The following is a 72,089-nucleotide window of genomic DNA, read 5'->3' as shown; positions in this document are numbered from 1 at the left end:
TGTCGTGTACAAGCCACAATTTCTTACTCTTAAAATGCATTGAGCTATAATATGGGTCATTCTAATTACCAACTGTTAATTGATACTTTTATATCATTTTGATCTATTTAAATTAATTGTTTATTATGTATTTATTAGTGATGAGACGATTAATTGGGAATTTGATTTATTTTTATTTATTACTTTTCAAAGTTATGAAAAAAATTAACCCCTCCCTAAATTTAAGATTTTTTTTTTTTCTATAAAATTGATTATTTGAAATCTAATTTAATTTTTCAGTTGTCTTTTCCAAAAAAGTAAATTTTTTTTGTGAATAACCAAAGTTAATAGAAATACAAGGTTATGAAAGTAGGTTAAAAAAAATACGATCATATAATTGGAGTATCTAGAATTTTCAACCTGATGTATTGTACCGACTGCTGGGCAAGACAGACAGATTTCGACAAAACACACCATTACTCATAGTTTATGACGTCATTATTGCTAGAATTTTCAATATTATGAATTGTACCGACTCCTGGGAAATAAAACAGATTTCCACAAAACAGGGCACCCCTCATTTACTATGACGTCAATATTAAAAGCGTGATAAAAGTCAAACATCAGTCGTACACCCGTTATGGTATAACTTGTGAATAATTATATATTTTTGAAATGTTTCTCAAAAAAATAATATTCAACTTTTTGTGAAGAGCTGTGGACTTTGAAATTTTTTTACAAAAAATTTAATTTTTTCTGAACAGGTGTGGATTTTTGAAATTTATTTCCAAAAAAAAAAATATTTTTTGAGAATAGCCAAGGGTTTTTCTATAAATTTTTGTTTGAATAGTTGTGAATTTATGAAAATGTTTTAAATACCAAATTTTATAATTTAAAATTTTTTTTCAAAAAATTAGAAAAATAACGTGACCCCGCCCCCCAAAAAAATATATATATAATTATGTGGACCCCCCTGATAGTGAATTAGTATTTTTAGCTATTATTGAAAATATGAGGGAATTGGAATTAACATTGCGATTTATTTGGACTCGTCCCATCACTAGTATTTATGTGTTCTGGGCATTTACAATTAAAAATATGCCACAGAGTACTTATATTTTTGTATATATATATATTAAAATAGTGAGTAATGACACCATAAATATATCCATAGTTCATGGAATATTCAATTATGACATAATTGTAATGCCAAGTGTTGTTAATCCTTTCTTTAATATTATTCATCTGATTCTTTGGATGTAACTCGTACCATTTGCTAGCAAAATTGTACAAACTTGCACCTTGTAGTCTCTCATTTCCCAGGTAATTGAATTTGAGAGTGATATTAGGAAGCAAATTTTTAAACAATAAAATCCAGGGAAATATCTCTGGGGGATTTGGGTTCATCTGAACTGGGAGAAGCAAAGGGAATATTGGGTGAGGAGACCGCATCACTTTTTAATTTCTTCCTGGCCTTTAAGTCCAGAAGCTCAGCCTGGAAATTCCGCTCAAAATCATTAGATGTAAAATGCCTATCACAAATCTTAGCATTCTTAATATTAATTGGATCTTTTCACTTGCAGACTGAGATCCCAAGACGCTGAAGCATCAAATTTTTCGGAGGAAATGCAAAATGCAGGGCATCCCGTGGATTGGGACAGCAGAGCATGGCACAAACAAGCTTTCAACCTCGAAATGATGTAATTTTTGCTGAACAGGTCCAAATTAGTGCACTTCAATTCAATGAAATTATTTGAACTGCTGCAATAGTGATGTCACAACGTTAGTTGAGTCAGCTAACGCCAATCAAACTGCCTTAGAAGATCCTTGTTATCTTACCTTTATAAATAGTCACCTTGTTGTTCCTCAAGTTGCTCAAGCAAACGTCTAAGACATTATTGAGCACGTTTGGCTTATGTTTTAATTTTGTTGTGCCATCGTTGTAGCTCCTTCCACCAATGTTAACTGATTTTCGGCTAGATTTAATATCCAAGGCCTCTTTTGTTGTTGCTCCGAAATTTTTACAAGTAGAAAATTGTCATAAAAATGAAATTGGTTTATTTTTGTTTCAGCTGTTGTTTGGTTGGGCAATGGAACCTTTTAATTAAAAATAGTGGGGATAAAATTGTAATTATATGTTAAGGTTTTGGTCCCCGCTCTCTAAATAGTTCATGTGAACTTCTCTTAGGTGTAAAGCAAGATAAATCCCGGGATCCCAAGAGTTTAAACTTACACACCTCTATTAAGATCAAAGTGTGGCATCTTAATATTTCAATCCGTCAAGGTTTTTTTTTTTTTTTTTTGTATAAAGTAGAAGGGTCATAAAGCTTAGAAGTGTTTATCACTACCAAAAAAAAGCAAACACGATATTTTAATCACAAATAAATATAATCTATATCTCTTTTAAAAACATTTGACCACCAATGATGAAACTATTTTATAATAATGATCTCTTTTTTCTTTTCTTTTTCAAAAAAATAAATAAATAAATAACAAGATAAATTTTGCAATTCCATATCCCGATTAGCCCCTCATAAATTTCGAAATAACCTCATTAAATACAGAAGATGTTTAATACATACGTATTAAGTCGATACTAATGTTCATTTTATATACAATTGTATTGTTTCCATATAATGTTAATATTAAGAGTTGTTACTGAAACAAAAATACAATATAATAGATTCAATATCCAATATAAGAAAATAGAAATAAACTTTTAATTAGTTGTATAAATTATGTGAATCATATTTAAAAAACATCGAATTCTCCACCTTTCTTTGTTCTCAGGGATTACTTTTGTACAACCTAGGGTGGTTTGTATTTAAACTTGTTTCCAAATTTTCTTAACAATTGGGCGGAAAAGTTGTCATGTGGTAAGAAAATAATTGATGCAAAATTCCATTATTCTAAGATGCCATCTTTAGGTCGCACGAATTGGTGCTTCAGTTTGAAAAAAACAAGTATTATTTATTTCGTCAATAAAGATACTAAAAAAACATTGCTCGTTATTTTTGCATACAAATATTTAGATATTTATCAGTCTAAGCTATAAAAAGTACTTATAAAGCTTTTCTCTAATGTTATTATAGGGAGCAACAAGAGAGAGATTATCTGTAACTCAATATGCGTAGGTTCGAGTTTCTGTCGTTCCTAGAAAAGAAAAAATGCTTGATGTTTATGGACTTCAAAGATAATTCAGATGAAGTACAGGGTTGATCTTATCTAGTGATACACTTTTATTTTTTTCAATGTATCCATAGTAAAGTTTAAAAAAAAGGTTTTGTAATGACATTTATTTAACAAAATCATCTAAAAATAGTATTGGGCACAACTTTTATTGAATATTAGAGCCCTCAACTCTTATAATTGTCTCAATATGAGGCCTAAATCCCTCGCAGACCTTGACTATGTAGGTAGTCTTGAGCTTGGTCCACTCCTTTTTGATGGAAGCCTCTAGAGGTTGGACTATCGTGTGAGGAGTCGAACACACCATCTCCTCCAAATGCACCTAGATTTAAAAGTACAAGGGGTTCATGTCTGGAGAGAGGATGGCCAAATGTTGCGGTTCCAAAATTCAGGAAATTTGTATTTCAGGAAGGTCTTAGTGGCGTGATGACACGAAGCTCCGTTTTGAGTTAAAAAAAAGTTGTTCCTATACTTCAAGGTAGTACTTTCTTATCCAAAAGTTTGATGTAAGCATCTACATTGTGCCACTGCTTCCTCTCTATATAAATGAGAGGACAGACTCCACAACGTCCAAGATCATGGTTCCGTCTGGATTTTTTTGCTCTGAAGACATGTCTCTGTGAGACTGAATGGCTATCTTGATATTCGTTTGTGACGTAGCGGTTGTTCTGCTTATTTAAAGTGGCATCAACGCTAAATATTTTTCATCAGAAAAGAGTAAAACTTTGTCCGAATTTTTGTTTGCCTCGAGAAAATTTAGAGTCTTCTTTGCTTTTTCTAACCGTCTGAGATTGTGCTGCTCAAAGATAAGATGTCTTCTTGTCCTCCTCTGTGATTTACAGCAATATCATTCCGGATTAAAAATGATAGAGTTTGTACTACTAGATAAGATCAACCCTGTCAATGTTAAACTATAATTTTTTTTTAATACTTAATAAGTGCTACTCCATCTGACCAATTAAAGAAACATTTAAAAAAGTACGACTATTTGAGCCTCTTACTCTATAATTATAAAGATGGGTTTGATATTGAACAATACACTTACACTACACAAGAAGCAGTGTTAGCGATGTAACGCCATGATTTATTGGACGATTCTCAAGAGTCTTGTTACAACGGTTCTAATAGCGGTTCGAGCCAACTCTTGAAGCATCCTTATAATGAAATTACTCAATACATTATTAATCAATCAAATCTTCATTATTGCAATTTGACGCAAATAATTAAATATTTTATCTTTTCAAATTGGATTAAAATGAAGGGGTATCATAATTCATAATATCATAAATATATTTATTATTTTTTTCGACAATGTGGCCATTCTGAAAACTGTTCATTTGGAAATATAGTCATTCGACAATGCTTCCGTTTGGCAAAATGGCCGCACACGTTTTTTTTTCTTCAAACTTACACCGATATGTAGTGATGAAAATCCCGAGTACAATGGACATGATAAAAAATGGAAACTGAAAATCAACATGGTAAACCAGACAATTTGAAGAGAGAGAGAGAATAATACTCATGACGTTTCATTAAATCAGCTACAATTAGCTGTGACAAGGGAGGAAGGAGAAAATGATATATACAAGGACATATTCTAGAATTACTCCGATATCGATCCCCAATTCTACTCTGAGTCCAACAAGGACTTACGACTATAACTCTGCAACAAATCCTCAGGGATACACTCCGTTTTTTATAATCAAACTGTTAGGTATCACCATCTTTTGTTTACTTTTATTAACATGACGTAGGGATTACTTTTTAACCATAGTCAATAAATGTACCTTTTTAGCAAGAAGTGTCAACTTGTATATATATTTTTTATCATCATAGTTTATGTACATCCTTTTATATAGTAAACCTTGTAAAATATAAGACAGTGTATGATCGTACACCCAATCCAATCGTCTACTTTATTAACTCTTCCTCTGCTCCGTTACTTTCGTTACTAAGTAGCGTTATTTACTAAACACAACACAAATGTTCGACCAGATTTTGAATATAATTGAATCTATTTAGGAAAGGAATTCAATAATAATAACAACTGTTAAGGAAAAGAAAATTCATTCTTCAGATTACCAATTCCAAAAAAAAAGGACGAGTAAAAAAATCACCCGATTTACATCACTACCGATATATGTGACCTACAGATGATATTGTGGCACAAATTTTTTTTGCAAAGGTAATTGCCGTACCACATGACAACTTTACTACCCAAACAATAATCAAAATTCGAAAACAGTCATAAAACAAACCGACCTACACATTACACATATAATAATGGGTTTTTTGTTTTGTTTTTTTAATATCATTCTTGTAGGTATAAAAGTTAAATAAATAGCCACCTATGTAAGCCTTCCAGATATATCTATAATAATAAGGTTTCATAAATTAATTTTGTTTTCTATTTGAAACGATGTGTAGGCGAATTCCCTCAAAATTGTATGGTGTATTTTTCTCTATTTTAGTTAAGATTGATTCTTTTGTTGTGACAGTCTCTTTTTATTTTTTAATTAGGCTTAATGATGGATTAATAGTAGTGAAGTAAGGTCAATTTAATGCCTCTCGAGTTCAATTAAAAAACTATTTAATGGTGATTATACACATATGTTTGTAAATGGTATATAAATTAAAAATATTAATGTAGTTTTATGGATGTTTTATTCCCTACTGAGAATGAACTTAAGTAATTTCGATACAAGATATCACTAAAGGTTGTCATTAGAGAGGAAATACTTGCACACAATCCTTTGATAAAGATGCCTGATAGGCGATAAAAAAATTGACTTTAAATATATTTTTAAACATCTTCAAGTTTAATTTGTTCATATCATAGGTTGTAGTAAAAATAAATATATTATTTTCAAACGAAATTTTTATTTATCTCCTTGGAAATCAAAACAGAGCTTACATGACGTTTGTACTTGATGATTTCCATTATGTTGCCCACATTTCCGACATTTGGCCTTCCAGAGCGTGATGCATCTTTGACATTGAAATTACTAGAACAGAATCGACAAAACCAAAATACCAAGTGATGGGATGTTACAGTATCAGGATCATCTACAAATCTCACAATTTCAGCTCCCTGGCTTGCGGTTACCCCTTTATCGAAGAAGAGCTGTAAAATATGGCATGTTTTCTTTTTGCTGGTTTCCATCTTTGGCATGCACTTAAACAATACTTAGTCAAACAATCACACACCACTCTAAGTTTTTTAAGTACGAAATTTTATCTTTCTAAACACATCAAGTGTAAACTGATCTCAGTGTCACAGAGCTGGTTGACAATGGCTTTGAGGGACTCGATGTTTGAATGACATACACTGCAGGACATCACCTCAACATCCAAACAAAAGATGTAGTTCAAGAGGTTTGTATCAGGGCACCATATGGGCCAAAAGTATCAAAATAGTGTGTAAAAGAACTTAATAGACTCATTTAAATGATTCTTGCAACGGAGAAAATAGGTGTATTCCATTGCTGGTATCAAAAGTGGCCTTTTCCCCCTCACAAGCCTCTTTCCACCAACTTTTTGATAAATCTCTAGATAGCCTTTTGTGAACCCCAGAGATCTCTTGCATGGCCCCTAATCAACTTGAAGGGATTGATCTGGGCCTTTTTTCTTTAACTCATCCATTTCCAGTCTGGCTCGTTTGAAGGAGGCCCTCTTCCTCTCCAACGTTCCGGACTAACTGATGTGCGTAGTTTTGCGCCAAGGCAAGAAATATACTTTATATATATATATATGGACTTCACACTAGAGTCCAAGATTCGTTGGAGAAATTGTAACAATATAATTTTTACCTATGCATAATCCTCGCAACTCCATCCAAACAATTCAAGGAACATTAAAAAAGACACAGGTGTCTGTTTAAGATTTTTTTTATTCAGTTGATCTTTTGTTTATTGTTAAAGTGAATTGCTGGATAATAATTTATTTTACATGTGTTCATGTCACTCAAAAATATGTATGTAATTCAATTGAGGGTCAAATAGCTATAAAAAAAAACAGAATAAAATCACCGTGCATGGAAAGGTGAAAGCAATTGGGTCCGTCAACCATGCCAATGAGGTGTCTCATATTTATTTTTCAGAGAGTTGGAAACCGTAATACAAACGAAATTGACTCAGGGATCGGGTTGCGTATTTTTACAATTACATTGGGTAATAATCATTTTGTCCAAATGAAATCAAGCCAAAAAAGGAATTTATCTGTGAGCGCAGAATCCAGAACAGATCTCAGTATTTCTCTCAGTCATATGAGTTTTAAATATCTGGAATATATTAATTCGGGGTTATTATCCTTCAAAGTCATTTTTACCCTTATAACAATCCCCAAATTAAAAGTAAGATTAATAAAACTTATGTAAAAGTGTTTTTATTGATTCTGTATCTTCTTCTGAATTTGATATGAAATATTTCTATTATTCGGCTGAAAAAGGATGAAAAACGACACTCTACATACTTTAAAAACTTATAACTAACTTATTCATTATACATAGTGATGAGGAATATCATAGATTATATTTTAGAAAGATATTCAAAGTATAACTTAAAGAAAGATCTATTTAAAAAAATTTGCATCTCCAAGGATTTTTGTTTGCCTCAATGATCTAAGTGTCCAAGCCCGACAGGAACTCTGGATCACTCTTTAAATTGTGCCCTCCATTTCTTGCACTTTTTGGAGAGGTTGTGCCTATCCTCCTTCATCTTGTCCTCCTTGAAAACCAGTCTCCTAGAGCACATATCAATTTCCATAGTGTTAGCTACCTCAACTTCAGCATCAAAGAGATCTGAGATGGGCTACACCTTTGCTTTTTTCTCACTCATGATGATAATATGACGAAATGTTTATTATAGCTTGTTTATGCACAAAGGATATCTGTACCAGAATATAATAAACATAATCACCAAGCCTTTCTATATATATTCATGAGAAAATTAACATTTATTAGTAGTCGACATTTTGCTGCTCCTCTTCTGTACACGTATTATTTTACAGATACTATAGAGTGCTGGATTTTTTTTTAAATCAGTCGTTTAAAATCTGAGATTTTTGAACTGTTTGACTCTGTAAATTTTCATTTTACACCCAGTATAAAGTTTAATTAAAAACTATTAATTATATAGTTGAACCTACCTCTTTTATTTCTTCATATTTATAGAAAAATAAGTAACTCCATTAATCAAGAAAAAAAAGTCTACTGACCAATTTGGGTATATTAATATGAGAATATCAGATCATTTATCTTAAAAGTTGTTCATGTATACTTCCTAAAATCGTCGATATCGAAGGTGAAAAGAGGCGTATGTAACAGATCCATACAGTGAGCCCTTGTTATTTGCAGTTTGTACAGACCAAGTATGTACTAATGAACTAGTTTTAGTGTTGTTTATGTCCTTTATAATATTTTTTATATTGATAAGAATTATTATTATGAGTCAACATATGTGACCCTTCCACGGCAAAGAATGTGGGAAAGATTTTCAAGTAATACAGGGAGTGGATTTTAAATTTGGGGCAAGTTTAGATCTCAATATCTTGACAATACTGAGATTTATATTTGTTCAGGTGTGCTCATCAGATTTAGCTAACAATACTCTATAAGAAAAAACAGAAAATACTTCAAATGTCCTCCAATACGTAACCGTGCGGCCATTATTGTGTGCCTCCGTCTGGGTGCACGCCCAAGAACGTAAATAACTTCAGAGATAATTATGCCAGAAAGCCTAAACTGATGTTAAAACATCTGTTATCATACTAGATTTTTAAGTTGGTGCAGTTTGTGTAAATCAAGTAATTGGATCTGGATATATTTTTAAAAAACCAACATTATTAATACCTTTATGTTTGAGGCAAAATAAACGTGGACGCCTAACTTCCTGGATCTGCACCCCTTGGACTCCTTATAGCCGCCAACATGGGCACAGTGCTTTTCATCAAGGTCTATTCTATGTTCAAGGCCAGGTTTGAGGCTGTAATAGAAGCTGGAGGGGGTTGCTTTGAATAATTGATTTCACTATGGACCCTTAATTGTAAGAGAAAGTGATTTGTGAATTGCTGAATTAAGTTTGCCAAATAAATTGTATTATTCAGGGTGAGGACTCAAAAATTAGAATCTTCTGCGAGGTCGTTTAGCCTCAGTTTTAAAAGTCATAGAATTTTATACTTAGCAACATTCGAAAGAACTGACAAAAAGCTAAAATTTGATGTCTGTTTTGATTTTGTGCGATAAAAAATGTCCGAGCAACAAGCAAAGCAGCAAAGGATGTGTGATTTCCTCCGCGCATAAGTCGACAAGTGAGCACTGTTCGAACAGGAGAAATGATCGTGTTTTTGCTGAATCAAGAGCTCAGATCGAGGGAACCTTAAGAAACAAACATCCAGCTCAGGTCATGGTCCTCGGCATCCTGGCATTCGATGGCAGAAAGATACCTCCCTACTTCAAAGCCAACAAGAAAGTCAAGCCGGACATCTACTACAAGGTCCTCCGATACTGTGTCTTGTCACAGTTGAAGAGTACGTTCCCCAGGCAAAACTATATATTTACCCAAGATGGGGCCCCTGCACACACGTCTAATAAGGTGCAGCGTTTGTGTAGGGAGAACCTTGCTGCCTTCTGGGTGGAATACTTCTGGCGTTCGTCCTCACCGGACATGAATCCCTTGGACTTTGCTATCTGGTGCATCTTGAAGAACAATACGAACCTAACTTATCACCCGAATGTTGATGCCCTGAAGGCCGTGATAACGGAGGAGTGAAACAACTTGTCCTGGGACTTCATCAAGGTCAGATTTTTTCTTTTCGTCCCCGTGTTGAAACCATCATTGAGAATGGAGAGGGACATATTGTATAAAACGTGTAGAAAAATTGTTGAACTATCAACTCTGGATTTAAAAGTTTGCCATTAAAATTGCACAAAATAAAAATATTGAGAACTGAAAATGGCTTTTAAAATTGACCTTATATTTGAGTCCTCACCGTCAACACAATCCATAAATTTCCCCCATTTAAAATTACCACCTTGTGTATTGAAACTTCTTCCTTTCCTTGATTTTTGTTTAAGAATTTTAAATGTTGACACACAACATATGTATGTAGTTTTTTTCAAAATTATTTTTTCAATAGTTCTATGAACTTTGCCACAACATAAGTCCAAAACAGTTATTTTCCTAGAAATTACTATATTTACGTTAAAATACATTTTTCAGTTGCTAATTTATCATGGCTACCAAACACTTTGTTGGAGTAAAAATCTGACTACGAGTGCACATGTAATGTACCTTTTAGATTGGTTATATATTTTTAAAATATTAACGATATAACCAATCTAAAAAGTACATCAGAAATAACAGGTTTTGGAAATGAAATCCACATATTATGGCCAAAAGTTTGGTGGTGTGTTATCACTCCTAATTTGTAAATTCAAAATGATATGAGGCGGGACAAGAAAAATGAAACTAGAATAAATATATTTTTTATATATTTATCTTGTAACCAAAAATGTTTAAGCTTTATTGCTTTATTGTATAACACAGCCTTTCCTCCGGGGAAAAAAAACAGAAAAAAGGCCTTGAATTATATGATAATTAGCCAAATAAGTCAATCAACCCAATAACTATTTATTTCTTAAGAACTACAAGACTATAATTGTAATATTATTTCTCCAATATAAATATATATATACGATGAAAGATCAGCAAGAAATTGAATTCCTGTCATTTTTGAAACGGAGTATAAGTATAAAATATTTATTACTTAGTTTATTTTTCCAAAATAATAAATTATGAAATACCCATCACCTTTCAAGTGAAATGAGTCAATCGATAGCCAACAACAAATTACATAGTGTATTTTTGTGTTAACAAGGTAACTCCGTATATATTGTCACACTACCTTAGATATAATATATATACTTCAATTTGTACATGCCAATTAAGTGAACTTTATATTAATGACCAATTAAATCCAGAGATTTGCAGGGATATATAATTTGGGTAAAATCCGGATAAATCCTAGAAAACCCGATTCTGAGGGATCACCCCTAATATGTACGTTATGGAAAAGAATGTGAATATATTAAACTTTCACTAATAATCACTATCTATTGGTTTTGAGGCTCAGTCCAGCATCAAACTTACTTTTCTGTTTGGTCTTAAAGGATTCTTTCTGGGCCGTTTTAAACCGATTTTTTGATCCATAATACACAGACTCAGACCGTCGACCGTTTTTTTTTGTTTTTTTTCGGTCCCATTCTATAGATAAATTTTCTTTTCGCTCTCATATATTATGAGTTAGATCACTGACACTAATGTTTTAATTATATTAAACAAAGATCTTACATAGATAATCATGAAAATCTAAAAAGTACAAGATATTTCCTAGAACAAATATTTTATATATATCAGATTCAGAATAAATCAAAATCCATCCAGCATTCATTTATTACAATTTGAAATCACAACCATGAAACAAAAATATTTAACAATTTCAATATGACAATTGCTAAGACCCATTATCATTCTGAATTCATTGAGACCGAATTGTTCCTTTGTGCCGGTCTATACCGATGATTTCCTTTGGACCAGTCTAGATTGATATTTTCTTTTGTATTCATCGATACCGAATTTTACTTGTGGACCGATCAAGGTGGAATTTTTCTATGAGACTGTCCTATACCAAACTTTTTTAAAGAACTAAATTAATTCGGGTCAACAAAAATCATAATGGTTCTTGACCGGTCTAAGATTTCCAAGACAAAACCCAACACTAGTATTTATATTCCAAAAATTAAACAACTGAGAATGATTGAATCCCCCAAATAACGAACAGCGAATGAGTAAGGGTTGACTGTAAATGAAAAATAATGATTTACCTAAGTGAACCTATTTATAATTAATAGTGCTTAATCCTTTTTCATAATTTGAGCTACAAAATCTCCAAACTAAAAAAAAAAAAACTTATAATTATGGGATGCATACTGTAATTACCTAAAATATTTTCTTGTGTTGTTGTTTTTTTTTGCATAGCCTCACGTTCTAAAAAAAAATATTAATGGTTGAACAATTGGAAGCAATATATTTTCTTTATTAAAAGTAAGTTTTGGACAAACTTAAAGTATAATTAGTTTATATTTACAAAATACTATTTTTGAGGAGAGGTTAAATAGATGTATGTAATAACTTGAAAATGAGTGAAAATGAGCTGGTCTATACTTTATAATTATCTACCAAGAATGTCATAATAAAATAATAAAAAATGAAATAAAGAAACGTTTCGTTAGTCAAAATATGACAAAATAATTTTAATTTGAAGGTTCTTCTCTCGATTAGTCCCTATCAAATCTGACAAAATATGTATTCATAACATTTTTATCACTAAATAGCCCAAGAAGTTGATTTTGAAAATATCCAGTTATGGATACTGTATAGGACCATGCACTGCAATGGAAACAAAAATTGATCTCATCCAGATCTCAAATAAATGCATTGTGACGATTTTTTTGGTTTTATTTAATAATATAGATGGTAATAGCAATTTATTTTTATTTTTATGACCTCTATGGTCATTTTACATTCAGATTATGGTTTTAGCAATAGTAGATCTTTTAAAAATACACAGTTTTGATTTTGATTTTTCTCTGTGTTGGATTATTTTAGGAATAGACGCGTTATGAAAAAATTTCAAAACTGTTTTAGGATGTATGGTACTATTTGAAATCATTGTTATTACTCACATTTTATCCTATTTCAACTCTTACTTGTCAATACTAGCATTCATATGAATTTATTAAGTAAAAACAATCGTAGCCGTTTTACTTCATAAAGAAAAAAAAATCTTCTATAATGGTCCTAAAGCTAATTCCAATTACCCAATATGAAAAACCACTCCTATTTACAGGGTATGCGCCTATGAAATTAGACTTTTCTTTCTAAAAATGATCTTTTATTGTGAAAAAATGGTTACAAATTTAATTTTCAATGTATGCGCCTTCACTAGCCACACATTTTCCCCATCTTTCAGGCAATTTATGGATACTTTTTCAAAAAAAAATTGTTCGTCTTTGATTGCAAACCAGCCATCTATCCATTTTTTTTTGCCTTCGCCGTAAGAATCGAAGCGTAAATCATTGAGTGCGTGACCCATCGATGCAAACAAGTGATAATTGGAAGGCGCCATAATGAAACTTCAATACAGCGAAGCTGCTCTACTTCAAAACATTATTCAAATTGCCAGGGTTACCATGTTGATTTTTGTTTTTTATATAACATACCCAAAATATACAGGATTTTCATCACTATTTATGTCAAAAGATTCGATCTTAGCACACTCACACCCTTAATAAATACAAATATAGAAATATAACAATAGGAACAAAAATATTGTGCGAAATATGCTCTATAATATGAAAATTAGGACTAAAATATAATTTGGTATTAACACTCCCTCCCCCAAGTAAAGCTTTAACGCATGGTATCGAAACAAGCCAGTCAGCTTGAGAAAATACATGGTTGTAATGATATTTTTTCCCACGCAAGATGTCGCTTTTTTATATCACATATAACATCATTTTATCATTTTCCCCCCTTTTCCTTGATAATTCAGTTTAAAGGGTAAATTCATAGAAGTGGAGTAATAAGTTATTGAAAGTAATATTCAAATCTCCTAACGGACAATAAAAAAGTATTACAATGACCACTCCCTTGCACAAATATTGGTCACGTGGTTATTTGTTTTGATACTTTGTTTTAAAGTTGTATTCCCTCTCTCCTAAGAAAATTCATTCTAATTTTGGCAATTGTAAAGTTGTATCCAATATTTCTGTAATTGTGCCAATTAGCAAAATTATTCTAATCTTTTCAGATTAGTTCCTAATATGTGAAGCCATTTTTTAACATGTTATCAGTTGTATTTATATCAATAACAAATTAGTAATGTCCATGCTATTTGTCATAAATGGATTACAAGATTAGGCACATCAGATGAAAATTTGATGTAATTAAAAAGTCTTATTAAAGCTATTTGTTATATTATTTAATCTATATATTTTTTCCAAATGTTCCTTCAAGTTTGTGCTGAATAACTAAGACATATCTTCCCATATTCGAAAATTATGTTCTTTTTACATTCAATTCAAGATATCAATTTCTAACTACAAGTCCATTGTTAAGAAATGGGTTCATTAGTTCGGTAGATTTTTGTTATATTTGCTACAGATGTGTAAAAGTTATTCACGTCTTGAAAGTCAAGAATGAAAGAAGGTCCGACGAAGAAATGCTTAGCTATTCCTTGAGTAAGAGGCCAACAATTTTGATTCAATGTTATTAACTCTGTAAACGAAGATGAATGGAGATTATGCTTTTGCCTCGTTTTTTTTTTTTTTTTTTTTGTGTGTGTGTTTGTAATGAGGATTACTGGAAAAGTTACCAATATATACATTAACAATAAGAGCCCATTAAATTTTGAGACGTTACACATAACGTTATTTTTCTATTTTTTAAAGCAGTATTACAGATAAAGTTACATAAGACATTGAGGTGAAACTTTGTATTAAAGTTATACATGTTAACAGATAGAGGATATTAAATTTTGAAAGGTCAAGGTCACAAAAAATCTTACAAAGGCAAAATCGAAGATACCTTTCGTAGAAGTTGAGATACACAACTTAAATTAAATTTTGAGAGGTCAAGTTTAAAGTTTCACAACACAAATTGAGATACATTACTCAAAGTAGTATCATTTGTTGTTAATTTTTAGGCGAAATGATTTTAGGCGGGGGTTTGTGGTCTAGATGATAAATCCACTCAAACAGGCTCATACAGTACATATAACACGTCTTTACCTTCATTGTATCACGTAACTTTTTCTTAAAAAAGAAACAGAAAAAGGCCAGAAATTAGCCTAATAATTCAATCATACCAACTGATATTTATATCTTAAGATTATCATTGTCAAATGTATTCAACAGTACAGATCCATATATACTTCATTATATTAAAATACTATAGGGTATTTTATTACATATTGTATGATAATAATACTTAGTATTATCACATTAAAAGCATAACTACAGGGTGTCCACGATAAATTGGAACTATCTTAAAATTCAACCTGCTTGCTAAAAATGGAATTTGGAGTGTATTTGTTTATATGAAAAAGTTAGACATGATATTAAACAATAAATTTATTCAACATGTCCTCCCTCAGCAGCCACCATCTTTTCACCACCTGTCATTCTGTCGACAGTCCAGTTCTTCTCGTCGGAGAAGAAGATGATTCTTCCTTCATGGCTGTTCAGGTCATTGAGGATACGCTTACCGTTGGTGAGCCTGGTGGCCTTCCTGGATGCCGTGAGGATGTGTTGTTTGGCCATTTGGTATGACCTGTACCCGAGGTCCTCATTCACAGCCTTGGAGACCAGCTGCTTGCTCACTCCACAGTTATTGGCCAACCTGGACAAGAAAGTCCCCGGCGAAGCCTTGATGGACTTCCGGAGGCCTTCAAGGAAGCGGGGAGTACGGATTTGGTCACTTCTCATGTTGTGGGCCTTGCAGCAGACCTTACCCTCAACCTCCCAGGCATTGAAGATCTGGTACACCGTGGTCTTGGGGTAGTTAAGAAGCTTGTAGATAGCAGAGGGCTTGTGTCCCGCGGGAGCCAATTCGAGGATGGCGTCTCTCCTTGCTTGTTCCATGATGACTATTTTCTGTTGTCAAAACAATTGTGGTGGAAGTTATAGTGTATTGTTCACGCAACCGTTTATATTAGTATGATTTAACCCCGAATATCCACATTATGGATCTGGATGAAGTTTAAAGTAGTTCCAATTTATCGTGGACACCCTGTATACATTTGTATTTCTATATGACAAGCAATAAAATTTCCTAGTAATAATAAGATGGTCGAAAAATATACATAAATATAGTCATTTATAAGACGGAGGATGGATATAAAAAAAATTGTATTCCTGTCCTTTTGGAAACGGAGCATAAGTATAGTATAACTAATTACTCCGTTTATTTATCAAAAAGAATAAATTATGAAATGGCAATTGACTTATCAATTGAAATGAGTGAATCGACAGCTGACAACAAAATACAGAGCGTATTTTTGTGTTACGGAGGTAACATCGTGACAAATTAAAAATATATATGATAATATAAAAAAATAAAAGTCGAGTTGACATGTATCGATTTAAAACCAGTCATTCTTTTTCAGCCATAAATTGCATGTTATATTCAATTAATCATTCAACATTCATATAACCTTGCGGGAATATGGGATCTTATTCTCTCATCGAAGAATTTCACTTTATTTTTATTTTATTTTCATGATAAAACAATATCCTTAATGTATCATAATTTTTCATTTATTTATTATGACCTCTTGGGGGTTCACTTGTACCATCGTTAAATTACCAACATTTTATTATAAAATACCGGAGGACCGTCACAAATATTTTTCTTTTGAGATGGGTAAATCATTAAAATAAAGCAGTAAAACGCGACTGTTAACTTGAGTAGATTCCTGGTCACACTTGTATATTTTTCCGATATAAAATGTCGCTCTTTATTATACAAAAGGTGACACCACTTTACTTCCTCTCAATACGTGTACGACTTCTTATTCCCTGCGAAGAATTCAACTTGTTAATTTGGCTAAGGGGATGAATTCATACAAGCTGCATAGTTAGTTATAATTAGAAATAGGATTTGTGAAAGAGCGTAAGGAAAAGGTGGGAGCGAGGCATATGGTATTACTGAATTAAGACCCAACTGATATATGATATCTATATATATGATTATGGAGGGATAAAATGAATTACTGCTATGAAGAAGAGAATCCTCCCCATTTAAAATTGCATTAGCGGATAGTAAAATATTATTTAAATTAATAAAAATAAATACATTTTATCCTATTTATTTTTAAACAATTTAAACCAAAAATATAGGGAAGAATGGTTTCTTCAGAAAGGAGAAGTGAACCCTACGACGGCTTATTTAATAATGAACAAAAAAGAAGAAAGAGCACACGTCATAACTTTTTTCTTTTTTTAATCACTTAACTCAGTTCTTTTCTTTACACAGATCCCTTACTTAGTTTTAACCAACGCCTCTTATGAAAACCGAAAGTATTGTTATTTCAACTTCTCCTTGATACAAATATTGATCAAATGGCTTTGGGAAGAGGTAGGGGTGTAAATAATATCCTATTTTTTCCTACTCTTAATTTCGATTAAGTCTTTTTATTTTTAACAAATATGCATGGCCTTTTCTTCCCAACTTATTTTTTTAATTGTAAAGTCCCATATTTTCCAACTCAAATAAGATATGATATTTTTTTTTTTTTTTTGCACTCACTAAATAAATGAATAATCAACATTTACCGAGTGGCATACCATTTTCCCCTGCTGAAATAGTAAGGGTCACTGTTGTAATAGGAGACGCTTTTTCAAAATTATCTATATTTTTTTTATCTATATGAATCAGGTATCTTTGTAAACTCTCACTGTAGATGTACTTTCATGTTGTACATTAAAAATGTTTATCACTTATTTCCAACTGACAAAAATCTTTAAAATTAAAAGCCCTTTTTGAAGACCTCCACTTGGCTCATATTACTCCAGGCTTTTGGTAATATGGGGCACCAAAGTTACATTACTATAAAGAAAATTAAATTGTTTTATTTAGTTACAAATTAGATAATGATTAAGGATGTACCGATACCAAAATTTCAGTCAATTCCAATAACATCTTTATAAAGACTTTTTATACCGATTCTTCATTAATATTATGCATAAAGGCATTACATCAACAAATCAAAAAATGATTTACTTTTTTAATGTTTCCCTTATTGTTAATTACGGCTTGATAAGGAAAAACATCAATATATAAATTATGATTATAATTAGATGTAAATAGTTTCAAATAGAAAGTAATTAAAAAGTGAGTTCCTTTCTATGCAGAAAAGTCAATTCATGCCTGGTTGGCACAAATATATTGCCTGTACTACTGAAAGGACTTTTATTTTCAATGGGTGGACCTGAAATTTGTTATGCAGGTCTATTATTATTGCATATACTATATGATAAAACTAAATAAATAATAGTTGGATTTGTGACCACTACAGATAGGAGGCCCTAGTCTTAAAGTTAGGTTAGTCTATACATATAAAACTACAAACCCTAAGCGAAGGCTCAAGCGCTCCTGCTATAAAAGGTATAGAAGAACTTAAAATTACTATAATTAAATGACATTTTCAAAAGGCCATTTGTCATATTTTTATAGGGGAAAAGTATATATTTTAAGTAGTGTAACACAAGGATGGGCAAATGACGGCCCAAAGGCCAGCCATAGCCCGCGTCCTGACTCATCTAACAAATAAGTGTTTGTTTTATTTTATAAAAATATGGAAATGGTTGACAAATGGTCTTATGAACTTATGTTATGCCATTGTAGTAATTTCTCAGATCTTCTACCCTTTTTGAAGCGGGGCGGGGGGGGCTTGACCCTTCACTTACAGACTTCTAAAATTATATGGTCTATGTATACAATGACCCTCACTTCGTTTTATTGGTTGAATGTTTGAAATTATAAAATTAGAAACATTTTTTTGATTAATAATATTTATAATTATGTAAGGACAGGTATCGGTTGAATTGGTATTATCGACCCAATTCCAATGCTTTGGTACACCTCTAAAAATAATGCATAAACATTATTATATAGTAAAATTACTTAGACTGCACATATAACGTAGCCATAACAGGATAGTTAGGCTTCATATAGGGTACACTTCCTACATTACAAAGTTTGACAAATCTATAGCAAAATTGAAAGTTGTTTTAGCTCTAAATACACCTCCTACAAATTCTGTAAGTGGAAGCCTCATAAATAGTGATGTCCCAATTATTTGAATAAGATTTATTTTCATTTTTGAATTTTATTTACTTTTTTTTGTATTTCCCCCCCCCCCCTCTACATCCAACATAACTTTTACACCCTTATTTACGTATTTTTTTAATCTATCTTCAAAATAAAAAGCAGAAACTCTCGAATGTCGTGATCATTAAAGCCTTTAATGCTTAAAATAATAGTTATAGATCATTTAAGCTTATAAAGTACAGCTTTAAGGTTATATAAAAGGTTAAAAGTCACAAAAAATGTCAACTTATAAAAAAAAATAGGGTGACATGTAAATTCGATCTTCTGATGCATTTTAATCAAAAAATTATGTATGTAAAGTTTCCTTCTTCAGCGGGTGATTTTGACCACTATAGCTATTTGAAAATGAGTTTTTTTTTATGACATTCTCTATTTGTAAAGGAATTCAAAAGTTTGAATTTTAAAGTTGTGTTGCTGAATTTGATAAGTTTGAATTTTAAAGTTATGTTGTTGAATTTCAACAGTTTCATTAAAGTTCATTTTCTCAAGTGATATAGTAACGGCATAATCCTTGTTTTTCATTTTGAAGAAAACAAAATTGTAGGACAACAAAATACTTCGGATACTAAAACGATTGGCCGGATTTTTTTTTTTTTTTTTTTTGCCAGAGTGCTTAAAAGTTGTGTATCCAAAAAGTTAGGCTAAAATTGAATATGATTTTAACACCCCCTCCCCCCTAATATAACTCAACTATAAAACACTTAGCCTTTATTGATGTTTATTTGCATATTTGGCTCAACTTTTACGGATTATTTGAACAATGTTAGGAGCTTCCGTAAAGCCATGGCCAATATTGCTTCAAATAGTGTGTCTTATTTTAAACTACAGATATACAAATATTTAATACATGATACTTAAAAATTGATCATCTTAGAAATTATACATGTTCCCACATAATTTTCCACGTTGTGTTCTATGTTTACCTCCGTATCTTTGTTTACACAACACATGTAATTCACCAATAGAGTGCATTTAAAGCTAATTAAAAAATTAGTAAAAAAAGTCAAAATAATACAAACATACCTTTTTCATATGGATGATACAAATATGTAGCTTGAATGCAATATGTCTGAAAGATGATGTCATTTACTGTCACATGTCAAAACAAAGCAACTTTAGAATGAATAGTAAAGTGTAGATTTTTTTAGAGTGTATCATATTACTCAGGGACCCATATTAACCGAGTTACCCCTATTTTATTTTATTAATCTATATATTTTTTAAGGGTTAACTTAAATTTGATGATCGTTAATAAATAATTGGCACGGATTTGAAGATATGTATTACATCTTGATTTAATCAATGACATAAAACAAAGTTGCTCGACGTTGCCAAACTATTTTTCACGTTCTATATAATTCTAAGTTCATTTGTATAATATATTATATAGTTAGTCCTCGATTTGTAAGGTTTATGAATGATTTCGACAGGGAGCCCTTGTATTCAATTAGAATAATGTCTAGAATTGGTGATAAATTTATTTACTTTCTTGTCACTCTTAACACGTCGTAATTTTTATTGTATCACCTTTCCTCCGAAAAGAAACTGAAGAAAGGGCCAAAATCAACTGGTAGTTAGCGATATAAGTCAGGCATACCAACTGCTAATTATCTCTTAATTACTAGCAACTATAATTGTAGTATTACTTATCCACAATTTTTAAAATGAATTATGCACATACGAGTATATATATATTCATAATATTAAAATTCTACATATTACTGTGTTCAATACTGTATAATAATATTGCGTAGTAATATTTTATTATACGCATAGCTATACATTTCTATTTGCATATGATAGCCAAAAATTCTTCATAGAAATAATAAAATGCCCAATATACATAAACATACAATGGCAACGAGGGATCAATAAGAAATTGTATACCTGTTCTTCTGGAAACGGAGGATAAATATAATATAACTTATTAGTTCGTTCATTTAACAAAAAGAATAAATTATCAAATAGACACGATGTATCAAGTGAGACGAGAGCATCGAGAGCTGACAACAAAATACATAGGGTTTTGTGTTGACCGTGTTATACGACCAGAGACAAGGAAATATGACCTCCAACCTCTACCAATATGTGACGTCATTTTTTTCTGAAACTGCCCCCCTCCCACTTTTGAATTGATTCCCACTCTTTTGCAGAAGACCAACCATTCTTAATTCAAAAACATTGGGAAATACACATAATCTTCGTGTTTCAGAACATTTCGTCGAATGCTAATATCCTTTGGTCCATATTTTGATTTGATTTTTATATAAATTGACTGCTTTTTACATGATCGTATCATAATTAAAAAATGATTTGATTGATGAGTCTGAAAAACAATAGATAACGAATGATAAGTGAGATATTTCATACTATCAAATAACTGAATTAATTAGCTTATCACAAAAATGATAATATTCATATATACATTATATTAAAAAAAACATGCCAAAATATACAGAGTGTATACGTAAAAATGTCAGGTTAAATTATTTCATATTTGGTATCAAAGTAATATATGTGGTGAATCTATTTTATGTTTTTTTTTTTAAATTTACAATCAATAAAGCCTCATTTTCAAAAGTCTGACCGAAATCTAACAAAAAATAAAAGAAGTAGGTCAAAGGAAGTAGTGGATACAAAATGAATCAAACTACTAACTTTATCAGTATCCTGGAGGGCAAGATGAATAATGATCCTACATCACTACAGACTTATTGTGACCGAGAACATAATTATAATAGCTGATCATGATGATCTTGGTTATAAATATTTAAGAAGATCTCCAAAACATGTCCTGACAACAACTTTAAAGGTTATAAATCATTGCCCCCATCCATCCTCCCTTCGATTTGGCAAAGTCGTACTTTTGCCCTGTTTGAGGAACACGACCTGCCGATTTGAAAAAGGTTCAAGAAACTCTCGATGTACCATAAAAATCTATGAAGATATGTACTGTGGATCAGATTTAAAAGCACAAAAGCAATCATTTACTTTCAATACGAATAGTAGATGTTCAAGATGTCTTACATGCAAAATATTTATGCTAGATGATGGTTTTCCCAAGTATTCTAGACTTAAATGGCTAAAAAGGCCGCTTAATTATACTATAACTGGGAGAAAATCGAAACTGATTCCTACTACATAGAAAGTTACTGATATATAATACTATTCTTGCATGAATAAAAGCCAAGCCAACTATCTAAAAGGAAAATATTTATAGCAGAAGAAGGATGATCCCTTGTACCCAGCATCATAAACTCTAAAGTGATGGCTGGGCATCACGAACAACTTCTGACCACCTTCATCCCCAGACCTAGGCCACTTAAGCTATTTTCGGTGATTGGTTACACATCATCTAAATATGGAATCCCTCAAGGCTGGCATTAGCAAGGACTCGATAAAATGTATATTCTGAGGATGCCATTATTGAGGCTTGCGCCAGGTTTAGATATTGATCCCTTGTCGATCGAATAAGTTTCACTGATAAAGATTTTATGCAGAACTAAGGTTTAGAGACTAGCTAGACCACTTAATGTACTTCATCTTGAGCTACACCTTTGTTACTTTGGATTTCTTTTTTGGGTCGTTGTCGTGCTGAAAGTCAATTTACATGACTCAGTTTTAGTACTCTGCTTTGTTGGAAGGAGGTTGTTGCCCAAGAGTTCATGGGTACATAACCCATTTATCTTCCCTTCCATTCGGTACAGTCGTCCTTTCTTATAAGCAGAGAAATACACACAAAACATAATGTTAAAACCATGCCTGACGGTGGGATTATATTTTTAGGGTTAATTTCAGCATTTTCTTCTTCCAAACACTTTTTTGGGGCTAATATCCTGTCTCTCACTGTTAAAATAAAGCTAGCATTAAAATTATAAACCCTTATTTTCTTTTCATTGTAAAACCTTACAAAATTGGCTAGGGATCAACTACCTTTTTGCTCAATTGTATGTAATAAATTTGGTTTAAGATATACTTATTTCATAATCTGTCCAAAAAGTTATGATACACCAATAAAATGCAAAGTTATAAGCCTTTAAAGTTTAGGCTATCAGACGTACATTGTTGCACAATTGACATGTTTATCGGAAAGGTCATAAACAAAGTACAATGACAATAAATGCAGGATTAAATATAAACATATTTTGTTAGCTTTTAAATGTTATATTGTATCATTGTTTTGACAACATTTACATATATCATCATTTCAAATGAGAATTCTTGGTACATGATAACAATCCCTCACGTTAAAAATCGTTTATGGACAAGATCTTATCACATATATATTTTCTAATAAGGTAAGTATACATATGTTGAAAAGTCATAGCACATTTTTTCAAATATATAATTATCTTTTATTTAAATTCCCATTCGTGAGCATTGTTAGTTTGTTCTTAAAGGTATTTGAAGCTTTTATAATTAGTATAAAAAGTCGAAAAAATACACTTTGGATTGCTGTAATAATTATAATAATTTATGTATTTTAGAATCTAATCCCATGGGGATATACTTTGACACTTTTTGCGTTCTACTGCCTCCTCACACCTTGCTTCTTTTAATGTACCTTACAATTTTTCCTCCAAAAAGAAAAAGAAAAATCGTTGGTAATTAGCCAATTCTTCCCAACTGTGCAATCATTTTTCTATAGTTATTGGCAAGGCATTAGAGAGCACCCCTCTAAATTCTTGAGTGAGAACCGGTTTTTTTAAAAATAATTCGCGAGAGTAGAAGAGCCATAAAATCGCTCGAATTTTAGCACATTTATATAAATTAGTTATATTTTTTCAGTTTCTACCTCTTATGGGATAACATCAAAAAAAATTAAAAGATAATGAATAATTTGAAAGATGAATTTTCTCAACTGAAGTACAATGTCGTAAATTGACATAAGACCTCAATATGTTATGCAGCATAAGTTTAAAAACTTGAGAAACCTGTTTACAACCAGTTAAGCTAATTATCATGCTTTAATGTATGATATTGCAAATGATAACTCGCTCAGGAATACTATTGCGGACAGATGCTCTGGTTATTGAGAATTGTTTAACGCTTCACAAGAGCCAATTCTACTTCCCTGATCAGCGTTCAGAACACTAATAGGAGATAAAGATGCAAAAACATCATAAGTAGAAAGATCTCTAATTTACTGAGAATTAAGTAATTAGTAACTGATTTTGGGCATTATCTTTTGGTTCTTGTCGGACAAAAGGTTGCGAGATACAATAAAGATAAGGATATGATGATCCGCTAATATATTGCCTTTTTTTATTTGATTAATTCAAAACAAGGAGCTTTATCCTTGAAATATTATAATGGTCTTATGTCAAGTTGACGACGGCATAGAGTGTTTTTGAAAAGAGTCAATTTTTACTTAAATTTAAGACTTTTATCAATAAAATAGACATAGTATGGTCGTAGGCCCGTATTCAAAGTACCCGTGTACAGCATAAGTTAACTTGTATTATCTGAAAAGACCCAAGACACGAGCCGACTTTTCGATCTTAAAAACCTTATAATAGGTGAAATACAAAGTTCTGTGCGTTTTTTCGTTTTATTTTGACTATAAAGTTAGAATTATCTGATTTGAATGGTTACAAACGGTTCTCTGCCTAATTGGGTGAAGAAAATTCATTCTTCAGACTACCAATTCCGAAAAAACGGGACATCTATCAAATACACCGGCTTTTCATCATTAGAGATCACTATCAATGCTGCTAGCCCATTAATACGTATAAATGGTCAAAATAATTAATAAAAGCACTTAAAATATCTTGCATTTTACCAGCATATATTTTTTTAAATTCCATGCTCACAAGGATTTCGACAATTTTCACATCCCTAGTTATATTAACAAAAAAAATATATTGATAGTGATTTTAAAGATAACTTGTACAACGCATGCGCCAAACCTTAAATAAATTCATCTTATTCTCATAAAAACATGTGGGCATTTAATTTTGTTTTTTCAATGAATAATTTCATTCTTTTGTAAAATTAGCTCCCACAGTTTATTTTTTGTCGACTAATTTATGAGCATGTCATGAATGAGCATATAAAGTACCCATACATTATATGTACATCTATTTTAAATCATTCAATGTGTTAAAAATGAGTATAACGTAATAATTAGGTATATCCAAAATATTGATGTAAATAAGAATAAATAAAAATAAAAACTACATAACAGATAGTTGAAATTTAATTATGGACACTTTTTCATAATAAGGATATAGCTTTGCAAAGCAAAGAATATACTATTGGATGAAGAGGAGAGGGATCTCGACTTTTTCGAGACTGATGTATAGACTTAGGATTTAAGCGCAATTGCTCAATCACTCAAAAAATTACTCATTTTGACCTTCTTGGAAAAACTGCTCATTTGGATCTTTTTATGTGAAAATTACTCATTTTTCTAAACTGGAATCAAATAAATAGATAAAATTTGGATTCTAGTTAGATTATACAATAGCTTTTCATGATATCTTTGATAAACAATCCACCTACAAAAAAAAAAGCTCTCATTTTAAAGGTATAATTATATTTATGATGTAATTAAGATTATGATTACATATGTGAGGGAGCAAGATTCTTGCATTAGCCAATTAGAGGAAGGAGAAATTTTGTGCCAAATTGACAGTTGAATAATCCCCCTTGAATCCTGCAACAAAAAATATTTAATCTTTTGCACCAAATAACGAAATCCTTGTATGTATGTAAAAAGTTGGAATCAGATGAGGTGATGATGGGATGCCTCAATCTAATAAGACTCTTGAAGGTCTCGTCAACTTTATATTTGCTCCAACTTCTAATGTGAACATTGAACAGTCTTTTACTATGCTTAAAACTATCAATATAGTTCGAATGCAAAAACAGAAGACAATCTTTCTAAGATCTTGAATTGTTGATATAATATGGCAAAATTTATAAGTAAATTATGAAATATATAAAAGAACACATGCTATTTTAAATTATCTTTTAAAAACTGTATTTTTCTTTATATAAAAATTGCACAATATTTATGTTTTTAGTGCTCATTTTTAAAAAAAATTCTCACTCATTTCGGCCAAAAAAATCGCTCCAAAATCCTAAGTCTATTGATGTGCAATGCTCTTCTTCCAGGGCTCAAGTCCAACTATTCTGAAAGAAGTTATTAGTGGCAAAAGAATTATGCTCCCTGTTACACAACTGCAAAGACTCAAGAGTGATGTTGGGCCAACATGAACAACTGCTGACCAGCTTCATCCCCAGACCTAGGCCACTTTGGCTGTTTCTGGTGAAGGGTCACACCTTATACAAATATGTAATTCCTCATAAAATGTATCAAACACTCTGACGATGCAATCATTGTGGTTTGTGACAGGTTTAGACCCATATCGAAGCTAGGAATGGAAATAAGTATTTGATCCCTTGCCGATTCTATCAGTTTATATAATAAAGATTTAATATAGAATTGAACCGTGGAGACTATCAAAGGGACTCCATGACCTTAATGTGCTTCTTCTCGGGCCAATCCTTTTTGTTTTTGCAACATATTTTGTGTCCTTTGTTGTGAACCATTTTCAGTGTCCTATCATGAGGGAAGCAGGTTGTTGCCCAAGATAAAGATGATTTTCATAATTATATAGACGCTATATTATTCATCCATGTATCTCGTTTATTCTTTGGTCTTTATAGATTCTCTTTTATGGTTGGTGTCGGCTTCATCTCGTCAGACACAACACAAGCAATCCTTTACCCAAAACAAGGTCAAAAAGACTTATAGTCATTTACGATATCTGTGGGAAATATGACAACCTAATGTCACTCCCACAGTTCTCAAGTTCCCCAGAGTCCTTAGTAGAGCAGGAAACTTTGTTTGAGAGCCATCAACTCCAATTTTAACTACCCAGCGATTATTCTCTACATCTTTTTACAATCCAGTTCATCTTATTGCTGTAGGAAGTTAACGGCTCTAATTGTATTTTTTGGCCCAGGAGCTTATATGATTCCAAGATTTGACCTGATGGATCTTTTTGGGTTGATAAACAAGATGGGATTCTCTTTTTGTCATACTTTGCCTTGAGAACTTTCGTAACATCTTTATTATCCTTTCCAGCAATTGTAGGTATTATAAACTGTGCTCTTAGAGTAATCAAGTAGTTCTAGATTATACTTGGACATGAATATGTGTGACCTAACTCAAGCATTGTATCGTTTTACTTATTTTTCTATCGTTAGACTTAATTTTATTTGATATAAGAAAACAAATATGTTTTCAAATACTTAATATCACACATTCAAAATAGATTCTTGCTACTTGCTCTAGATTAATTTTTCAATAAGGCTTAAAATTGTCCGGATCTACCCAATCGACCCTCTACATAGAGTTAAACATTCTATGGAAGGTTATATTTCGATCTGACAGTTCTAATTCTGGAACTGGTAGAACCAAAACTGACGAACTCACCTCATAGATGTCGAGTCCGGTCCAACAAGTTGTTCCTTAAAGATAGTAAAATTGATCCCTCTGGACATCGTGGAGGGTATTTTTCCTTTTTTTTATAATTCCGATAAATAATAAAATAAATTATATAAATAAGTAAAAATACAATATGTTTTATATTGCAATATAATGAAAAAATGAATTTTTTGGCAGGATATGTGCAATGCTCTTAATACATATCTCAAGTGGACTATTTGGCATAATAAACCAAAGATATTTTTTAGAAAACCTTGAAGAACTATGTGTTCTTAAAACCACCTTAAGGACCGATAGGATCGATCCAAAACTAGATTAGACCAAATAAGTACCATATACAAACATAAAAATGTTGATATCATAACAACACTATTCCATACCCTTCCATAACTTACTACGGTTGAGAACTGCTTTCACTAAAGCAAAAAGTAGCAACTGACAGTCATAAGGACCGGTTCCAAGTACCGATAGGACCAGTTCTAAGACTGGACTAGACCGAATAAATAAGGACTGACAAAATACTACAAAATTCCAAAATTTTAAATTTTAAAATGAGCAGTATAATTATGAAAAATGAGCACCCAAAATATTAAAATTGAGCAATTTATATTTAAAGAAAAATAAAGTTGAATTAGGATTATTTAAGGCAATAACACTTAGTAGTTTTTTATATATACTAAAAGACTGTTCATCGTCCAAATTAGTAGTTGGAGAAAATTTGAAGTTGGTGAGATCTTCAGGAGTCTAGTTAGACGGAGTCATCTCTTCATCACCACCACTCATTATACGTCCAACCTTTTGCATAAATTGAAAATCAGGATTTCACAAATGTATTTATCATTTAATGCAAGATTCAAATGGTATTTTTCAACAGTCATTTTTGCGCCACATTTCCCCTTCCTAAAATTGGCTATTGTCGGACTGTAGTTACGTCACATATTCGATCATGTAATTATAAACCTGCTTGCATCATATGTATAGATTTACCTTCAAAAAGAGAGAGGTTTTTTCAATTGTTTTCCTCCTGAATTAAAGAGGGATTTTGCAGATAGATTTTCCTTCCAAAAATCTAACCATAGCTGTTTTAATCTAACTAGAATCTAAATTTCTCTATTTAATTCAGCCAGTCCATAAAAATAAGCTATTTTCACATAAAAAAGTCAAAATGAACACTTTCCCCGAAAAATGTCAAAAAAATGAGGAATATTTTGAGTGACTGTAAATCCTAAGTCTATTATGTTCATTCCCAACAATTCATTCCCTGTAATATATATCCCCATACCTTTGATTCCCATTTTGAAAAGGGATATTTATTGACGTCATACAGCTTATGTTTCTAAACTAGTTTGTAGTTTTTGTGCAACACTGAAGAACTTGCTGTTTGCCTACGTAGATTAGAATAATGATTTGAGAAAGGGAAGAGAAAAGAAGATTAAAACTGTTGATTGATGTGAAGGAGTAGGATTAGTGATAAGTAGTAGTGAAAACTGTGTGCATTTTTTAGCTCGTCATTTTTTTTGGAGTTGCAAACTGAAGTGTGAATTTTCTTTTCTTAAGCTGTTGTCTTTATTATTTAATTCCTGTGAAGTAAACTTCCTTTCCTAATATATACAAGCTATCTTTGATATATATACGACACCAGATTAACATTTTCGTTTACTCATAGAAGACCCAGAGAATTTCTTGCATATGTTTTGTCCTCCCTCGGTACAGTTGCATGTTTATGACCTACCTAAACGTATTGAAAGCTAAATTCTTCTGATTAGCATCACAGGTGATAGACTAATAGTGGTGCAAGTCGTGTGTATAAGGGGTATTCAAACAAAAAGTAACCAAAAATCAACATGGTAACCCTGACAATTGGAAGAATGTTTTGGAGGGGAGAAGTTTATCTGCCATTCTGTTTCATTAGATCAGCTACAATCAGCTCTGACAAGAGAAGAGGGGAGAAGGTAATAAACAAGAACATTGGCAAGAATTACATTGATTTCGATCCTCAATTTTACTTCGTGTCAAGCAAGGAGTTACAATTATACCTCTGCATCAAATTATCAAGGTCACGCTTTTTCTTTTTAGCAAATACAATTGTATAGTGAAGTTTTGAATATAATTTAATTCTTTTAAAGAAATGAAGCTAACCACTCAGGAATGAAATAATAATTACAGATCCTAAGGCTAAGAAAATTAATTCTTCTAATTACAAACTTAAAAAAAAGAAGGAAAAAAAACGGGCCGGCCAAAAACCTGCCCACGATTTACATCCCTATAGACGATAGTCTATAAATAATAATAAATTTTTTAGCTGGTCCGTTTGTTTTGGAATTGCTAATCTAAAGAATGATTTTTTTTTCTTTAGCAACTGTTATTAGTGTGATGAACATCCTCCCACAAATATACTTAATTATATTCCAAACTTGATTAAATATTCGTGTGAGCTGATAAAAGACGGAGCATAATCCTTGAGGTTTTGTTGCAGAGTTAAAATTGTAAGTCCTTGTTGTACTCAGAGTATAACTGGGATCCGACATCAGAGTAATGCTAGACAATGTCCTTGTTTATATCCTTTTCTCCTTCCCCTTTGTCACAGCTGATTGTAGCTGATAAAATGAAACGTCATGACTATTATTATTTCTCTCCTCCAAAATATTCATCAAATTGTCAGTTCAGGGTTGATTTCGGTTTCATTTTTTTAAACATTCCCATTTTAGACAGGATTTTCATCAATAATTATATAGTATATGGTAGGAGAACAGTTGTTACAAGATGTGTTTCTAGTTCTATCTCCCAAAGTACAAAGAATATCAAAGGATTTTTATTCCTACTCAATATTAAAGATGTATGAAGACGTCATTTATAATTTGTAAGCACAATAAATCATATCTGTCTCCCATCCCTTACTAGTGATCTCCAGTGGCCACTGCGACTGAGCCCTCCTTGTGCATCGTTACATAACTAGTTCAAAAACATAAAAACTCTGACGTCACTAAATATCCTGCATCCAAATTTCTACAAAATTCCCGGGGATTAATTTTGTATATAGCGGTTAGAGTTTTAAAGATATTGAAAGTTCGAGTAAACTATTTTAAATGGTAACCAGAGATACTTTACTATAATTCCTTAGTTAAAATGATCCTTTATAGAGAGTTCATTTTAAGAACCGATGACAGGGACGAAACAGGTCTGGACATGGGACGGAACCAATTTTAAGTCCCATATTATGGTGTGATACAACCCTACTTTTTATCAACTAATGAAAAATTAAATTCTAGAAATAGTTGGTATAATTTATTAATAAAAAAAAACGTACCTGGCAACTTTCTCCAAAAAAATTAAACATTCATGCAATTCCCACAAATGTAATAAAAATGAAAAAAATCATTTGAATTGTTTCTCTCCATTCATATGTGTATTGGCCATTTTGAATACATTTAAATATGAATGAAACAATAATAAAGTATGAAAAGATAAAAGGCTAAAATGAATGTATAATCAATTCAATGATGGTTTTTTAAAGAGAGAAAAAAATCAGGCTTCTAAATCAATTTTTAAAGTTATAATTAGTGATGATGATTGGTAGAATTTTGGGCATGTTAAATGAAAAGTCCAAAAATCAACATGACAATTTGAAGAATGATTAGAAGGAGAGCAGTTTAGCTGTCATGAGGTTTCATTAAATGAGATACAAGGATCCACGACGAGGGGATATGATGAAAAAGTAAGTAACTGCATTGACAAGAATGGCTCCGATGTCCATTCCCAATTCAACTCTGAGTTCAACAAGAACTTACAACTATAATGATTACTCATCGTTTTTATGAGCACAAGTTATGGGAAGCTCTTTAATAGCGTTCGACATACATTTGTTGAATTTCCTTTTGTGGCAATGAGCTGTGAATTTTCTTCCATCAGATATTTGGAAAGTTGATGAAATTATCATATGCATACAATTACTAGGTAATCAGAGACCCATCACATCTGTTAGTGCGACTTGTTCCAATGAGCCTTTTTAATGAGAAAAGTTTGTATTAAAGGTAAGTATGTAATAGATAGAAAATACATATGTATAATTAATTGTGATTAGTTTTGTAATTTAATTGAAAATCTTCGTTTTTTATTCAATATAAAAACGAGAAACTATTATAAACTTTTTTCTTTAGTTGTAACTCATGCTTGAAATATATCGTTAATATCAACAGAAAATAGTTTTCGATTTTATTTTTCGTATATTTAAAGAAACTCATATTATTACAAAGGTTTTTTTTAAATATTAGATGATTTTCCTCCTTTTTTAAGTTCTAACAGAATGTGATTTTTATTGTATCTCCAAGACCCAAAATCAGTTGGTAACTTGAACTATTCTTTCCAATGTATTGACTTCATTTCATGGCTTACTAACGTATTTTTAGATAAAGCGGTCGGGTGCACTACTTCATTTTTCCAAAAATTCAGAAAAGGTGTCGAACTGGATAGTGAGAACCAAATGATGATTATTTTCTAGAAAGATTGTGATCTGGAAGCTGCCAAAATTATACAAAGTCCGGCTTTGTTGAGAAAAATAGACAAAAAAATGAAAAGAATCCCGGTCAATCGATAAATGGAAATGTCCTGTTTATTGATATGAAGCAGCATTGGACAAAGCATAATAATAAATGTAAATAATAATAACATAAACCTTTAAAAACACAGGTTTAAAAAGTACTTTACAAACTAGAATTACCGCCCAAGCGATACAGAAACACAAAAACCCAATAGCAAGACCAGGAGAACTCAAATGAAGTCCCTGATATAGGTTTGTAGCAGAAAAAGAGAATAAAAGGAGGAGAAACTCCTTTTTCCTCAATTGAATGCCACTTCGATATTTCTAATTAATATTTATTGATTTCCAAAGGACTTTACTCCTCAAATAATCTGTATGTAAATGACAAAATATTTGAATAAATAGACACTTTAAATAGTGATATGACGCTAAGGTTAGTTTACTTATTATTATTGAACCTTAAGCCTACATTGGTGATCCCAACAGAGAACAAACTCTGTGGGGTTAAGGATGCATTAAGTTAACAGCTTGTTATTTTTTTCTAGGAAATCCTACATTTGGTAGCTCGAGAAGCTCCGGCCCAGTTATTTCAGCTGGCTTGCTACTAAGTGTACTGTGGTTATAGAGGTAGCCTTCCGGCTGTGAAGGACGAGTATTGGCACGGTGTTTGGGTATGGCTTAAGTGATATCCCCTGTATTAGTTAGTTGTATATATGTCACAGGTGCTGCTCAAATCTGGCGTGATATATTTTCTCTACCAACACCGACAACACCCCACCCCTGCTGAACGACCACCTACTTGTCGTCCACACGCCTTCATATTCTAACCACTACTCCCCACCTCTACATATCGACTACACTCAAAAGCCTGCCTCTTACAAATTTATACTTAAGGACATTATAAAGACAATACATCCAGCCACCACAGTGCCTGATAACCAATCTGATCAAACGAACACTGTTTCTGCGCTTAGAGCACCGCCGTTCTATCCTCAAGACCACCTAAATAGGGTTAATATCCTAGAGATTGGATTCTGAGCAAGCAAAACCATCAAGAGTGTGAATAAATTCGTCCAGGCCACTGTACTCCTATCCACCGACATCCCAAGTCTCTGATGTCATTGCTGATGTAACGAAATCAGACCAACCCTATGAGAAACTGAAGGAAGCTATACTGAAGAGATCCTAACCAAACCTCACGGCTCACTCAAATAGTTGCTTTCTAGAGGGGAATCATGTGACGGAAAACCTTCAGACATGCTGCCTCCATACACCACTGGACGACCTACCTACACCAAAGCTCACCGTCTGACACCCAAGCGCTTCAACATAATTAAAAATGAACTCGACTATTTACTACGGGAAGGCATAATCCGTCACAGCTCAAGTTGCTGTTCCTCTGCTCTACACGTCGTTCAAAAAAAAAAAAAATGGAGGAGTTTGTCCTTGTGGTGATTACAGAACTCGAAATACAAAGTCGGTAATGGATTGGAATCCAATTCCAAACATCCAGGAATTGACATCACAACTCTTTGGTAGCAATATAGGCTTTTCATCAAATTACTATCCACCTTCCGACATTCCACAAACAGTGGTAATTACACCCTTTGTATTGTATGAGTACATCCAAATGCCATTTGCACAAACGTTCGAACGATTCATGGATAAGATTCTCTACGGATTCCCCTTCGTTTATTATTATAAGGACCACCTTCTCATCGCCAGTCCGGACGAGTCAATAAACGAAGCCCATATTTAATCCCTTTTTGAGCGACTCCATAAGTTCGGGGTGGAAATCATTATTCGGCGACTCCAACGTAAATTTTCTTGGACATGCTTTCTTTTGTTCCAGCATCTCGCCATTAAAGAGCAAGTGTGAAGCCATCTCCAATTTTTCAAAGACCTAGAAGCAAATAAAACATTTTCTTGGCATGATTCATTATTGCAATTGTTTCATCCCCACGTGATTTTTGGGGAGGTATGTTCTAAATTATGAAACCAAAGTTTTTCCTAACAACTCCAAGAATGCCGCATACCACCACTAGTTCTTAATAATATAAAAAAAAATGTTTTATTAATTTAAAAAAAAAAAAAAATTTAATTGATATTTTTAGAGCAAAAAAGACGGCAATATTTGTTTCCTTAGTTTAAAACATATATATATATATATTGCTATTTCAAGGGTTTATTGAACAAAATTAGCAATATTAATTTGACGAGATTAACAAAATTGTACCCAAGTATTCACTTGTCAAATTCACGACGGATCAAACGTACTCTGAAGAGCGAAACTGAAAATACATTCAAGGATTTTATATAGAAAGATATATTTATTGTTTCTCTTTCAAATGCTGGCTATTTTTCCAATTTATTCTATCACTATAAAAATATGTTTTATAAATAAAACCCAAAAATTATATTTTATTACACAGATTCTCAAAAAAAAAAATATCATCCTTAATGTATATGAATACTCATCATATAAATAATTATTTTGAGGTGGAAGTCAGATAAGCTTCTTATAGGATGAAATACTGGGATGCCATTTGTGAAGTAGTTACAATATTTTCTGGAGTTGCAGGCGCGTCTAAAAAAGAAGAAAATAAATATTCAAATCATAACACTTGACAAACGAATAGTTACATACTTAACACAATCCAATCATGCTTATCCAATGTCATGGATCTAAAAGATTGAATGGCGTATCGAATGGCAGCAAGAATACTACATCCCAACAGAACAGAGGGCTCACCCGTGGCCTTGGATCCAAAAACACCCAAATCATGTCGTTTGCCATTATAAAATGAAGTTCGCAAATCTTGAGGAATATCTTTACTTAAAGGAGGCTTGTAATTCTACCGTACAAAAAAAGAAAGGGAGAAAAAAAACACGCTAAATGAGTCCAACACGGAATTGCTTATATTTTAAGATACAGGACTCTGGGGAAAGAATGGACATTAAAAATTCGGTATAAACTGAAAATAAAATGTATGAAAGACTGGAGTTCAGTTCTGATTATTTTATATGTACTAAAAACGATTTTTATGGGTCTTTTATTACTATGTACATATCTGTTATTGAATTTTTTTTTCGACAGATGCGATGGTAAATCATCATTTATAGTAAAGCCATCGATTTATAAAAAGATATTGAATTAATTTTGCGTCTATCTGGACATATATTACATGATTTAGCAATCCATTATTCTGTTTTTCAGTCCTATCTAGGACCGTAGGACCGACAAATTGGCCCTACGACTGTTGAATTGAGAAAGAGATTGGATTGATTAGAAAAAAAAAAGACTGAAAGGGGCGAAAGGAAGGAATTTTATTTTCCTTAACAGTTGTCATTAGTATTTAATTCCTGAGTGGTGGATATCCTTACCTAAAAGATTCAATTGTATTCAAATCCTGACTGAACATTCGTGTCTGCAGATAAAAGTTTTGTTTTATTTGTAACTAATTGTTTATACTTTAATATATCGTAATATAAATTAATGTCAATCTATAAAACTTTATTTATTATTGAATTAGACCCTAAGTGCTCATATTTTAATGGGCATAAGCTGGAATTACTCAGAGTCCAAGAAGGACTTAAACTTATAACTACCGAGCAACCCATCCATTTTACTCTCTGTCCATCACACACTTGTGATTACATTATACCTATAAGCTATATGTTCTCTCGTTTAGAATAATATTTTTTTTCAAATTGGTGAAGGAATTGAATTTTGTATATCAAGAATCCTTCAAATTGGAAACAATCTATGACAAACAATTTTCATCCAATCAGAAATGAGAAAAAAGAGATGATTCCTCTTAAGATATTAGTGTCCACTCTTTCTCTCAAGTCCTATATTTTAACATACCCAAGTAGAATTTGTCATTATCTTTCCTGTTACAGGATGATGTTTAATTTCTTCAGACGTAAAAAACCCTGAACTCATAATAAAACCTCCTTCGATTTGTCCGACATCAATATCTGGGTTAAGAGATGTACCCGTATCTTGCGCAAGATCCGCTCTTAATATACAAGTTTCACCAGTTAGTATATCAACTTTCACTTCTGACACAGCCAATGACCAAATGTTATAAGACTTTATTTTGTCATTAGTGGGGTTACCCCTGAAATTAAGGAGCAAATACAGTTTTTTTTTATTCAACACTATTTAAAAGATACGTAAAAGAGGTTGATTGAATTTGCTATAACTCAAAATCCGTTTTTAAGCGGATATTTGGGATGCACGTAGAGCTTTTTGAAATATAGTATACAGTGTATTTTTCATTCAGTTGTTTTCATTCATTTTCATACGTCAATTCTTTTATTATTTGTAGCAGCTAATTCTACGTATTATAAACTAAAAAAGGATAATACAAAGGATTTTGATTTGTTAATTAATTTATATAAATCATAGGACTTCAATGCAGCGTGTATTTTATATGTTATTTTATAATACCAATGACCTTGCTATACATTTGGGGGAAGGGGGATCAAGCATCAGATTGGGTGTCATACAAGAATTCTAAATTGGTTTGATTTGTCCAAATCGGATAATTAAATCTGAATTTATTCCTAACAATAGATTGTTAGGAAAATTGGGTAGGAGCGTTGTTTACTTTCTGATAGTTTGTTTACATATCCGAAGATAGTAGCGCCATCTTACGTGTATTATGTTTATTACAAGGACGTCTGCAGGATTATATTGGAAAAGGGCTTAATTTTTGCATTTTTTTGATAAAAACATACAAAAATTAAAAAATTTCGGAATAAAATTCAATTAAAAAATTGGGCTTTCTACAAAAAATTTTAAATATTAAATTTTTAAAGAAAAAGTTAAAAATCCATAGTTGCTTACCAAAAATTATTTTTTTTTTTTAAATTTAAAAATTAATTTTCAAATATTAATTTTTTTGAAAAAAAATTCAAAAATCCACATCTTTTCACAAAAAATATCAATTATTAAATTTTGCAATAAGCTTTTTTTAAGCCTATATTTATTTACTAGAAATTTAGCAATTAAATTTCAAATATTAATTTTTTAGGAAAAAAAATTCAAAAATACATAGCTTTTCATATAAAATTAAATTTTTTTGGGAAAAAATTTCAAATATTAAATTTTGGGATAAAATTTTTAAAAATTCATAGTTATTTCAAAGAAATTATTTTTTTTTTCAAAAATTTAAAAGTCTAGATTCAAATATTAATTTTTTTTTAAAAATCAAAAATCCCCAGCTGTTCAAAAAAAATTAAATTTTTTGGGAAAAAATTTGAAAAATGGAATTTTAAATTTTTAGTAAAAAGCAAAAATTCTTCAATTTTGCATGAAAAGTCACAGCCACTCCAGGCCACCACCTGTGGACGCCCCTGCATTAATAGTTAGTTTTCACATTTGTTTTTTACAGCAACTTAGTACATTTGCTCCACTTGGCGGATTTTGATGAATATTTTAGTTTGTTCATGCCATATTTTCCCATTCACAATGAAGATAGTTTTTGATATAAAATATTGATATTAAAATGCAACACAGAGCTGTTTCTAAGATTTTTTTCGTGGGGAAATATAAATTTGACAATTTTTTAGAAAATACTAATTTCAGGAAAATAAAATAAAAGCAATGAATATTCTTAATTTCAAATTGTAACAAAGAAAATAAATTATAATATTAGTATTAGCTTTGTTACCTTTATGTTATCCTAGAAGTTAATACTTAAAAACAGAGAAATTCAGACTCTTTACATGAATTTCTCAGATCCCTTTTATTTTAAAAATACTATCATTAATAATGAAGGAATGGAGTTACTAAGCTTAATTATATAAACTAAATATTTGAGTTACGACAATTTGCCTCTCACCCATTCTTTTTTTTTGAGAAGCGTTGTCTTTTCGACAAATTTGGCAGGGAAATTTTAGTCGAAGGGGTGGGGGAGTATCATCCCCCCTGTGGCTTTTTCACAAAACCTCTTACTTTTTGTATATTATCTTCCCTACGAGCGAATGAACCATTGTTTACTTACATGTGTCTAACAGTAAGATCGATATTTTTTGCAAAACATCTCTTTACCAGTTCTTCCCAATCTGATGGGTTCTCCATTTCATCCTTAACCGGCTTCATTCTCTCCATCAGTTTACGACAAGCATTTAATGCAGCCTTTATGGTAAGAAGAAATTAAACATATATTAATACTCGTATCCTTACAGTGCCGTAATCACAGTTTTGTTATTGGGGAGCTTTATTTGTTTATTTTATCGAGGGGTCTAGTTGGTGTGACTATGCATGACACCCTTGATAAACCAATAAATACTGAAAAATATTGATGCTCCCCTTTCTCCCCGTGATTACGATCATGCATTAAATGACATACTCACAGCCGCACATGACTCTGATCCAAAGGATCCTCCAGTGGTAGAATTTTCCGGCGAAGAAAGGGATGACGACGTTGTGATTTTTATTTTATTTACAGGGATATTTAGTTCTTTTGCAATAACTTGAATCACTTTAGTGTTTAACCCTTGACCCATCTCAATCCCTCCTACAGTCACAAGAACGGATCCATCCGTAGAATAAACTGCTATATAAGCATCAAATCGGGCATCTGGACTGTAGTCATAAGAGTATTTGGTCGGATTGAAAGAAATTCCTTTTTTTACCCATTTGTTTGCCTAAATGTATTGGATAAATGAAAGAACAGACAAAATATCAAAACATTAGTGCCACTCAAGATATCACGAGTTCGCTCTAATTATTTACACTTTTTCCGCTTTGATGAGCTCATTTTTTTGAAGATTTCCGGCAAATTTTTAAGGCAAAAGAGTAATTTTACATAGAAAGTGAAATATCACTCATAAAAACTTGAGCGGCGCTCATTAATGCTCTGGAAAATCTATATTAATATAGAAAAGTTTTTCCGTCTATGGAGCCCTCACTTTTAAATGTGTGCAAAATATCTTCGTGATTACTTGATCTAAGAAATAACAATTTGAGAAAAAAACGTGTGAAGCTAAAGCGCAGCGCGTTATATTAAAAAAGAAAAGGGGATAAAATATGTTTATCAAACCAAGATATAATAAAGCAAAATTTGTATGTGTGTGGAAGTCTTACTTTTGAATGTGCACTATATACTTTAAAACTGTTGGACTATTTGATTTAATTGCAGGAAATAACATCGTATCAATGCCAGTATGTAGCTACAACTCAGCAATTCATATTAAAAAAAGAAAAGGGAAGTATATATCAAGGTTAATGGAGATACAAAGTTAGAACATCATGTAATCGGGCTTGCTAGAATTTTCAATTTAATGTATCGTACCGACTACTGTGCAAGACACACAGATTTTCACAAAACACGCCACCAATCATACATATACTATGACGTTAGTATTGCTAGAATTTTCAATTTGATGTATAGTACCCACTGCTGGATAAGACAGGTAGATTTTGACAAAACACGCAACCAATCATATTCTATAACATCACTATTAAAAAGCGTGGTGGAAGTCAGATATGAGTCGTACACGCGTTATGGTATAACCTTGTATTTCCACTAACCTTGCATACAATGAAAGAAAACTGTCTGAGTCTTCTTGTCTGTTCGTCGACACCTAATAACTCAGAGCAATGCTGGGTACTCCAACTAGTGTTACTTAAGCTGGAAAAACGTTTAAACTTTTTTAAGTTAAAAAATGAATAAAGTAAGGTACCTTATTAAAGTTTTCAATTTCTTTTTTGCGACCTGTATAATTAGACGATTCAAGCATCTTTCCAATCATGATGTCCAACGGATTTGAGTCTTTTAAATATGTTTTATCCAATAATGGATCTCCTATCGTCAAAAAGTTGGCTCTTCTAATTTGTAAAGGATCGATACCCGTAGCATGAGATAGATGATCCATAACCGTTTCTATAATTGCGACTCCCTATGGAAAATAAATACAATAAATATAATCTTATTCACAAAGCAAAGTTAATCCGTATGTTTGTATACATGTCCGAATGTATGAAAAACATTCATAAGGTGCACTGTATATAGTGCTTCCTGATATATATTACATACATATTTTATATTTAATAGATAAGAATATAGTCGTACTAATGAAATATTACATACGTGCACATATAGCATCGAACAAGTATACAGGGTGCACTATATATACTGCTCCTGATATATATTACATACGTGGTTTAGATCTAGGGGAGGGGGAATATAGTAGTATTAATGAAAGATTGCAGACGTGTACATGTATACAAAGAGACTGACTCTGTTTTTTTTGTTACTACTCTCTGATATATATCATAATTCATATATCTTTTCAGTAATGTCGGATCAGTCCTATTTTTAATTGTCTAATCAATCCCCCCACCCCCACCCATTTCAGTCTTATTTTTATATTTAAACCTTTTTTACCATTCAACGGTCCTAAGGACCAATACTTCGTTCTCTAAGTCTTACGGTCTTAGCTATCTTTATAACTATGACCCACTCATAGCTAAGATTAAAGAAGATAAAAATGAAGAAAATATTGGATGATAGCTAGAACAATAATAATGTTCTAGCCATACATCTCCTACTTCAAACTTCAGCTATTTCATCTTTTGAAAGAAGTTATGTTGAACAATTGAAAGGACATAGTTATTAACTAAGTCATTTCAGCTTTTGTAATCACCATAAAAGACCGATAAGAAGCGTTCCTAGGACTCACAAATTTGATTAGGACCGGCCTTATATAACTGGAGTCTTTTTAGTTTTTTAGAACAATCCAACACTAATTTTCAGTGTATTATAGGATTTAAATTAAATATAAAACCTGGTATGTAAAAATGAATTCCCTCTTGCAGGCGTTTTGTATGTAGCATACAGAGACCACTTGTTTGTTTTGTTTTGTTAGTGAGCACTCTAGAGACTAAAGTACTCATCAATCATCCCGTTATATTAAATAATTTTCTCAAAATCGTATTATTATACTTTCATTCTGGAGGAGAGAACACATATGAATTGATGTAAGTATTGAGTAGTAACATCTGAGTGTACTCATTATAAACGGAGAATAACACCGAGGATTTCTTGAGGCATTATTTTCTATATTATTAAAGCATATTTTATCTTTTAGAGAACGCCTAATTACTTGGGTCAATGCCAGGTACTACCACTAGTTAATTATATCTATAAAAGTTCAAACCTGTGTACTCCCAGGTGCTCGACAATATGCATTTACTGGTGTATTTGTCAAAACGGCCGAAGGTATTATTCTCCATCGTCTTGAGTTATAGCAATTTTGAGCAAAGTAAGCAGCGATTCCAGAAGTCATTTCGCTAAAAGCAGCACCCGCATCACAATATATCTTCATGAAGACGCTTAAAAACTTTCCACTATTTTTATCAGCCACTACCTAAATGATATATTAGGAAAATAATCAAACCAATACTCATTTATGTAATGTTTGACTTACTTTGTATTTGGCCAAATAAGGTAGTCTTTTGCCTATCATTTCCATATTGGTTTTCAAATCCAGAACCACCCTTACACTTCTTTGACATTTATGAGCCGCAATTGTTGTTGCTGCTCCTAATAAATTCGGCCTGGATATCTTTGCTCCAAATCCACCTCCTAACCGATTCACCTATCATAAAATTCAAAGTTCAATTTCATTAATTATTCTGCTCACCAACTTTTCCAGTTATTTTTATTAATTTTTTGCCATAGGATTAAGATTATGTACCCTTAATACTTTTACCTTTTCGTTATGATAATAAAAGGAAGGGTGGAGTGTTGCAATCAATTTCAATTTTAGCCTTAATTTTCAGATACAAGAGCATATTATAAGGACTCTAGAAAAATAATTTTGAATTTGGGCCCAAACCCCAAAAAATACTGTTACTTTCTTTTTGTTTATTCGAAATATTTATGACGATAACTCTATGAAAAGTTTTATAAATTCCATCAATCAATAGTTAATTTGTATTACAGGGTCCACACCACTACTGGGGCTATGCAGGAATACGACACATCACTTCTTTACAGTTTATATAGTAACGACAATCTTTGGGAAAATAGATAATAGTAATAAATAAATTCTATTTGGGGTCAGACATATGCTTAAAAAATAATATCAAGTTCCTGAAGCCCGCACCAAGCCAACACTATACCATGAAAAAACAGTTGAACTACTATACCATCAATATTTTAGTCCTGATTTCAATTATAAATCATGAAATCAATTCATATGAATTTGAACAGAATGTGTTGTTGGGATTTATCGTTGTGCCATGATTATGTAGTTTTATCTTGCTATATTATAACTTCACTCAACATATGGGCGTGGCACAAAAATCTTGCTTACATTATCATTTGAAGGAAGTCAATTTTTTCTACATTTATTTAGCAGTGACGTGTATTATTAGACGTCTATTTTATAGAATCCTTCCTACGATAAGCAACAGCCAAAAATGTTTGTATCAATAAATTAATACTTAAAATTAAAGAACTTTATCTTGATCTGAATAAAATATATCCTAGATATTTCCAAAGTAGCCAGCCTTTCAATTAATTATAACAGAGTTGTAAAATTCATTAATCTTCCCAAACTAACAGAGGGATTCTATCAAAAAGAAGACATGTGTCTTTGGATTTGTAGATTTTGATCTGATAAGGGGATTGATCAAATATAATTCAAAAAGGTCTGAAATGCATAGAATTATTTCTTAGATAAAGTAATTGGAGTATCATCAAATACAATTTCCCACAATAATGAATCTATCATCAAATGGCAACTATTGTTTGATACCATCTCTCTCCTGAACATTGAAAGATGAATAAAAATCATCTGAAACCAATAAATCATTCTTAATCATGCCCCATTTTATATATTTTATCAAATTGTTAATATTGAGTAATTTACTTCCAATGATATATAGAGTCTCTTTTAAAAAAAAAATATAGGATAATTAAGTCAGAATTCATTATGTTATACTATAAAAAGTGGGTTTCTGACTGCTTATCCATGTAAATTGCACACCTTTACTCATAATTGATCTGAATCCTATCTTGGAAATTAATTTATTCATAGCTACATCAATCCAAAAATATATCAAATCAGATTTGCTAATTTTCATAAATTAACCGACTCTCCATCCCCCTTCCCCCCTCCCTTTCTATTTATAGTCCGATTTTTTTTGGACTAGTATTTTTTTAAATATATACATATTTTAGTGTCATTTTTTGCCCTGAAAGATCTATATAAAATATTCTGTGTAAAAACATGTTTTTAGATTCAAAAATATTTTAATTATTTCTGTATAAGAATAAGAGAAAATGACATGTAAATACCAAAAAAAAAATAAAAAAATAAGCCTAAGCCAAATAAACCACTAACTTTTCATAATAATGATAAAAATCATATTTTGTCGTAATGTGAATTGGTAACATATTAAATGTTGCTATCTGTAAACCCCAAAAGCACAAATTTCAGGTTATACACAGTTAATATAACGTAATGATTCTCGAGGTAAATGGAATAGAGCATGAGCAAACTAAAAAATATATATTATATTCAAGGTGGCGTGACAGTTTGTAGCTCGTTGTTTACAAAATAGAGCATGCTCAGATGTTTTTTGGCAGCGTCCTCTATGTGAGAAACATACGTACATGTTATTTTTATTAAAATAATATTATTATTCAGGTAGATGTAATATTTGCCATAAGATGACGCCACTCTCTGTAGCTTTGTTTACAGACAAATATAAGTAAACAACGCTCATTCCCCTTTAGGAACACATCATTTCAATCCTAGGGCAAAAATTTGTTGAAAAATATTATTAATATTATTTCACCTTAATTTCAATTGCATGTCTTGGAAGATTCATAGCTGAAGATATTGCCTGATGAACCTTATTTTTTGATTGAGTGGAAAGAATGACTTCGAAACGATTGTCGTCTCTGGGATGAGCAATACAAGAGTGAGTTTCCATATGAAAATGATATTGCGATCCCATTTTGATTTGACCAACAACCTGAAGTACATTTGGTCCTTCACTTTCCTCATCTTCATTGATTTCATTTATCATACAAAATAAGGATGAAATGGATTAGCACACAAAATTGATATTTTACAATGTTCTAAATGTATATAATTTATTCGTACCTTCTCCAATTACAAGTTCTTCTAAATTAAAAATTTTAGACGAGTCTTTCAATGCATCTTCAATTGTTAGAATAGGTTTTTTAAGATCTTTGTATGTTATTTCAACAGACCCTGCTGCTTTGAGAGCAGTACTTCTTGACTCAGCGACGATCATTCCTATGGGTTGACCAGCAAAATGAATCGAACCAGATGAAAAAATTTCTTCATTTCTACAAAAATCGTTCTTCCCTGGTATATCTTTATGATCCACATATTCAATTACACCAGGCATAGCCTATTTCATAGAAATTTTTGGCTGTTTTAGTCGAGCATATATCTAAAAATTGTAATTGTAAAAAATATGACCTATGAATACACAAATAACCCTCCGTATCTATCAAGCACAAAGGCTGGAATTATAACTTTGTCGATCCTCAATTATATACGGAATCCAAAAAGGACTTACACTCATAACTCATCAACAAATCCTAATTATTACTTTTCATCTTTCATTAATTACTTTATACATAATGTTCTTTATCGAGAATTAAAGAAAAATCGTTACAACTTTGGAAATTCTGAAAGTACTGTTTTTAGATTGCCAAATAGATTATTTTTTTAAACATTTCAGGTCATATTTCCCACACCTCTATACATAGAATCAATAAATAAATAAAACGAACTAATGCGTTGGTTGGATCCACTTTGTCAATTTTACAGTTTGCCAAATCAGAAACAACAAAAGCCCCATAATATTCCCCTGTTCCAGGCATTTCGTCATCTGTGTATTTTAAATCTCCAGAACATTGTGATTTCCCTTCCACTTTTGGGACTGATTGATTGACTGGATAGAATGATGGATCTGTTTCATAAGTTTGTTTGCCTTGGGACGAGTCAGGTCTTTCTAGAGGGAAGGCTGCACTTTTCAAGAGTGAAGGGATTTCATCTTTTTGACACCATAAAACAAACTAATGGAAATTTCATTATAAAATATAAAATTATAGGTAAAGATTTAAAAAAGAAAGCTCGATAAAAATTAAAAATGGACCTAACTTATTATAAGAAGGCTTTTTTTTATCCTGAAAATCAAAAAAAAAACCGTTTTTCTTTTCATTTAATAAATATTATTAAAATTTTTATTAAGAAAGGCCGATCGATTTTTTTTATGGCATTTGAAAAAATAAGAAAGGATAAATAATTTATTTTCCAAATAGTGAAAATATATATTTTTTGAAATCATGCTTTCAAAATGGAAAGAAAGGGATACCCCACATTTACTTCATGCTTAAATTGGTCCTGACTATGATAATGGTGTAAATACCTTATATAAAAACGCTTGTGTCAACAATTTACGATATGCTGGTGTACTTAATTCAGGATTATCGTCAGGAATCGCTTCTTTCTCTAATATATCAAAAGCTTTTTGTAGAGTAGCGGTATCTTTAATAGATTTCCCATTTAAAAAGTGGGATGTTTGATCGGCTGAAAAGAAACTTTTCGACACTCCACCATAAATCAATTTGGGTACATCTTGAATCCTTTTTTCATTTGATAATTTGATACGAAAGGCAGCATTTATATAAGCGTGTGCGTTAGCAAATCTATTTGCTACCCTATATGAGCTAAAAGATGAAAAAAAATGTACCATTGGATTTGAAATGCAAATAAATACTCACTAAAACAACTCATTGCTCTCAAGATTACCAATAATGATTTGTATAATAACTCTTTTATGCATGAATGATGGAGGTTTCTTTATCCAATCAAACAAAGGCAGAATAACATTGGGTTTTCCACCAATACCAGATATAGTGACCTCGGCTTTTAAAGCTTCAAATAAAGTAAAAATATCTGATGGAAAATCTTGATGAAAGAACTTCAACATCAAGTTTCCACCGATAGTTCCTTGATTACGTATGGCATGTGAGGCAACCTATTAGTAAAAATGATAAAAAAATATATAAGCCATTCAAAATAGGTATTGTACCTTTTCCAAATGTATAATAAGAGCATCACGAAATCCAAAAGACGTGGATTTAATAACATCAATTACTGTCTGTATTGACATGGCCGATCCAAGAAAAAGCTCATTGTTTTTGATGGAATGCTCTTTGAACTCAGGAACGGAGTTAATATCCACGATTATTTGATAAGCATCTTCCTTAGGATAAATACCTGGAAATAAAAAATAAATTTAATAACATATTCAACACAGTAACGGTGATTATGAAATTACATACCCACTCCAGTTCCACCGGACACAACCTTGTATGTCTTTGACTCTTGAATGTTTTCCAGGTCATGTAATAATTCTTTGAAGGATCTGGGTTTCATATACTGCACTCCATCATCAAACGAATAATGGAGTTTTTTACAATTGAGGCGACAAGGTTTAAAGTCTTCTATATCCTTAATAGGAATAGTTTCTGTATTGTTTTCAACAAGGGATTTGAAACTGTCTAGAATAGGTCGATATCCAGTACAACGACATATATTCCCATCTAAAAGTTTTTCAACATCATTTTTAGTAAATGGTTTTCCATTGATTCTTAGACTGAATATTAGAAAAATTAAAAATGATCCAATCGTAGAATAGAAAATAAATCCATTACTTATAACCTTGTCATTAGATTATCAGTTTTTTAAAATTACCAATAAAAATATTACAAACCTTTCCATAGCCATGACCATTCCTGGACTACAAAAGCCACATTGAGACCCATTAAACTTTGCTAATCTTTGGGGTACAACTTGATCATTTATACCCTCCACAGTTTTTATTCGAAATCCATCACAACTAGCAATTGAAATTAAACACTAAAAAAAACACTTTATACACAATCTGATAATAAAAACATGCAGCTAATTATCTCACAGAGTTCACGGCAACAAATTGATTGGATTCTTTCGAAGACATTAGCACAGAGCATGAACCGCATCCTCCTTGTTCACAGCTTAGTTTTGTTCCAGTTAAGTGAAGATTTCTTCTTAGATAATGACCCAAGGTTGTTACAGATGAAATTGTGCTTGGTGGAACTGTTTTGAAAGAAAAATGGAAGCAATTGTGAAGAAAAATTTGAAAAAAAATCAGTAAATCTCAATAATATAGTTTATATCATGAATTAAAAAAAATACGATTGTATATTATGTTTAATTAACAACAATTTTCCGTGTCTCCACTCGAGTACACAAATCCAAAACATAAAATTGTATTTTTTAGGCAACAAAAGAATTATAAATTGTGTTTGATAATACAGGAACAAACACTTTATCTTAAATATAGCCATTGAAAAATTAAAAAGGTTTTAATTTTATGTTAAACTAAAACAATCTACTATAATTAAATAATAGGTAAATTTCTATAGTAAAACCTCCATGTATACAACATTTTTCTAGTTTTCTGTTCATTAGATGTAAATATAATCAAATTTGCACCCTTTTTGACACTCTGAAAACACAACATACATAATTAACCATGTGAAAATACTGATTTTGGTAAATATAAAGCAATTTATTCAAATGTTTGACCTTGTGATTTATTTATTGTCATTGACATTGCTAACTTGTCATGTTCCTTCTTCAACATAAGTGAAGATTCACGATACATACTAAGATTAACTCGCTCATCTTCTTCCTTTACCTTCTTTTTTAATTCGTATTTAATACACTTTCTCCTATATTCAGTAAAATCAACTTATTAGCAAAAATGAAACATTCCTCCAGAGCCCAGGAATCTAGTCTAATCAGAATTTATCAGAGCTTTACGTACGTAACTCTAAATTATAAACAACTTTTATTTTATGTCTAAAGTATGTATTTGTCACTGTTTTTGAAATAAACTCCATTGTATCATTGTTTTTCTAAGCAGGACGTACATCACACACAAATAAATTATTTTAATACTATGTAGGATTTTACTTCCTTACTTATTATGCAAAAGGAAATTCTTGTGAGCAAATATTTTACTAAAAGTATATGCAAGCATCCCTTATTCATTATTTCTCTTAATTTTTAAAATTCATACGCATTAGTAGAGATGTAAATCATTTGTATGTTTTAACTGAGCCGCTTCTTTGGAATTGGTAATGTGAAGAATGGAATTTCTTTTCCTCAGTTGTTGTTATTATTATTTAATTTCTGATTAGTTAACTTCATTTTCTACTACATGCAATTATATAAAAAAAAACCTGATTGAACATTCGTGTGTGTTCATACAAGATGTAGAGTAACCTTGAGGATTTGTTGTGGAGTTATAATCACAAGGCCTCTTTGGACTCCGATTATAATTGAGGATTGGCATCCGAGTAAATCTTCCCAATGCCCTTGTTTATTTCCTTCTCCCCCCTTCCTTATCATAGCCGATTATAGCCGATCAAGCTTCACGTCAGCTAAGATGTTATCCTCTAATACATTCTTCAAATTGTGAGGGTTACGATGTTGATTTTCAAAGTATTTCTTGCTTAACATGTCCAAAATACACGCAATTTTTATCACTAAAAATAATACATTAATATATATTTTTTCTTCTTTTCTAAAGCTTTTCTCGTTATTTTTTCATTCTTGAGGAGAGAACATATATTACGTATAAACTATAAAGTGTTACAATGAATCTGTTTGTTCATAAATGATAGAAAGGAACGGTGAGGAGTTATAAGGGTAAGTTCTTGTTAGACTAAGAGAAGAATTGAGGATCGACATTGGAGAAATTACTGTTTATATCATTGCTAGATGTGTTAATTACCTTCATCTTGTTGCTGCTCTCTGCTAATTGAATCAAGCGTCATGGCAGCTATACTGCTCTCCTCCCAAAAACTCTTCAAATTGTCAGGGTGACCACGTTAATTGTCGGGTTTTTTAATAATATAGAAGTGGATAGTATTATTTTCATAGATACTAATTATAAACTAAAATGTTTATTTATATATAATTCAGTAAACTCTATAGAAGGAATAAAGTTCATAATAATAAATTATATAAAAAAAGACTGTGGAATTCAAATAAGAATTTTAAATTCATTTTGCTTTGAAGCAAACATTTCTCTTAGCCAGATTTGACTGTCCGGGAGGGATCTTTTCTCTACCTGATGTACATTCATCACAATAGAATAAATATTAGTCCTTTTTTAAAAGTAGATTGTTCTATTTGTTATTTATGTGACTTTCTGAGTATCAAGTTACAATTTGATTATTAATTAACTTAAAATTAGCTCACAAAAAAAAATACAAATATCTCATTCTAAAAGGCTTACCCTCAATTTTTTTATCATTGACATAAAACTGTAATGAATCTCGAATTGGTGGAGAATTCTTCTCTGATGATCCATTACAACAATCCATATTGAAGTTAGATTTCAACTGTAAAAAAAATTGAATAAATATTACAGTCAATGGTACAACAATTCCATTCAAGTTACAAATCTATAGTCCCATAAATCACTTCAAAAGAATAGAAAAAATTCTGTACGGGCTTTAAGTTGCTACAATTAGGCCCATCCCTAGAACTTTGTGGTCAAATTTGTCGTAAGACACTATTTTTTTGTCAAAAATGAAAGTATGTAGTCAAAATTTTGTGTAATAATTTGAAATTAATAAATAACACTGTTAAGTGTTCCAACAGCAAAAATTGTACAAAAAAAGTATATGCTTTATTTAATAGAATTTGATCCTTTGATAACAAATACGGCCTTATTTTTTATCTCATAGCCTTGTGGCCATCAGAAAAAGGTCATTTTTTTGTTGTTGTTATTTTTGGCTATTTTTAAGGTTCAAAGGTGTTTTAAGTCCTCGGTGTTGAAGATAGAGATAAATTAATTCAATATATTTTAAAGACGAATGTGAAAATTTTTTAAAACCATTTTTAAAATGTCTGCATCCTTCTTTAAACTCGAGTTATCTTTGTTTAAAATGGAAAATAGGCGATTTTTGTTCAGAGGCTCACAGCTTCAAGACAATTAGGTTCAAAAGCTTAAAAGTATTGCATTTGATAACTGAAAGTATGAACTTTAATTTTTTTTTTAAAAAGCCTCTCCAAAACCGCTCTATATCGTTGTCCATTTCAAGGAAAAAACTCATTTTTAAATTGAACTCATAATAAAAGTCCATAATTATTCGTATACCCCAGCTAGAAGAGATAGAAACAAAGACAGGGAAGAAGAAAAGAGATAGGAACAAAGAAAGATCAAAAGGATTTGCTCCGAGGACTCCCTTAAATGTTCGTTTTTTGGAATCCCTTACTCACTACGGGTATGCAATGAGTCCTCTTGTGTCCATGAAGCCTGAAATAATTTATATACAATTTTAGACATGAGTCTTCATGTTATAACAAATTGTATAATATATCTTTTATTTTTCTCTCTCTTTGTTTCTATCCCTTGTAGTTGGGCATACGAATATTTTTGGACTTTTTATTAAATCAATTCAAAAATGAGTTATATCCTTGAAATATTGTCGTTCCCTTATCTCAAATTAACAACAGTATAAATCATTTTTGGAGAGACTCATTTTTTTAAATAAATGTTCATATTTTCAGCTATCCAATAAAATACTTTAAAACTTTTAGAATCTATTCGTATTCAAGCTATGTACCTCTGAATAAAAAGCCCCTGTTTTCCACTTTCAACAAAGATAACTAGAGTTGAAAGTATGATGCATACATTTTAAAAATAGTTTTTATTATCTATTGAGCTTATTTTTTTTTTTTTCAAAGTAAAAGGTTTTCTGTCAAGATTGTCAAAGGTTTGTCAAAAAGTGAATTTTAGCTAGGAGCTTAGGCAAAGTTTGCAGGAGGGTCATGGGAGCAGCCTCCTCTGACACTACAGATGTATTTATATGCTATTTAATGCCACATATTTTAAATGTAATTTTTTCCCTCCAAAATCATAATACAGGCAGCTGATATTAGAAAGGGTCTTAATTCAGGTGTAGCATATGTCTCCCTTCAGCCTTCTCCTCGCGCTCTTACAAAAAAAAACCACATATGTACACATATTTATCTAAGAAGTCCTTATTTAGGAAATGAAAACTGCAGGCCCGTCCAGTTGAGTATAGGTCAGGTCCATTTCAGTCTTGCATACCAGTCGTAAAACTTATAAAGTTTGGTCAATAAAATGTATTTCTTCTTTTTTTTTATCTGTTGTAATACTGATGGTACGAAGAACGGACAGGACAGTCTTTAGGACCGGTTCCGAAGACTGATAGGATGGTCATAAAATTGGACTGGATCGAATACATAAGGACTGACAGTACACTATAGGGTTAAACCCCCTGTACAGTATTATATTTAGAGAGGGGGCTTGGTTTGTGGAATTTTTCAGAAAAATATCCAAAAACTAATTTTAAAAGAAAAAAATCGAAAAACTAATTTTGAAAGAAAAAAAATCCAAAAACTAATTTTAAAAGAAAAAAAATTCAAATATTAAATTTTTTATAAAAAATTTCAAAACTCCACAGCTGTTGACAAAAAATTTAATTTTATGAAAAAAAAAATTAAATTATAAAAATGAAATTTTGAAAAAAAAATTCAAATATTACATGTTTTGTAAAAATATTTTCAAAAATCAACAGTTTTTCAAAAAAAAAAATTGATAAAAATATTCAAAAATCAATATTAAATTTTAAAAAATTCAAATATTAAATTTTTGTGAAAATATTTTCAAAAATAAACAACTGTTCTAAAAAGAAAAATTTAATAAATAAAAATTTCAAAAATAAATATTAAACTTAAATAAAAATCTTCACAGGAAATTTAATTTCTTGGGAAACAATTTGAAAAATTATTTTTTTCGGAAATTTGGATGTTTTTTTTTTGGGGGGCAGAATACAGCCCCTCCAGCCCACTCCTTGCGGACATCCCTGCTGTACCACTAATTTCTATATACTTACAATTATTCCTGTTCAAAACAATTATCATACCTAGATATTGTTAATAATGAAACAGTACCTTTTACACAACTAAACATATTTAATTTATTTATCTGCTAGACATAGAAATATGTATATATTTTGGAAATATTACTACGAGATCCATATTATATATTTTCCCAAGGCTATAAAAAAATTAAGACTGTTTTTGTAGATTTGCAGTGTTTTTTTGTATTGAATTAGTCATTGAGTCAAGAAACGCCAACAATATTTCTTTGGGTTGTTTGTTTGTTTTTGAAATCTACTTAAGTTGGGAATTGTATACCCTACCTTTACTAAATATTTTTCCATTTTCCAGTAAGATATGAAGCCACTACAAAATATATATTTATACTATTTTTTCTAAAAAGAGCAACTATATATTTGAACATTATCATATAAAATAGGTGGATTTTCAGTGTATTTTAACTGATAAAACACTCATCCTTGTCAGTAAATGAGGTTGTTGCTTGTTACGCGTTTATGGCATGAAATGAGCAGTGATAACTGATGATAAGTACACATTTAATAAACTCTATTTAGACAACATGAAAGTAAGCACATTGTCAAAATGAGTTCAAAAGTTACTTCTCTTTAAAACATAACATTAAATAGTATACTCAGAACTGTTAAGTGTTAGGGATTGTATTTCATGTAAAAGTAATACGACTATGCAATATGGAACGTCTTATTAATAATGTAATGAATATTGAAATAATTGAATTTATTTGATGATATCACAATAAAATAACCATAGTAAATACAAAAAGTTCGTGTACTCCGAACAGTACGGGTAATTGTTTCATCTGATACATCGGACTTTTTGTGACTATCAGTGCTGCCAGAACTACAAAATAATATTTTATCCTTTTTCGAGTAAATGGGAGATATATTTGGGATAGACAGGACATTTTATGATAAGGAATATATTATTGGAGTAGGAGGAACGGGATATTGACTTTTTCGATATATTCTGACAATTAGCCCCTTGGAGGATCATGAAATTAAATGGAAGGTCTCATTATGTGGAAGTGGTTGTCTCTTTGAGACCGGAGGAGATCAGATCTAATTAAGTAATTCACTACGACAGGATGAACGTAATAGGCATCATAGAAATGAACTTTGGTCATCAAATCCATTTACTATAACTATGCATAAATAAAAATATAAGGTAGATACTCCAATGATTAGCTCTTATCCCCCGTCCTTTTCCCCCGACCAATTACCTCCTTTTACCCCCTAGGCCATCTAACCCCAGAACCATCTACCCCCAGCATTTCATCCCCTATTACAATGAATAGTAACTATACGAACAAACATTCAACCTTTTAAACAGCCATACAAATGTAATTCTTAATTTAACCAAGGAGTCTTTGATTTAACTTAATGACGTAAATATTAGTGATACGTATTATTATTAATTAATATATCTCATCAAATACGAGATAATAATTATATGTATCTGAGTCAGTATTTTGATGTAGATATTACTTGAGAAGATTTTGGATGATTCTATTTGATTTTTGTGATGTTGAAACACATATATCAAAAATTAGATATAATTAACCTATTTATTTTGGATATGCATAACTCTATTTCACCGTATTTATGGAGTTACCCGAAAATCCTTCTCAGACATTTATTATAACATCATGTGTATATTCGTTTAATATAATCAATCCCTAAATTCCTAGTATTAATAACATACTAAAATTCCATGTTTTTCCAACTTTTTGTCATGGGATTAAGGAAATTAGAATAGGGATTATTATAAATATTTATTGTATCTTATATATCATGCCTATGGTTAAACAATCAGGCTAAGTATCTATTTTAATTGAAATTTTTATTTATTTTAGTATTAAAACTTTGATAATTTATAGAACTCATAATTACTTTCCGATTCGAACTTGAAAGTTTTATAGCTCAACAACCGATCCAAGCAACCATAAAATTCATTTATTACTTTGGCCCTCTATCGTTCACTAACTGTACTTCTCAATAATAAAAAAGGATTCGGGGTAGTTGGTTGGGGTTAAAGGCCGGGGGTAGTTTGTTGGGGGGGCTGTTCCCCTATCTATCTACGTTTATTAATACGGTAGACTACTATTAGTTACCTTTTAACTTTAAACGACTACATTTAGGAGTATTTTTCAATACATTTTCTTTAGATAAAGGTTATACATCATTGTTATAATATTAGGTATATTTTTATAGTAAAAAACCATCATTATAGCGAAAAAATTAATAAAATATTAAAAATAAGTGGATACTATATACTGAACATAATATGCTCATGTGAAAAATATAAACTAACAATAAGATCTTAATTTGGCATTTATCTTGAACATTATTAAAATAGAGCTCAATGATATTATCTTGCTAACATAACCGAATATGATGCCTTGAATAAGCTTCTTTTGGCTTGTGATTTTGACTTTTCTCTCTAGATATATATATTAGAAATACTAGGGTAATCAAATACGAAGGATTTTGAAATCTCTACTCACCTTACAAGAATCTCAATAACAGGATAGCATTTTTATTTCCAAAAAAATAAAACCAAACGAATCAGTAATAAAAAATAACGGAGAACTCATAAATAGATAATTTAAATTTAGAAGACTATCATTGGTGTTGTAATTATTTTTATTTGTTCAAATCATACTCAACATTTGTTTTATTGTTTTGTTAAATTTTAACTATTTTTTTCAATCAAACACTTATAATTAGCTCGTATGGCATACATTTATTTATTTTTGTAAAGATCCTAGATCTTCGCAAGAGTAATATTCCAATATGCTAACAAGCAATTTAGCTGTTTAGAAGAAAATTCCTGAGGCAATAATTTTGGAATTGTAACAAAATTCAGGCATTTCAATAGAAATCTACAGAAACTCAGAAGTCACTTATATTTTTTTAAACACCTAATCACTTGACAGTGCCATTAACTATTTATATGCAATAACATAATAGAATAATGCATTGCAGACCAAAATATGAAGAAAAATGAGGATTTAAAAATAATCTTCCACTTGTTTTCCAATGGTAAAATAGTCTTACTTATAAATGGAATTGATATTTTGGGTAGATATTATTCAGTAGTGATTCGTGCGTTATAGGTATTAAGGACAATAAATTACTCTTATCAAGGAAAGCGTTAACTTAAAGTAGGAGTTGAATTTAGGAGAATGGAACACAAGTCTCAATGAAGGATCTGTGGGTGGAGGATGATAACTTCTTTGTTCCTCACTGTATTTTCCATTATATTTTTCTTAGTGTTTCTTAGTCTCTTCAGTTCAATAATATAAGTGTTTGATGATTTGATCAAAGATAAAATAATTATTTATATACAATAGCAGAATAGAACATGCATTACAGCCATAACTATCGAGAAAAGAGAGGCGGCATACTATCGTAAGAGTCTAGAATCATCTTCCACTTTTTTTTCAATCACAAAAGAGACTTACAAGTAATAAAGAAATCACTAATCAGGGATGAGGCTTAAAGTTTCCAAGTTATATAATTATATATATAGTCTTATAGACCATACATCACAAACTCCATCTTATAAATAACACTTATCAGTTATTTCTGCGTTATATACATCAAGGACACTTATGAATGAAGTAGTTATCTTAGAGTAGGAGACAAAGTAGAGTTGACTTAAGGAAAAAATACTCAAGAACTTGAATAACAGGGCAGTGGATGGTGGATGAGAACTCTCTCTGTTCCTCACTGGATCTTTCAGTCCATTATTCTGTCGTTTTATGGAACCCCATAGTTCTAATATGTAGAAGTATACGATGATTCCATAGAAGATCTGGTATAATTTATGTATTCTTGTGCATAAAGACAATTATTCGCGAGGTCAAAAGTCCCTATCGGCTATCACATACCTTGATATGAAGGGGCAATAGTGCAATGAACGATCCTCCAATTAAAGGAGATGAGATCAGGCGAATGAGGCACAAAGAGGCAAGATCACTTCAACATGAAGATGAAGAGAGGATCAGGAGGGGATTTGAAATGAAAATAGCACACTCGGGATAACGATCTGACCTGTACGGACAGTCAATTCCGAGGTATTACTATTGTAGGTAAATGAAAATAACAACACTTAACTCGGACATATGATTGTTATTATCTAATAATCACTCAACCTTTTAATTTATATTAAATGCCTCCCATTCATTGAGATAGAATGCTCACATTGTATTACATAAAGATTATTTTAGTAACAATTTCCACAATATCAAGAAATATTATGAAATATATTATATAAATTTAATTACATTTATCCAAGGTTATGGATTAATTATGTACTTAGTGTAAGTTAAGAGATATTTCTTCAATTTATTCTAAAAACTTATTACTGTGATTCATAAAAGGAAAGGGTAGAAAGCCGATTGCCCTGTGCCAAACCCAAAAACTGTTACATATATATACGTACAATATATAAGAATATAAATTTAGATATTATACCTCACCAACTACTATGACGCTGCTCCGCTACGGCCTCAAGATTGTTTTGTTTTATATAAGCATGTATAACATATATTTTCTCTAAGTCGACCCCCATGTTGTTCTGATTTATTCACAAGAAAACAAATAATCAAAACATTTTATACCAATATTAATTTTATTGATTATATAAAAATAACAGTTCAAATTGTTCAAATTAATTTTTAGTCCTTTATTCAATCTATGAATTTATATTATATTTTAATACATAGGCTAGGCTGATATTCATTATGAAAAATGGTAAAGCATTTTATGCTAATGTTAAACTAGGCTTGGCATTATATATAAAAATGTTGAGTTATGGAGTTAACTAGACAAAACAGCAAATAGCCACGGAAAATAAAATAGTATTCACGCAACCTCCTCGTGTTTTATGAAATAAAATTCATAATAAAAATTAATATGGGATGGTGATGATCGGATTCGGAAGTAGTAGAAGTCCATTTTTGACCATTGGGAATACCCTTTTCTTGGTCTTGGGTGGAGGAAGTTTATTGTATTATATTTTATTCTGGTGTGAATCTAAAGGAAAAAACAATGGCAAAAAGAAGATAAAGAAGAAGAAAGGATCCGCTCCTTTGGGTTTGGAGAATCCTGGAAACTTGTGTTATGTGAATGCCGTTCTGCAAGCATTAGCCTCATGTGCAAAAAGTTTCATCCCATGGATTCGGGAAAAAAGTGATACAAATTCGTTTTGCTTGGCACTCAACGGCCTTTTAAACACAGTTAATAGAGACGAGAATGAAGAATCTGCGGAACTTGCGGATCTTTTGTCATCTCTTCGATCCAAAGGATGGGTTTTGGATCCAAGGAAATGACACTTTCTATTACTATTTAGTTTCGTTATATTGATTTGTAGATCAGTTCTGCAAATTAATATTCAAATTATAACACTTAGAAAATGTCTATTTTCATGTTTGAATTACAATTTGATATCATTACAGGGAACAAGATGCTCACGAGCTTTTTAACGTGTTTTTAACCACCCTGGAAGAAGAAGGCGAAGAAAAGATTAAGAAAACTCGAAAAAGGCGTAATTCACTGAATGAAGCTCTTAGCTTCTCTAATGAAGAGGATGTTCTATCTGGAATCATTGCTCGTAACGCTACTATTTCCAATACTAACTCATCTACTGTAAACTCCCCTGTTGAATCTCTTCATCCATTCTCTGGAACTCTTGCCAACAAACTAATTAAATGTATTTTGGACACGTCATCTTATTATGTTTTTGTTTTTTTAAACATAATTTTATTATCTTACTTTTAGCTTCGTCAGACCTTGTTGTACCCGTCTCATCTAATTATTTCAATAATGTCACTCTCTCCCTACCAAATTCAAAAAGTGGCCGAATTACTCTACAAACTCTATTAGAATCTTTTACTTCAAAAGAGGAGTTGGATTCCGGGGTAGTCAAACAAACATGTTTTGCTAAGCTTCCAGCTTGTATTTGTTTTCATATACAAAGAACAGCTTTTACCGATGGATATCCTTCCAAACGATCAGAAAGGGTCTATTTCCCACAAATCCTTGATATGACTCCTTTTTCTTATGGCTCAGTTCGTGCAAAGGAACATCCTCTACGTGGTAATCGACATACAAGCATGCCTCCTGAATCTACTGTGGGCTTGGGATCACCAAGTGCTGAGTTTAAATCAAAGAGCTTGTATATACTAAAAGCCGTTATTCAGCATTCTGGAGCAATTAATTCTGGTCATTATGTCACATACAGAGTAAATCAGACTGGACGATGGTTTTTTACATCGGATTTATTTGTGGAAGAAGTGGAATTCCAAAATGTTCTTGAATCAAATCCTTATATGCTCTTCTACGAAAAGGAATCGTTATAAGCTAGCCTGGGTCTATTTTCCTTCATTTCCTGGATTGACGTCCATTAGACTAGTAATCCGTGTACTTAATGAGTCACCATATTAGTTGTCAAATATATTTATTTATGTAGAGTGAAATTAAAAATGCAATTAAATTATAGTGCCATAATAGTTGCTTATTATTTATGTTTGAATATAGCCGTCGTGAAGAAACTATTCATTTCCAAACTTTAAAAATGAAGAAGCAAAGAGATTTAGTCATTTATTTATTTTAATTTTTTTATACTTTGGTACAACTATATTTCAACTAATATCTTTGGAGATATTAGGTACAATATTAAAGTAAAATTCCTAGGCAACGGTGTTCTTGTGCATCTAAATTTTTATATAAGAAATTGTAACCTTGGAATAACATAATTTATTTCCTCTTGATTTGGGACTCAATTACTTGGTCCGTTATACTAACTATATTTGGATGTCTCCAGTGATTGTTTATAAAATAAAAATGTTCTCTCTTCTGTTGTACTACTATATAAACTACTAAGATCACTATATCCCCGACTGAGGCTTTTAAGCCAAACTATCTTTCTTCTTCTCTATCTGATCAAAGATTTAATTTATTTTTCTAAAAAATGATTTCTTTGTTATTTTACCAAAAAGTCTACTTCATCGTCAATCTATTTAGGAATATGGAGATGGTATATTTGTCATTAATTAATATAATAAAAACGCACTGTATGAATGGAAAAAAAAATAATGACGACACTTTTACGATCAATAATTATTACACAATATGTATATACTATCGGCTTTAGTGTTAAATTTAACGATCCACTTCACCAAACACAACGTCTAGGGTTCCAATAATAGCGACGACATCTGCTAAAAATCCATTTTTGCTCATGTGATCACAAGCTGCTAAATGAGCAAATCCAGGAGCCTTAATTTTACATCTATAGGGGCGAGATGAGCCATCAGAAACGAGATAAACCCCAAATTCGCCCTTAGGAGCTTCAATAGCAGTGTATGTAGCTCCAGCTGGTACAGTGTACCCCTGAGTAAATAGTTTAAAGTGGTGAATCAGAGCCTCCATGGATGACTAAAAAGAGGATAAATAATTATTATAAACTCTAAACTCAAATCTTGTAATAATTATAAATATATTTACTTTCATCTCTGCTCTTGAAGGTGGAATACATTTAGCATCATCAGTTCTAACCTCTCCTTCGGGCATATTGTTCAAGCATTGTTCGATAATCCTTACTGACTGTCTCATCTCTTCCATTCGAATCAAGTAGCGATCATAGCAATCCCCTTTACGACCAATGGGAACATCAAAATCAACAAGATCATATGCATCATAGGGTTGAGACTTTCTCAGATCCCATTTAATTCCAGAACCTCGAAGCATGACACCAGAAAATCCAAAATTGAGTGCATCCTCAGCCGAAATAACACCGATATCCGTGGTTCTTGCAACAAAGATACGATTGTTTGTCACAAGATCTTCTATCTCATCAATACGTTGTGGAAATTTAGAAATAAATTCGTATATATCGTCAAGCAATCCGATAGGAATATCCTATAAGTTATGGATATGGCTCAATCAGTTTTAATATGCCATTTTAAATTAAAATTATTACTCTATGGACGCCTCCAGGTCTGACGTAGGCTGCATGCATTCTTGCACCAGAAGCTCTTTCGTAGAACTCCATCAATTTTTCTCTCTCCTCAAACATCCAAAAGAAGGGTGTGATACCTCCCAAATCCAAGATGTGAGTACCAATACCCATCAAGTGATTAAGAATTCGTGTGATTTCACCAAACATTACTATAGGATAAATAAATATATTAAAATTGATGAGCATGTTGGATCAGGAGAAATTTTCAGACTCATACTTCATTTCTTCTGACTCTGATATAAAGATACTTTAAGAAAAAAAAACAAGATTAGGTCCTTTCAATTTTCCGAAGTATTTTTGAGATATATAATTTGTATCATTTTTTTAAATTTTATTTAGAAAGTAATATTTCCATCTATTTTAAAAAAAATATATTTTATTTTTCAAAAGGCCTTCATTTCATGTTTAAAGAAAAATATAGAGGATACAAGTTACGCATTGCATTTAGCTATTAAAACTTTGGTATGCTTGAGGGATAGTATTTCGCCAAAACGGCTATCTATTTAACAGGTGGTTTTTCCCCCCTCTGGATTCTAAAAGTAGCTCAACCACAAAATCTGCATTAAACTTCTGAAGATCAGACTATTTATCTGTATATCTAATTCAGCCAAGTGGCAAACTAAAAATCATTGTCACAGTTATATTTTTGTAAGTCTATTTTTAAATAAAATGAACTTAAAATTTAATAAGAAAAAATGAAATGAGATACGAGCTTACTCAAACTACGAATTAAACTCATATCTGAAGGCATCATTGATATGTCTATTGTAATATTTCCTTTTATTTTATAAATTATTAAAAAATTATTTGTTCATCAATATTTGAAAAGAACGTGTTTAGTGACGTCATAAATTGTATAATAATTGAAGGAGACGCCATCTTGGGGTCTCAAAGTTAATATTTGTACTATATATATAATGGACAAAATTCCAATAAATCTTGATGAAACTTCATCAAATGGCTTTAAGAATAAAAAGAAACTTAAACTTGCATTGAATACTACTAGGTATGACCAATGAATGGAATTTGCTGAATTTTATCATGTAGGTTTTTAAGGCTCAAAATATGTTTCTGGTAGAAATTTTTTTGCCCTTTGAGGCCATGGCGACCTTTAAATATCATTTTTTTTAAATTGAATTTTTTGACTAACAAACGACTATTTCATATAAAATAAAAAATAAAGACCGTAAATTTTTGAAGAATTATGAGAATAAGACAAAGGATTTTTGACAATAATATGAAAGATGAGCGAACGACAGTTTAACTTGAATATTTTTTCTTTTCAAAGCCTTATAATCCTTATATGAAGCCAACTACGCCGGGTATCCTACTCTAGTCTAAATTAAACCAAAGAAATATGTACTGGAAATGATTATGAAATATCTAAATCTGTATCATTTTTTTTCATTTAGTGTGATAATATGACAAAAATAACTTATAATTTCCATTATAATAGTTACTTTTTATCTACACTATGAGAATGATAATGAGTTATAACGATATAATAACAAATTTTTAATACATTTTAGGGTCAGATATATCATTAAACTGGACAATAGTTGAATAAATAGCTTTTTGACAGTACGGTTTAAGTACTATTATTTGTTGGTTTAATTTTGACATACAATAGTTTGCTATTTTTCTTTATATGAATTAAAAAAGGGTTTTAATTGTCATAAACGTGAAGATTTATGCCCCTAAAGCTGACGTCACATAAAAACGTTAATTGATTAAATCCTTAATTTTGGTAATTTATATGTACATATTAAAGAAGTCTCCCACAAAAATGATGCATGTTTAAGTAATTCATAGCTGATATTTCATACAATTAGCACAAAAACTCAATACTCGATGGGTGGATATCTCATCCCAATCCCCTCCCCCCTGTTGCAACAGCCCCGTGAGGGATAATTTCTACCTCTTAGATACTTAGCACGAAGAGGAACGTCGATATTAAGCAACTTTTCAACAGCTAAGGAGTATGCTTGCTCATTGCACATCATTGAGACATAATCCAATCGATCAAAATAGGGCAGGGCCTGAGTGTAGGTCTTGTATTCGATCAACTTCTCAGTGCCTCTATGAAGAAGACCAATGTGAGGATCCGCCTCTCGCACACTTTCTCCATCCAGTTGAAGAACGAGGCGGAGTACACCGTGAGCAGCTGGATGTTGAGGCCCAAAGTTCACTTGAATGTTCTTCACTTGTTTCTCCACGATGGGGTCGTGATATCCGTGCATTTCCTTTCGAGGACCACTCAACACTTCCATTTCCTTACTCAATTCCTTGTACTCCGGGACATCAATATAAAAGAAATGACTTCCGGCTGACCGAGAAAGATATTCTCGGTCTGGGTACCAAACGGCGCCACTCTTGGGGATCGATGTCATCAATGTCCTACAAATTCAGATCAATCACTCATTTCAAATGCTTTACAACATTAAATCATATTTTATATACTAAAAATCATTCCTTATTTTGTATAAACGAATTCTAATAATAAATGAATGAAATGAGGTGACGGATTGACGATTCCAAGTTCAAAGCTCCAAGTCTCAATCCATTCATCCATTATGATCATTACCTCTGAGGAACAGATCCACGAAAAATCCTGGAGGCAGCATTTTGGATTAGGAGAGAAGTGGATCGGATTGACGCACTCATTTTTCAATCAATTTTAATATTTATTTGTCAGTATTTACTATTATTTAGTATTGTAATTATTATATAAAAACCTCCATTAAAAAATATGAGATGAAACAGAAGTCAAGTCAATAGGCTCCAGCAAAAATACATATATTTTAATCTAAAACATAGTGACGTCATATTGTTCTTGTGATCTCATTAGAATCAATTATACCGTTTCTATAAGCTATGTTGCAATTTATTTTTCTAGCCAGCCTAGAGAATAGACTAGCTAGTAGCTAGTTTAGGGATTGCATACTAATGATGGCAGTCAATGTTACAATAACATTGACTGCAATGAAACTTTCAAACAAAGTTGCAAAACCTAAGAAAATATATAAAGAACTGGAAGAGTTAATACTAAAAATATTATATTAATATTTTGTTAAACTTTAACTATTGGCTTTAATAAAACAGTTTATAATTTACAAAAATGTTAAAGCACTCCCTGGCTGATTCTATGCAAGTTCTTTGAATAAAAAACTTTTTTATTTCAGTTCAAAAATATTCTCGTTGTGGAAGAGTTATTAATTGCAGCACGCAGACTTCTCATAGATTATCTTATATGCTGAGAAAATAAACAGCTAGTAATATTGTTGAAAGTCAGTTAGGTTTTGATTTTGATTTTTGAGCATAAAAATACACATCCCCCTACACGAGGTTAAGTGATTGAACCTTGTGCCACTCCAGATATTAGTATAACTCATTGCCCATTGGATTTACTCATAGCTAGAATATGTCTGTTTGGCACGCCAGATGTCGCTTTTTATTATGTTACACAATAATTTATAACACATATTTTATTCCAATAAGTGTAAGTTATAACTTATAAAGTTATAAGTATAACTATCGATTATTGTGCGGAGAGTCTATGGGAGACATACAGCCTCGAATTTCATATTTATATTAAAATTTAAAGTAAATAAAAAATTAGACGTAAATCGGTTAAACTTTTATATATTGCGATGCCTCCGAGAAAAAAGAAGCAAAAAGTAGTGAACCCAAATGCCCAGCCCGGAATTGCACGCAGTCATCTTGAACAAAATTTTACTGTGATGCCAGATTCTCTGAAGGACTTGAAAAATGGACACGTATTATACTTTTTCACCTCATGTGGAAGAATTCGAGCAGAAACTGAGAGACATCTTTGCTCACATTTTTCATTGTTGGATGAAGAAGATTATTCAATTGCTGCAGTTGACTCCACTCTGAAGTCTCTTGTTAAAAAAACTTTGGATAAATTTAAAAGACTAAGCAATCCCAAAGAATTTGCAACGTTTGCAAAGATTTGTGATGAATCATTCAAGTTATTACCAGGAGTAGAAGAACGAAAACAGAATTATTCAGATAACAATTCACAAGATAGTGAGCCAGATTCGGAAAGCCTAAGTCCTATGATTGAATATAATGAAGATGAAATTAATCCTACTCCTCTGAATGAAGAAACGCCAGTTACTGCCTCAACAAGATCAAGTACAAAGAAACTAACACCAAGAGAACAGAAACTTAAAAAAAGACTCGACTTTGCTATAAGATCTAAAGTAGCTTCAGTGACACAACATCGAATGCAGATGGCTCAGCTCAGGACCAAATTGAAAGTTCCAAAACGTGTTGTTAATCAAACCATTATGCGAAAACAAAACACAATCGACCTTAAAGACAGAAAAATAAAGGAGCTAAAGGCAAAGTTACGCGGGAATGCTTTGTTTCAAGAGCTCGCTCAGGCAAGGGTTGAACTACTTCAACTAAAACGGACACATAGTCAATTAATCAGGTCACGTAAATCCAAGAAAAAGACCACTGTCTCAGCCACGCAACATCAAAATGTGGGTCGGAAATTGAAAAATCAAAGTGGAGGTGAAGGAGAAGTTGAAGTAAGAGACGGAAAGTGCAAGGTCACATAACGTTGACGCCGAAGAAATACTGGGCATATTACCTTTGTCCAAATAAAAATCGCAAAATACTTAAATGTGCTACTTATCCTGTAGAATGTTTTACCCATGACACAAAAGAAAATAATAAGTTATAAAATAAATTAAGACTAAGAGAGACTGATTTAGAAACTTTGCGTAGAGAATATCTCAACTACGTGTGATGACCTGCAAGGCATTCTTGATGGCAAAATAGTTAGCAGAAAGGCACGGCATGTTTGGTTCAGAAACGAAAAGCTTGTAGTGTATAATTCATAAATTGAGAAGTTCAAGAAATTGAAGGAACAAAAGGTTCACTGAGTGGCCTATTGTTCACAATCTGAAGATCCTACCGATTATGACGTGTCAATGTTCCAGCTAGAAGCGGATACTTTCCATGGTCTTTTGCTAGGATGAGTAAAGCACTGCAATATTCAATGGGTTGTGATGTTATGTATGTAATATATTTTTGTAATGTTTTTTACATAAAAAAATATTGTTATGTCCTCCATTAATTTAATATTTAACTAATTATGCAATTCAATTGCATACTCATTTTAATTATCTTGATGTTTAAGAAAGTTGTGTTGTTTTATTGAAATATCATATTTGACCACAGATTTTGGTCAATAACATAAGCAATAAGAAAAAAAGTCATGAAATTCCGAAGATAAATTGGTCATAATTTCTTTAATATTGAAGCTAGAGACATAATTTTGGTATCAAAATGTTTCTTTTAGCCTAATTTATCAGATAAAACATACTTAATGACTATGTTGTGAGTAACATTTTCTTACCTTTGAAGAGTTTGCCTTGTTAATTCTGTTAAAAGTGTTGATTTGTAGAGTCCACATAGTGCTTCGTTATGCTATTTAAATTCAATATTTAATTAATAATTAAGTTGCAATCATAGAGAATATAGTGTAGCAATGCTCAATTTACATATTTTTATACACTATCTATTTTTTTAGGGTTATAATATTAATTTGGTTACATCAGAAGGATGATAAAATTAATGATTAAAGACAAAATGTTTGAAAATTATGTTTTGCACTAGAAATATCAGGACGTCATATTGACATCCGTTTATTACTTTAACATAATTGAGCAATTCCCGGATGTTTATATTTGATAATTTTTATAAGTAGGTCTCTATAAGTAAATTTTTAGACGAAACAGGCAAAAGATTTATTAAGATGGCACTATCAATAAGCGTCAGAATGTCATTAAAACGTCCCTTTAGTTTAGTGTTTACTGATTGACTATTATCCATATTGAATTACGTTTTCTGATCTAAATAACTCGCATGAAAAACTTGATTTAGAGGACAATATCGACACCAATCACTTGTCACAATTGAGTACCTGAACTGTACTCGTCCTGAGAAACAACTGCAGATATCCACATAATTTGATTCATGAGCTTTACTCACCAATAGCTATAATGTTTTTAAACTGTATAGCCTTACACCCGACATTTAACTGAAGTAAAAATTGAACGATAAAGAGGCACAACGACTGTTGCAAAATATTCCTATTCCTGAAGGGGAAGATATTGGATTATAAATTGATGAGTTTAAACCAATTTCAAATGAATCCGTGGATTCTAGTGAGAGTGATATAGAAGAATCAGAAGTGGGAAAAAATGAGGAAAGTCAAAAGTGGATCCTAAACTAGATTAGTGACAAATGAACTCCTTTGATTTTGGTATTACATCCATAATTAGTTTTTCAATATAGTTCAGTTCCTGAAAAAAATATTATCAAAAATAAAGGAGCCATTTGAGACGGATGATAATTCTTTAGTTGGAAATGATGTCACTTATTGGAGAGTAATCTTGCTTTATCTTTAAAAAAAAAAGCAACCAAATAAACAGGACATATAAACCACCAAATCTGTTTTCTGCTATTCATGAACCTTCTTCATTCTCTAAACAACAAACAAAAATGAGTAATTTCCTTAGCTCGTTTGGTCTATTCATAGACTAAACCATTATAGAACAAACCATCGAATGTACAAAATATGCAGAAGTTCGTCAAAAAGTAAATAATGATAGTTATATAGTTGCAAAGAAGATGTCTTGAAATTCATAGCAAATTGCAATGCCAGAGTAATTATTGTTAAAGGCTAGCCTGATATAATCATTTGATCTCAAAATTGGGGTTCTTTAATTTTTCGTAAGCTGACGTCATGCAACATGCTAAAACATATCAGATTCGATAAGAGAGCATCTAGATCAAATCGTCTAAAATCGGACAATTTTGCATTGTTTTCATAAATTTATTGAAAATTCAACTTCCAACTACATTTCTAGCAACTACATTACTGTATATGACCAACTTTTCCCACAAAAACAAAATGTTCATTCACCTAATACGTTCCAAAATATATAGACACATTTGTTATTCAATTTTGGTTGTCGGTGGAGTTGAAGTCCCTAGTATTGGCTGAATGAATTTCCTTACATGGAAAAATACCTCTTGCTACAAAAATAATACTCTTTCACGGAACAGGTCGTTAGGAAATCATTGACTCCCTACCTTGAAAGTGGGAAAAATGTAACATATCATGACTTTTTTTTACCACTATGAATCTTGCCAATCTTCTGGCGAAAAAAAAGAAATCCCCATTGTTGGAAACCTCAGTAGGATTAGAAAAGAAGTGCCAAACCAAATCAAAATTATGAAAGCTGATTTCTACTCATCAACTGCTTCTGAGAATGACAGTTGCTTTCTTAATATGTACCAAGGAAAAGTATCCAATAATTGACTTATTTTGAGTACAATGCACGAAAAATCTTAATTTTCATGAGGATATGGAAAAACTTCATGAAACTGCAGCGTATTATAACTCCACAAAACTCACCGTTGATATATTTTGTCAAATCGCACGCGAATAATCCACCAAGTTGTCATCTTCTCGATGGCCACTGCAAGTGTTTTGAAGCAATTAATTATTTTATTATATACAAATATTTACTAAAGACTATTTGACTCGGTCATGAATTTATTCAAAAAGTATCGAAGAAATAGCTGTAATTGATCATGATGGTTGAAAATCTATTAAACGAAGTGCAGACTGGAAATTCTTCAGTCTAAGAAAAGAGCTAGTTGTACTGTATGGTGCCCATGAGTCAAACGAAATAGGACTAGGGATTTGTGTTTCTCACACAATGAAAGTATGCAAAATTTGTCGTCTCTAAGACAACAGGATTTAATGAATTCTTAGGAAATATTTTAGAAGAGTTATTATTCAATTTCCTTTGTACTCACTTGATTATTTAATAAATTTCCTGTCAAGAAAAATTATAAGTCAAAATCGTTGATTTTTATGAATAAAAGTATTTTCACATTACGTTAAATTATTTATATATTTTTTGTAAAGTTATAAAGGAATAATATGATATCTTAGCCCATGCGTCATATTTAAGTTTACACTGAAGATTGTTTTTCTTACTTTATGAAAAACTAGTTCGTGAAGACGGTGAGAACAAAGTTAAGTTTATTTCCAGTGAATTATTACTGAAATCGACATTTTTTATTCAATATGGCCTCCACTCTCTTTCTGAAGGCCGCACAAACCTCATGGGAATGTCTTGTGACAAGTCAGCTCATATGGCCTTGATGGCGGACTCTGAAGATCTCAGACCCATGAGGCTTGTTGCAGGCAGCTCATCGACTTTTGCCTGGATGGAATAATCCAAAGGATTAAGGTCAGGAGAGCTGGGATGCCAAAAGCTCTTGGATACATTCAAAAGAAGCTTGGCTCTAGACGACCTCCTCTCCTTTGTGGCCGTCGTAACGATATGTTTTTTCCTCCTTTTTTGGTCCCAAGTCATCTTTAATTATCCTTCGGAGCGTAACTTCGCTCAAGTTCATCTTCTTGGCCATACCACGAACCGTCATCATTGGATTACTAGCAAGGTAGTTTTTGACACGTATAATCAATGCCTTTGTTCTTACTGTTCGTTTCCGACCTTGCCCAGACTTTCTGGCGACTGTCCCTTGGGTTTCAAATCGCTTTTTAATGCTATACACGGCCGTCCGGCTGATCTGGAGGTCATTGGCAATCTCGGTAGGGGTCTTCTGGCACTCGAGCATTTCCAGCACAAGATTTCTTTTGGCTTCCATTTCGTCGTCTTCTTGAGAAGATTCAAACAATAGTCGTCAATATTTATAAATAATAACAATGGCAAATGAAATTATTCTTAGAATATAATGAACGCAACCTTCCTTTTGTAAAAATTCGAAACTATCAAAATTCGAGCTGTGAGTATTCTTTCAAGTTACATGTGGTATATTAATTTAGATGCCAAATTGACATCTTGGTACTTTTGGTAATATATATTCCTGGTGTTTCCAGTCCTAATTAATAGTTACTTTCTACAATATATTGATATTGTAGATGATTAATCACCTTGGTAATTATCAAACTCATCTGAAATTGCTCCACGCCTCAAGAAAAAGTAGCACTCCACTGTTTGAAAATCGGCAGTTTAATGAAGTTATAAAGCCTTATAGTCGAATAAGATACTTTATAACGAATTGTGCAAAATATATATAATATTTATAAATTTCATTTTGTCAATTAGAGTGAAAATTCATAAAGTAATCTTGAAAAAGGCATCACTTTAACTTAAATACAGCAAACCCTCGTTTAGTCCAGATTTTGCTATAGTACGATTTTTGTTTTAAAACACTTTTAATTAAATTTTCAATACATAATACAATGTTCGTTGGCAGTTTCTAAGAGTGAATTTAAACATTACGTGGAACCCAAACACTTTGGGGGTAATGTCTTATATTAATACAATCTCAGCGTTTAATTTATTGACGATATATTTCTTTAATGTTGAAATACATTTGTTGTAAAAAAATCTAATTACGTACTCTATTTACATTAGATAATGGTTAAGCAACCAACACTTAATTCGAAAAGGGATTTGAAAATTAAATCTTTAAGTTTCATACGGAAGTCAATTAAATCAAATGATATATCCTGGTTATAAAATTAATCATATTGCTTAGTTATTAATTAAGTTAATACTTGGGTGGATTTGATAATAATTTGGAGTAGGTAGGTATACCTGCAACAGCTGAATTATATACCTTAACAGGTAAATATTATGTTATGAAGATTTTTTTTTGTTTAGTTATGAATCCAACGCTTTTTTTAAAGCTAATTCTGATATCAGGAATAATCGCCAATGGTAATTATCTCAACTAACAATTTCGAATTGTAATTGACTTTGAATTTTACATCTATTCAAAATATTATTGCTGTTTCCCCCCCCTAGTATATGCCATTAAATGCTGGGTTTGCCGCTCAGATGGTGATCCAAAATGCGCGGATCCTTTCGACAACACGAGCTTCCCCATCACAGATTGCTCTGTTCAACCTGAAAGAGCTCATCTTCCAGGTCTAAAATCTACAATGTGTCGTAAAATTCGTCAAAAAGTAGATGGTAAATGGAGATATTTACGCTTTTGTGCATGGCTTGGTGAGCCTGGTATGGGTGGGGATGAGAGATATTGTTTGCATCGCTCAGGAACTTACAACATTCATATCGAAACGTGTACCTGTCGGTTAGTATTGATATATTTATGATTTATAAGTACATAATATTATTTTTATAATTTATGTTGTAATAGGTCTAAAGATGGATGTAATGACGCTCCAAGTACTTCCTCTAACTTAGTCCTACCTTTTGTATCCATTTATGTACTCAATCAAATATTTTCATAGATCTCCTATATATATTTTCCTATCTATATTATAGAAATATATTTTATTAATTCAATTTGCCTTCATTTAACCCTTAAAAAAAATAAAAAAATTAGGGGAGTCCGGAACAATTAAAACCGTATTACTACTAAGAACTATCCCTATTTTATTTTATGTTCAAATATCTCGTATTTTTCCTCGGCGATTTTGAGCAATCATATCAATTGAAAACAAAAAAATTAGTAAGTCAAATAAATTACAACAAAAATAACGTAAAACGGACTACATTATAGCAAAAATATTGTACTTCCAATAGAAAAAAAATCTTTCACGACTCAAAATCACTTTTTATACGATTTCTCATTGGTGATCATTTCAAATTTGAATACTTTGAATTTTCAACAACATATAATTTATTAATAACAATATAATTTCAACAAAATGAATACTATTAATAGATGAGTGTCTGAGCTCCCTTAATCATTAATGTAGCCGTCCTTAACGTCAATGATGGCTTCCAGGCGGCGGAGGAAGGCCTTGCACCCGACACGGATGTTCTCCTCTGTCATGGTATTCCAAAGCTGGCTGATAGTAACGTTGAGGGCCTTTGTTTTTGGCTGACAGACACTACATTGCTTTCCCTCGACATGAACCCAAAAAGTGTAGTTGAAGGGGTTGGCATCAGGGCTGTAAGGGGCCAAAAGTATCAAAAACTGTAAAAATAGTCTTAGAATGGAGAAAATGGGTTCACAAACCTCACAAGGCTCTTTCCACCCACTTTTTTTATAGCTCTCTGAACAGTCTGATGTGAAATCCCGAGTTCTCTTACATGGGCTTTACGGGATTGGCCTGGGTTGTTTTCATAAACTCTTAAAAAACTCTTTAACTCCTCTGGGTACAGTTTGCATTTTTGACAGACACCTTCTTCCTTTCCAACATTTCAGGTTTGCTGACTGTATAGATGGTGGTCCTGGAAATGTCCAACTGCTTGGAGTGGGCGAATGAAAATTGTCGATCACGTTCAAGTGTCCTTTTCTCGACGTGTACGGAAGCTAGAGGGCTCAAGTTTGTTCAGTTTTGTAACTAATTGTTTGTGCTTTAATATATCAAAATATGAATTAATTTCAATCACTCAACCTTCATTAATTATTAAATTAATAAGGGTTCAGATTTCAATGGACCTCCTCGTATATAAATGGAGAAAAACGATTATTTATTTTTAAATTAATCAATATTATTTTATAAAATTAGAATGTAAATTTGTTGGCCATAGCTGTTTTGATGTTCGAAAAAAAATACCTGTTGCATTTTTTCCTGGTTTTCTACATCAAAAATAAGAGAGTCCGTTATCCAGAGCTAAATATCTAATTTAATAATCAATAACCTTATAGTACACCTAAAAATAGACATAATTTTTGAGTAGATTATTATTTCTTAAAGAAATATACTTCAAGAGTATATATATATGTGGGCCGTCAAATCAAAAGTAAGCTAAAAGGATTCTTGGTTCTTAAATTTTTGCTTCCAGAGCATAATTTGATCGAATAGCATTTTTTTTAGAAAATAATTCCTGAAAAAAATTTCCAACAATTCCTCATGAAAAAAATAATTCTA

At 31.6% G+C, this 72,089-nt stretch overlaps 5 protein-coding genes across 9 annotated transcripts; 2 read left to right on the top strand and 3 right to left on the bottom strand.

The window, feature by feature from the left end:
• Positions 1-1,339: 1,339 nt before the first annotated feature.
• Positions 1,340-6,331, bottom strand: LOC121129429 (uncharacterized). Its single transcript, XM_040725151.1, has 2 exons — positions 6,083-6,331; positions 1,340-1,474 (listed from the first exon to the last, which is right to left on the bottom strand). The coding sequence occupies exons 1-2, from the start codon at positions 6,329-6,331 to the stop codon at positions 1,340-1,342; spliced, it is 384 nt and encodes a 127-aa protein (XP_040581085.1).
• Positions 6,332-34,527: 28,196 nt separating this feature from the next.
• On the bottom strand, positions 34,528-56,881 carry LOC121129430 (uncharacterized). Of its 5 annotated transcripts, none has more exons than XM_071893426.1 (19): positions 56,616-56,881; positions 49,476-49,581; positions 47,103-47,263; positions 46,899-47,044; positions 46,468-46,781; positions 46,215-46,402; positions 45,904-46,160; positions 45,549-45,849; positions 44,911-45,195; positions 44,249-44,522; positions 43,938-44,149; positions 41,558-41,728; positions 41,288-41,497; positions 39,812-40,027; positions 38,480-38,773; positions 38,128-38,261; positions 35,982-36,237; positions 34,761-34,968; positions 34,528-34,700 (listed from the first exon to the last, which is right to left on the bottom strand). In XM_071893426.1, exons 2-19 carry the CDS (start codon positions 49,561-49,563, stop codon positions 34,633-34,635), a joined length of 3,783 nt encoding a protein of 1,260 aa, XP_071749527.1. In that variant the 5' UTR covers positions 49,564-49,581; positions 56,616-56,881; the 3' UTR covers positions 34,528-34,632. The 5 variants fall into 5 exon arrangements, with proteins under 5 accessions (XP_071749527.1, XP_071749526.1, XP_071749528.1 ...); XM_071893425.1 differs by having other exon boundaries at positions 56,611-56,715; XM_071893427.1 differs by lacking the exon at positions 56,616-56,881 and adding an exon at positions 56,025-56,243.
• Positions 56,882-56,977: 96 nt separating this feature from the next.
• On the top strand, positions 56,978-58,644 carry Usp30 (ubiquitin specific protease 30). The gene is made up of 3 exons (XM_071893429.1): positions 56,978-57,461; positions 57,595-57,847; positions 57,916-58,644. The coding sequence occupies exons 1-3, from the start codon at positions 57,057-57,059 to the stop codon at positions 58,494-58,496; spliced, it is 1,239 nt and encodes a 412-aa protein (XP_071749530.1). The 5' UTR covers positions 56,978-57,056; the 3' UTR covers positions 58,497-58,644.
• A 507-nt stretch (positions 58,645-59,151) lies between these two features.
• Positions 59,152-62,986, bottom strand: LOC121129677 (NADH-ubiquinone oxidoreductase 49 kDa subunit). Its single transcript, XM_040725402.2, has 5 exons — positions 62,742-62,986; positions 62,076-62,554; positions 60,119-60,306; positions 59,644-60,057; positions 59,152-59,574 (listed from the first exon to the last, which is right to left on the bottom strand). The coding sequence occupies exons 1-5, from the start codon at positions 62,819-62,821 to the stop codon at positions 59,299-59,301; spliced, it is 1,437 nt and encodes a 478-aa protein (XP_040581336.1). The 5' UTR covers positions 62,822-62,986; the 3' UTR covers positions 59,152-59,298.
• Positions 62,987-69,799: 6,813 nt separating this feature from the next.
• LOC121129726 (UPAR/Ly6 domain-containing protein crok) lies at positions 69,800-70,551 on the top strand. The gene is made up of 3 exons (XM_040725444.2): positions 69,800-69,960; positions 70,048-70,336; positions 70,403-70,551. The coding sequence occupies exons 1-3, from the start codon at positions 69,882-69,884 to the stop codon at positions 70,494-70,496; spliced, it is 462 nt and encodes a 153-aa protein (XP_040581378.1). The 5' UTR covers positions 69,800-69,881; the 3' UTR covers positions 70,497-70,551.
• Positions 70,552-72,089: the final 1,538 nt, after the last annotated feature.

The sequence above is a fragment of the Lepeophtheirus salmonis genome, chromosome 14, assembly GCF_016086655.4.
Source record: "Lepeophtheirus salmonis chromosome 14, UVic_Lsal_1.4, whole genome shotgun sequence".
Classification (NCBI taxonomy): domain Eukaryota; kingdom Metazoa; phylum Arthropoda; class Copepoda; order Siphonostomatoida; family Caligidae; genus Lepeophtheirus; species Lepeophtheirus salmonis.
Note: the sequence above shows the minus strand (reverse complement) of the source record. Positions and strands in the feature narration are given on the sequence as shown.

Coding starts and splice junctions, on each gene's coding strand:
- LOC121129429 (XM_040725151.1), bottom strand. CDS start 6,331: ATGGAAACCAGCAAAAAGAAAACATGCCATATTTTACAGCTCTTCTTC. Junction 1,475..6,082: donor TCATCAAGTACAAACGTCAT/GTAAGCTCTGTT, acceptor CGGAATTTCCAG/GCTGAGCTTCTGGACTTAAA.
- LOC121129430 (XM_040725152.2), bottom strand. CDS start 52,437: ATGGAAAAATATTTAGTAAAG. Junction 46,403..46,467: donor GTCCGGTGGAACTGGAGTGG/GTATGTAATTTC, acceptor TTTTATTTCCAG/GTATTTATCCTAAGGAAGAT. Junction 44,150..44,248: donor AGAACTTGTAATTGGAGAAG/GTACGAATAAAT, acceptor AAATCAATGAAG/ATGAGGAAAGTGAAGGACCA.
- Usp30 (XM_071893429.1), top strand. CDS start 57,057: ATGGTGATGATCGGATTCGGAAGTAGTAGAAGTCCATTTTTGACCATT. Junction 57,462..57,594: donor GATGGGTTTTGGATCCAAGG/AAATGACACTTT, acceptor TATCATTACAGG/GAACAAGATGCTCACGAGCT. Junction 57,848..57,915: donor TGCCAACAAACTAATTAAAT/GTATTTTGGACA, acceptor TCTTACTTTTAG/CTTCGTCAGACCTTGTTGTA.
- LOC121129677 (XM_040725402.2), bottom strand. CDS start 62,821: ATGAGTGCGTCAATCCGATCCACTTCTCTCCTAATCCAAAATGCTGCC. Junction 62,555..62,741: donor CGTGGATCTGTTCCTCAGAG/GTAATGATCATA, acceptor CTGAATTTGTAG/GACATTGATGACATCGATCC. Junction 60,058..60,118: donor GACCTGGAGGCGTCCATAGA/GTAATAATTTTA, acceptor CATAACTTATAG/GATATTCCTATCGGATTGCT.
- LOC121129726 (XM_040725444.2), top strand. CDS start 69,882: ATGAAGATTTTTTTTTGTTTAGTTATGAATCCAACGCTTTTTTTAAAG. Junction 69,961..70,047: donor ATCAGGAATAATCGCCAATG/GTAATTATCTCA, acceptor TCCCCCCCCTAG/TATATGCCATTAAATGCTGG. Junction 70,337..70,402: donor ATCGAAACGTGTACCTGTCG/GTTAGTATTGAT, acceptor ATGTTGTAATAG/GTCTAAAGATGGATGTAATG.